General features: G+C 35.1%; 3 protein-coding genes and 1 pseudogene across 4 annotated transcripts in view; all 4 read left to right on the forward strand.

The window, feature by feature from the left end:
- Window positions 1-42,064: 42,064 nt before the first annotated feature.
- On the forward strand, window positions 42,065-43,350 carry LOC111053144 (sarcoplasmic reticulum histidine-rich calcium-binding protein-like). The gene has a single exon (XM_022339991.2). It carries the CDS (start codon window positions 42,065-42,067, stop codon window positions 43,277-43,279), a length of 1,215 nt encoding a protein of 404 aa, XP_022195683.2. The 3' UTR covers window positions 43,280-43,350.
- A 12,652-nt stretch (window positions 43,351-56,002) lies between these two features.
- On the forward strand, window positions 56,003-57,076 carry LOC111053145 (histidine-rich glycoprotein-like). Its single transcript, XM_022339992.2, has one exon. The coding sequence runs from the start codon at window positions 56,003-56,005 to the stop codon at window positions 56,933-56,935; it is 933 nt and encodes a 310-aa protein (XP_022195684.2). The 3' UTR covers window positions 56,936-57,076.
- Window positions 57,077-67,856: 10,780 nt separating this feature from the next.
- LOC111053146 (histidine-rich glycoprotein-like) overlaps window positions 67,857-72,089 on the forward strand; it is a 60,999-nt gene continuing 56,766 nt past the window's right edge. Inside the window, exons 1-2 of one of the 2 annotated variants that reach the window (XM_039439281.1) lie at window positions 67,857-67,983; window positions 68,870-69,172. In XM_039439281.1, coding sequence (XP_039295215.1) covers window positions 68,935-69,172 — 238 coding nt within the window. In that variant the 5' untranslated portion in view covers window positions 67,857-67,983; window positions 68,870-68,934. Of the gene's footprint in view, window positions 67,984-68,502; window positions 69,173-72,089 lie in introns of those variants that run through there. The other variant, XM_039439282.1, reaches the window with a different exon arrangement.
- On the forward strand, window positions 69,310-69,424 carry LOC120353945 (annotated as a pseudogene).

Raw genomic sequence — 72,089 nt, forward strand, 5'->3', positions numbered from 1 at the left:
GAAGGAACTTTGACAATAATTAATAAATTATTCACTCACACTGATAAAAAACCGGATTCAAATTGAAAATCTGACCAAATTCACGAAAGTCCAAACGAATCTCTCAAAGAGAGAGATTTGAACAAAAATATTCAAACAGTATGAAGAAAATACATAGGCCCACACTCACACCAATAAAACAGCGAAATCAAACTCACAAGAATTTAGTAGAATTCAAAACCAGAGACAGATTGTGACACTAGAGGAAGATCAGCATTTTTCTGTAGAGGAATGCAAAGAATGGACGGAAATTACCAGAAAAGATTGCTATTACTAATGCGGGTGGTGTTAGTGGTAGTGAACCATATTGTTGATTATAGATTTTTTTTTTTTTTTTTTTGTTATTTCTATTAAAACTAGTCACTAGGACTAACCATTAATTTTGTTCTGTTATTTCTTATCCTAAATTAATTTTTATTGCTAAAGTCTTCCAGTGAAGCCTACAGTTCCAATCTATAATTTCACTACTTTAAATTATTTCACTACACTTTTATTCAATATACTTTAATCACTCCACTAGCACTACACCAACTCGAAGGGCTTTGTTCTCTTCAACCTCCTAGTGAGTTCAGTGTTGTCTAGTAGTTGGATGACTTCGGTGTTGTCGTGTTGATGAAGACGTGACTCATGATGGGCTGCCAATCGTCTTATCTCACAGGTCACATAGGGGATGTGCAGATCTCGGTGCAAATCGCTGTTCCTTATGTACCAGGGCGCATTCACCATGTTCCGCAGTACTTTGTTTTGGAATGTTTGAATCTGACTGATGTTAGATGTTCTAGAGCAGCCCCAAAGCTGAATTCCATACGTCCAGACAGGTTTTAGAATTTGTTTGTAAATCAATAACTTGTTGTCCAATGAGAGTTGTGATTGACGGCCCAACAGCCAATAGATTTTACTGTATTTGAGTCCTAGCTCGCTCCTTTTCATCTTGATATGCTCTTTCCATTTCAACTTGGCGTCAAGAGTCATTCCAAGGTATTTTGCTGTGTTGCTGTGTGGTACTACATTCCCATTCAGATTTATTCGAATCGGGTCATTGATAATTTTGTTTGTGAAGTTGATATGAATAGACTTCATCTCATTTAATCGAATTCTCCATTTTTTGGTCCAGTCACTGAATCTGTTGCTAGCATTCTGTAGTTTTGTGGCTGCTTCTTGTACTGTTTCCCCTTCTGCCAGTATTGCAGTATCATCAGCAAAAGTAGCTATTGTCACTGCATCCAATTCAGGAAGATCGCTTGTGTACAGCACATAAAGAACTGGTCCAAGAACACTACCCTGTGGAACTCCAGCCCTTATTTCCTTCAATTCGGAGACGTCGTCACCTTGTTTTACTCTGAATAATCTGTTGTTGATGTATGATTTTAAAAGTTTTACAAGTTGAGTGGGGAGAATTTTATGAAGTTTAATGATCAGTCCTTCATGCCACACTTTGTCAAATGCCTGTGCCACATCAAGGAAGATTGCTGAACATATCGATTTTTTCTCTAATGACTTCTCTATTACATTGGTGATTCTATGTACTTGGTCCAGGGTTGAGTGCTTCTGCCTGAAACCAAATTGATAGGCTGGTATCAGATTCCTGCTACTTATGATGGGAGTCAATCTCTTCATTAGCAATTTCTCAAAAAGCTTTGAAATTACAGGTAGAAGAGATATTGGGCGGTATGATTTTGCTTCTTGAGGACATTTCCCAGGCTTTTGCAACATAATGACTTCTGCCACCTTCCAAATTGTAGGAAAATGCTGTAATCGGAGTGATGCATTGAATAAGTATGTTAGCATGACAATACCTTTCCTTGGAAGTTTCTTCAAGATTTCACCTGTAATCAGATCAAACCCAGGTGCTTTTTTGGTATTCATATTATATTTTATTTCTTCTTGAACCTCATTTATAGAAACTGGATCAATCTCTGTATCTAAATCATCCATTATATCTTCTTCAGGATCAATTTCAGATTGAATGTTGTTTGGTTGGAAGATTTCTTCTAGATGATTAGCAAATAAATCTGCCTTTTCTCTGTTATTTCTTGCCCAAGTACCATCTGGTTTTCTAATTGGAGGGGATTGTAATATTGGCCGCTTAATCCTTTTTGTTGCTTTCCATAATGAATAATCTGTACTGGCATCAGCTGTCAAATTTTGAAGGTAGTTATTAATGGATTCCTCAGTTAGTTTCCTTATCTCTCTTCTCAATTGTTGTGTTCTGTTATTCAAGATATTTTTGTCAGCAGGATCACGAGTTTGTTGCCATCTTCTTCTTGCCCTTCGTTTTTCTAAAACAAGTTGTCGAATCTCCAGAGGGTAATTGCATCCTTTTGTTTTCCTGGTATATTGTCTGGTGTTTTTCCAGGCTGATTTCTGGATTTGCCACATGAAATTTTCTGCGGCTTCATCTAGCTGCTCAGTTGTTCTAAGTGGAATATTCAAGTTGATTTCATTCTCCAAATCCACTTTAAAAGCTTCCCAGTCTGTTGTTCTGTTGACTAACATTGGTCTGTCTTCTTTCTTTATTATTCGTTCACTAAGTGTGAGAATTACAGCTGAATGATCAGAATCCAGGTCAAAGCTCTCTTCAATGTCGATGAAATTACTGGATATTCTCTTTGTTATGAAGAAATCTAGAAGATCTGGAGTTTTATTCAAATCTGTTGGCCAATACGTAGGTGTCCCTGATGAATGGAATTCGCAGCCCAGCTCCTGGATAGCCTCTCTGAGTTCTTTTCCTTTGGTAGTCGTGAGTCTTGAACCCCAATCCTTATGCTTGGCATTAAAATCTCCACCCACTATGAATCTATCTCCAAGCTGATGAAGAATATTTGTATAATCATTTTTCTTTAAATTGTAACGTGGTGGAAAATATGCAGCTCCAACAAGTATTTTCTGGTTGATGGACTCTATTCCAACTACAGTTAGCTGTATTTCATTACTTTGAATACTGAAGTCTTCATAGTGTTTAATACTCTCCTTCACTATTACAGCACTTCCACCTCTTGCTTGATTTTGAGGATGAATAGTTTCGTAAACATTATATCCATTGATTTTGAAGTGAGTCTGCTCAGTTGAATGGGTTTCAGAGATGAGGCAAACATCTATATTTCGTGTCTTTAGAAATATTTCTATTTCTTGTTTTCTATTATTATTGATATTATTTATTCCATTGGCATTCCAGGTAGCAATCCTTATATCTTGTTGGCTCGCAATATTCATTTTCTAGTTTTCTTCTCAATACTCTTACTCTTCCCTTCCAAGCTGTCAAGTCGTCCAGAAAGAATATTTAAACTGTTCAAAATTTCCTGCAAAACCTTATTGACTTCAACTGGTTGTTGTTGTTGTTGTTGCTTTGGTTGGCTCTCCTGTTGTAGGCTTGGAGTGGGTTTCGTTACTTGGGAATAGGATATTTCTCCAGTGTACTTTTTTGAAGTGAAGTTTCTTTGTTTAGTTGTATGTGGTACTTCGCTACTTCTTTTAACTAGGTTTTCTTTTTCAGTTCTTCTTCTCTGAAGTTCTTTTGCGATGAGACAGCCTCTGTAGTTAGCTGGGTGAGCCTCAGCACAATTGAAACATTTGGCTGGGGTTTCTTTAGCCTTAGTACACGAAATAGTCCAGTGTTTTCCAGCACACTTCACACACACAGGTTCATGTTGACAGTATGTCTGTGTATGACCAAACCGCTGACAACGTTTACACTGTGGAATCATTTTATTACTTCTAATTGATTCAATTTTCACTTTCATGTAGCAAATATGTTTAATTTCAAATATTCTTTTTGTATCTTCTGTATTCTTGAATGTTAGCATGAACATTGGAAGTCTGATGATGTGTTCTTTTCCATCTTTCTTCACTTTTTTCATTTTGTTGACAGCACTGATTATTTGAAAGCCTCTGCTTAGAAGATCGTTCTTTATATCCTCTGGATCGCATGATGGATGAAGCTCTTTAGCCATGACACGAATTGGACGAGTTTGTTTATTTTCGTACGTGTGCCATTCATATTTAGCTTCATTCAACATCTTAGTTAAATCTCTGTATTCTTGTTCAGTTTCAACATTCAATTTTAGCTGGTTGTTGTTCATCATGTTGGCACTGAAATTGAGATTTTTCGATTTCAATGCCTCTTTAATTTTCGAATACTCTTGTATATTGCTTAATATGACTGGTGGTGGCTTGTTTCTCTTTTCTGTCGGTTTCATACTTGTAGAATCAGTTGCAGGCCTTATTTTTTCTGGTGAGTCACGGATTTTTCTCTTCTTTTGTTTAGGGAGAATCCATGCAGTCTCTGATGCTACCATTTTCTCTTCTTCCTCCCAATTCGGTGGTGAATAACTTTTATTGCTACTTCTAGAAGATGCTGGTTGCATTGTATGTGAAGCTGAAGATTGAAGATTCTGTGTGGTTGTAGATGCTGATGAAAATATCTCTTTCAGCTGATTAATCTCCAACCGTGCTCTCTCCAACTCCTTTTCCAGTTTATGCATTCTTTCTCTCTCTTCACTCTGTTGGAAAGTGACTTCTTTCCATGCATTGTACAAAAACTGCTCCGTTGCAGTTTTCAGTTGGTTCGTTTTTAGAAACGATTCTGGGGAAGTGTTGACGTTTCCAGTCATTGACGCTGGTTCAACGCTCCTAGCCGGTGTTAGTTGACTCATAGTTGCGTCGTCCTCTGTTTCCTCCTCCTCTTCGAACTCTGGCAGTAGGAAGGTTGGCAATCTTTTGGGAGTCGACATTCCTCACATTCTTTACATTGTAACGTGGTGGAAAATATGCAGCTCCAACAAGTATTTTCTGGTTGATGGACTCTATTCCAACTACAGTTAGCTGTATTTCATTACTTTGAATACTGAAGTCTTCATAGTGTTTAATACTCTCCTTCACTATTACAGCACTTCCACCTCTTGCTTGATTTTGAGGATGAATAGTTTCGTAAACATTATATCCATTGATTTTGAAGTGAGTCTGCTCAGTTGAATGGGTTTCAGAGATGAGGCAAACATCTATATTTCGTGTCTTTAGAAATATTTCTATTTCTTGTTTTCTATTATTATTGATATTATTTATTCCATTGGCATTCCAGGTAGCAATCCTTATATCTTGTTGGCTCGCAATATTCATTTTCTAGTTTTCTTCTCGATACTCTTACTCTTCCCTTCCAAGCTGTCAAGTCGTCCAGAAAGAATATTTAAACTGTTCAAAATTTCCTGCAAAACCTTATTGACTTCAACTGGTTGTTGTTGTTGTTGTTGTTGCTTTGGTTGGCTCTCCTGTTGTAGGCTTGGAGTGGGTTTCGTTACTTGGGAATAGGATATTTCTCCAGTGTACTTTTTTGAAGTGAAGTTTCTTTGTTTAGTTGTATGTGGTACTTCGCTACTTCTTTTAACTAGGTTTTCTTTTTCAGTTCTTCTTCTCTGAAGTTCTTTTGCGATGAGACAGCCTCTGTAGTTAGCTGGGTGAGCCTCAGCACAATTGAAACATTTGGCTGGGGTTTCTTTAGCCTTAGTACACGAAATAGTCCAGTGTTTTCCAGCACACTTCACACACACAGGTTCATGTTGACAGTATGTCTGTGTATGACCAAACCGCTGACAACGTTTACACTGTGGAATCATTTTATTACTTCTAATTGATTCAATTTTCACTTTCATGTAGCAAATATGTTTAATTTCAAATATTCTTTTTGTATCTTCTGTATTCTTGAATGTTAGCATGAACATTGGAAGTCTGATGATGTGTTCTTTTCCATCTTTCTTCACTTTTTTCATTTTGTTGACAGCACTGATTATTTGAAAGCCTCTGCTTAGAAGATCGTTCTTTATATCCTCTGGATCGCATGATGGATGAAGCTCTTTAGCCATGACACGAATTGGACGAGTTTGTTTATTTTCGTACGTGTGCCATTCATATTTAGCTTCATTCAACATCTTAGTTAAATCTCTGTATTCTTGTTCAGTTTCAACATTCAATTTTAGCTGGTTGTTGTTCATCATGTTGGCACTGAAATTGAGATTTTTCGATTTCAATGCCTCTTTAATTTTCGAATACTCTTGTATATTGCTTAATATGACTGGTGGTGGCTTGTTTCTCTTTTCTGTCGGTTTCATACTTGTAGAATCAGTTGCAGGCCTTATTTTTTCTGGTGAGTCACGGATTTTTCTCTTCTTTTGTTTAGGGAGAATCCATGCAGTCTCTGATGCTACCATTTTCTCTTCTTCCTCCCAATTCGGTGGTGAATAACTTTTATTGCTACTTCTAGAAGATGCTGGTTGCATTGTATGTGAAGCTGAAGATTGAAGATTCTGTGTGGTTGTAGATGCTGATGAAAATATCTCTTTCAGCTGATTAATCTCCAACCGTGCTCTCTCCAACTCCTTTTCCAGTTTATGCATTCTTTCTCTCTCTTCACTCTGTTGGAAAGTGACTTCTTTCCATGCATTGTACAAAAACTGCTCCGTTGCAGTTTTCAGTTGGTTCGTTTTTAGAAACGATTCTGGGGAAGTGTTGACGTTTCCAGTCATTGACGCTGGTTCAACGCTCCTAGCCGGTGTTAGTTGACTCATAGTTGCGTCGTCCTCTGTTTCCTCCTATTTTTATATCTGATTATTTTTATATTTGGCTATTTTTATATCTGGCTATTTTTATAACTGGTTATTTATGTTTAACGGATCTCAAAAACGGCGCTAACGATTTCACGAAATTTGGAACATAGTAGGTTTATGATACGAAGATTCGATTGCTCTAGGTCTCATCCTTGGGAAAACTCACTGTACGACATTAAAAGGATAATTCATCCTTGGCTGAAACAGCTGTGGATAGTAAAAAAGTGAGTATGTGAAAAATCAAAATATCGCATCCCCGATATTCATAAGATGACGTATAGCCAGCTGTGAAATATAAACACGATCATTTTAGAGAATTGTGTTCTATTTATCAATGAATAAAAATAACGAGCAAAGCTCGGTGTCCCGATATTTTTTATTGAATTGTAACGAGTAGTAAGAAAGTGAGATCATGAAGGAGAAGCTCATATCTATCTATATTTTTCTCTATGGTGAACCGAATTCATTTTGGTGAAATTTTGCACTATCCTGTTCCAGGTTCTCTAAGAACTCCCGACTTTTATTTAATTATGTCCAAAATCACTAGGCAATTTATAATGAAATAAAATAAATTCATTTTTTATTTATTATTACTAGGCAATTTATAATGAAATAAATTCATTCATTTTTTAATTATTTTAATAGATGAGTAAATTTCTCATTATCCTGTTACAGGTTCTCTAAGAACTCCCGACTTTTATTTAATCATGTCCAAAATCACTAGGCAATTTATAATGAAATAAAATGAATTCATTTTTCATTAATCATTACTAGGCAATTTATAATGAAATAAATGTATCTATTTATTTTATTCAATAAATAAATTTTTCATTTACCTGTTCCAGGTTCTCTAAGAACTCCCAACTTTCATTTAATTATGTTCAAAATCTTTAGCCAATTTCAAAACACACATTACCAACAGCCATTGAAAAACTACCTCAATTTAACGGGATTCAAACAGCAATTACACAACCACTTCCAACTAGTTAACAAGTGAACTGTAACGTTTAGTGGAGAGTAACAACAACTAACTCTCGTCAACGTTTATTTTATTTTAATTGGCGAGCGAATTTTCTAGAATGTTCGCAGCTCGACAATCGGGTTCGATTTTAAAGTTCACTGATCGACTGGAAGAATTCGTAATCGTTTTAATGCTCCATCAAATTCCTCACTCAGACTCAGGCACACTAATGCAATCAGTTTCACAGACAGACAACAATGGATTTGATACATTCATGCTTTCACCGTTGAGCGTCGTGTCGTGTTGGTTGGTGGGTGGAGATTGCTGCAATATGAGGAGTTAAGAGAGCAGAAATTTAGTTCAGTTGAAGCAGTCAAACATTGATTGTAATTAGCGAGTTGATCAAACCGATTGAATAAATATTAAATAATTAATTGAATACAAAGAATTACCTGCACCTTTATAATCAATTTATTCAATTATTAAGAATAATACAACTTTTAGAAAAGTAGCACAGGCTCAAGCCCAAAAAGCTTCCAATTCTATCTATAGTTTGTGTAGAATAAGTTGAGACTTGGTCCTCCATACCAAGAAATTACAGAGTTGCCAAATCGTGTAAAATTGCAACTTTCTCAAATTTACAATTCAACGTCAGAATTGGATGTAGAATATCATCCCCGATATCCTAGTAGTGCTAGAAAAGTTTCAAGGGTTGAAGGATCAAAAGAAAATTTAAATTTTATGATAAAATTGGAAACATCGAAAAATTTGTTTTTCTTTTCAATTTACTTCTCTCAGAATCATGGGGCGTCGTAATGCGTAATAATTTTATATCAGATTAACAGGGAGAATGTCTCCTTTCTATTGGTGTCTGGATGGTTTTTATCCGACCCATACATAGTTCTTTTCTAATAAATGTTTATGTTTGTCAATGACGAGCAGAAAACATGAAATTTCCGATATGCTAGAAGCTTTTTAGTTTCAAAAGATAAGTAGGTGGTGGAAGCGAGAAAGTTTCTCAGAAATAATTGAAATTATTTTTTCAATTGTCAAACGTACTCGGAACAACGTATTTTGGCCTCTCAGGAGTTTCAAAGTCAAGGATAGCGGCTGAATGGTGTGCCACCATAGGCTATCAATAGCTGGGATCAACAAATAACAAAATACAGAACGATTGAAAAATTCAGCAACTGCAACCCACATGATTATAAAATAGTGGAAATAACAACCTCGCCTCGTATAATCCAAGCAGTGTTTCATTACAGCCTTTCTAGAGGCAATCAGCTGCTTACGTTTGAAATAATTCAGTCAAATATCTCGTAAATTTCCAGCTTTTAGCATACAATTTGGTACACAATAAATACCATGCAACCGCTCTCCGAGCTTCAAAATACCTTGGAGACCAAAATACGATCTTCCGACTACTTTCGACAATTGAAAAAATAATTTCAATTATTTCTGAGAAACTTTCTCGCTTTCACCACCCACTTATCTTTTGAAACAAAAAAGTTTCCAGCATGTCGACAACTTCATGTTTTCTGCTTGAAATGTCTCGACATTGACTAACATAATCATTAATTACAAAATAACTATGGGTCGGACAAAATTTTACCAGACAACAATAGAAAGGAAACAAACATTCTCCCCGTTAATTTGATATAAAATTATTATGCATTACGACGCCCCATGATTCTGAGAGAAGTGATATTCAAAAGAGAAACAAATTTTCGCGATGTTTCCAATTTCATCATAAAAGTTAAATTTCCTTTTGATCCTTCAACCCTTGAAACTTTCCTAGCACTACTAGGATATCGGGGATGATATTCTACATCCAATTCTGACGTTGAATTGTAAATTTGAAAAAGTTGCAATTTTACACGATTTGGCAACACTGTAATTTCTTGGTATGGAGGGCCAAGTCTCAACTTATTTTACACAAACTATAATTTCTATTATCTTATTCCATACACGACGACACGACTAGTGTCTGATTGTTTTGCATAATAATTCCGAATAGTATTTGAACTTTCAAAATACTTGAACGGAATGAATGGATGCTTTTTGTTCCAAGTGTAATGATACAGTACACGTTTCACAAATTAACAAAAGTGAATGAGTGAACGATATTTTGGATAATGGAATTTCTGTTACGAATTTATAAGAGAAGGGCAACAACCCCCAATTTTCTAATTGTACCATTGATAGAAGGGGTTTAAAAAAAATTAAAGAGGAATCAAGTGCTTTTTCGGAAAATGGTATTCTTTATCACTGAAAGTAGCCCTTGTTATTCATATTAATTCAATTCTTCACCATATGAGCAAACTGCTTTGCTCAATAAACATGATAGACCTGCTATACATGTTTAACATTATATGCTATGTTTACAGGTATTTTTCATCCTCTACCAAAAATTGTAGAGAATTTTGTTTTATCTATCCATTCAAGTCTGACTAGTTTGAAAGAGTTGACTACGAACAAAAATTGTAATGCATTCTTACTACTTTTCCAGTTCAACCAAATTATTGGGTTTACTGCCAATTATTGATAAACTTTACACTGTTATTCTCAATCTAGTAATCAAGAGCAAGTCTCTTTTCATCCTTCAGATTTCATCATCCTCAACCTTCTTCATCCTCCAAATTTTTTTATTCTCAACTTCCTTTCTACTTTCAACTCCTCTCCATCACCTAACTCTTTCCGGATATTCAATTTGTTACCATAGAGATTCTACAATAATATTAAGAGGTGACATGATGATTTCCATTCATTCCAACTCTTTGTAATTTTCAACATCTTCTTCTCCTCTCTATTGACTCCTGAATTCTCTCCCTTCGTCGAATTCATACTTGTAACATTATTCTCACACAGAAAACAATGTCAGTGCAACAATAATTATTTTGACATTGTAACAATGTTAAGAGCGAAGCAAAACGTACTAATTGTCGGTTTTTCTGGAAGCCGATTGTGAAAACTATTATTGTATTTGCATATTGTGCAATGGAATTACTTTGGATTGGAGCAATTAGGACAAGGCGCTCTGCATCTTGCAACAGGAGTAACTATTCAAGTGTAATAATTATTGCAAGAAAGTCAGACAAGCAAAACTGCACTGACAGAAAAACGCCAATGAGCTGTATGCAAGTCTATCTGGAAATTAAAGTAATGTTTAGAATCTGGAGTCTGGAAAGACTGTACAGAATAGACTACCGTATACAGACTTTGTAGATTATTATTATTATCATCATCATCATCATCATCATCATCATCATCATCATCATCATCATCATCTTACAAGGATTAGGCTCTATTGGCCTGTACCGGCATCTATTTCTTCCTTGGTCTTCCTATGCCTCTGTTTCCTTGGGGTTTGTACTCCCATGGGGACCGCGTCAAACTGGGCTGGTGACAAAGTGGGCTGACGACAAACTGGGCTGGTTTTCCAGCCCAGTTTGTCGTTGCATACACCGCTAATAATGGGAGCCTATTGGATGGCATTCTGAATAAATGAGTAGACCAATTTTCCCGATATTTCTTTAGAATATCCAATAGCGGTTCTAACTTTGTAGATTATACTTCATGCAAATCTTCTTCAGACTTGGAGGAATTTGCGGCGCAGAGAAATGGAGGGAGATCAGCCAATTGCAGTGATGGATTGAGTCATAGGTGGAAGCGCAGTTGTCAATTTGTCGAATACAGTCAATCGAGTCTGTGATTGCAGAGAGGAAACTTCCTAAGTTTAACATGAGCGCTTAAATACTCACTGGAAATTAGAGAACGATAGCCGACAAAAAACGGCAACATTGCAGCCGTTATATCCCTACCTCTGTATGTCTTCTCTGCTGTGCATGTCCATCCCAAGTCGGAAGTTAATTTGAACAAAGTATAACTCTTGTAAACTCTACCAATGAAACCGTTCATAAGAGTAGTCATGGTAGATTACTAGTTACTTTCCTTGCCCTATTACCATAGGTAAGGAAAGTATTGCTTTCCGAAAAAAATTAAGGTACCCCAATTTCTAAATTTCTATACGTTTCAAGGTCCCCTGAAACGTGGTGAAAAGTGGTTTTTGGGTATTGGTCTGTATGTGGGTGTATGTGTGTGTATGAGTGTATGTGCGTCTGTGTACACGATATCTCATCTCCCAATCAACGGAATGACTTGAAATTTGGAACTCAAGGTCCTTCCCCTATAAGGATCCGACACGAACAATTTCGAACAAATCCAATTCAAGATTGCGGCTAAAATGGCGAAAATGTTGTCAAAAACAGGGGGTTTCGCGATTTTCTCGAAAACCGCTCCAACGATTTTGATCAAATTCATACCCAAAATAGTCATTGATAAGCTATATCAACTGCCACAAGTCCCATATCTGTGAAAATTTCAGGAGCTGCGCCCCATCAATGCAAAGTGTGATTTTAGATTCCCAATTATCAGGCTTCAGATACAATTTAAACAAAAACTTTTAAATGAAAAAGATTGAGCATAAAAATCTCTACAATTAATGTTCGGTGACATTTTCAACTAAAATTGGAAATAAGCTCGACCAATGAAAACGTTCATAAGAGTAGAGTAATGTTAGATTACTAGTTTTTAGTAGAGTAGAGTAAGATAGTACTCTACCACTTCCCTTCTCCCACCACCGCTTTTAATTTTCACTCTACTCTATCACTACTATGCCAATGAAAACTGTCTCAAGCTAGTAGAGTAGAGTAGTTTTTAAGGTCAGTTCTGTTCACTAGAACACACTTTACCTACTATTCTCAATTGTAGTGAAAACAGTAACTTGACGGAGTAAGTAGAGTGGAGTTAGCTCGGTAGAGTTACTATGAGTAAGCCGGTATCGACCACTAACTCTACTAGTGAAAACAAGGCTTTATTCTCCTTTCCGTCTTGCTTACTCTACTCACCTCACTGGTTGTTTCTGTATTGGTTTCAGCCTGTATTGTCCCACTCCTGAAGGGGGAACAATAAGAGAAAATAAGAAAATGAGAGGGAAATAAAGAGTAAGTAAGTTGAGAGAAGTAAAAGGAATGGGAGAGAAACTGTGCGAATGCTAGAAATAACTCATGATATGACGTAGAAAAATATGAGAAGATGAATGAAACAGAGGAGTTTTGGTATTATTGTTGTTGAAATAAATAGAAGGATGCTGACAAGAGAGAGAGGAGAGAGCGTGGATAGAAGAGAAACAATGAATTAAAATGAAAATCTGAGAACCCTTTTAAATTATTTTGCAAATTATTATTTTTTTATTTATATTAAGAGTAGCCCTAAAGAAAAAAGACAAGATGAACAATTCAAAAACATAACAGAGGAGGATGAAATATGGGAGGAAAATGAATGAAAGAATGAGGAGGATTTATGCAAAATGTATACGAGTATAATACACAAGATACAAAAGGAAATTGAAAGTGAATTTTTATTGACCGGAAATGAATTAAAAAATTGATACGGGAGGAGTTTGAATGGAGTAATAAAGGTAGTGGATTAGTACAGGGTGAGAGGGAGAAATTTGAGAATACAAATAAGAGTAGAAGAAAGAAAGTAGAAGGGAGGAGACAAGAAATAAGCTCATGAAATGAAGTAGACGTGACTTTGTCTAGACTCTAGAGTCTAGAACAAAGCAGTTCTAGTTTTTCTAGTGAAACGGTCCATTGCTCGCATCCGCTAGTAGCTATTTGATTGCAAATCTTTTCAATTCTGTCCGAGAATTCAATTCTAGCTCCAGTTTTATTGGTTAATGCTAACTGAAACATTAACTGGTGAATTTTAAGAGGCAATAATTGAAACTCACTGGAAAACAGTTCCATCCTCATGACTTCTAACCATGTACTTCATGGAGTTCTCGATTGGAATAGAATTAGATCTGAGTGCTGGAATTACAATTAATGAGGCTGAGTCTTTCTCTCAATAAATTAAAAGATAAACTCTTCTCCCACACAACCGAAATGGAAAAACATAATTCTCAAGATTGTTAACTTTGAGTAACTGATAGCACGGCTGTACAAACTGTGACGTAGCATGTTTGGGTGGTTAATTTAAAATGCTTTGAGACTCCATGTGAAACAGGTCTACATTATAGTGGAGAGATTTACTTTAGAATTGATACCACACGTCAACTCACTGTGGGAAAATTCACGTTTTGGAGGGAAATAATTGTAGTATGAAGTCAGTAGTGATTTAGTCAAAATTGAAAGTACATGGGTATCCTATACTATTAAACGAGCAATCTCTGTTTATATGTTTAGATGTTTATATATCTGTATTTGCCGGATCTCGAAAACGGCTCTCACGAAATTTGGAACAAAGTAGGTTTATGATATGAAAATTCGATTACACTAGGTCTCAACCCTGGGATAACTCGCTGAAGGACATTAAAAAGATAAATACGTCCTTGGAAAAACAGATGGAAATTTTGTCGTCTGTCGATACCGTAATGGAAGTGAGTGAGCGAGTGCATGTGTGGGTTATTCCTCAGCTGATCTCACGAGAAGAAAGAAAAACTCATTTATGTCTATTTCTCTTTTTTTAGAAAACATGTTTACTTCAGAAAGTCCAAAATAGTAACTAGATGCTGTAGTGTAGAATAGTACATTGTATATAATATTATTATTAACAAATATTGTGGCAAACATAGTATATCATTATTAAACGAATTCATAGTATATCATCTATTTGTAATAATTGATGATGTGTTTGTTTTTTGAAGTGTGAATAAGATGTTATTTTGATGAGTGATAGTAGCTTAACTTAGATTTTGACTGTAGTATAAATTTGAAAACGGACAGTTATAGGCATAAGCCTGTTGTGCCTCCTCATATAACTGTAAAAATAATTGAACGACTGAGAATATGAATAAATAAATATAAACTATAAATTCAATCTTTCTTTACAAATTTTCTATGCTTTTACACTCCAGAGCAAAGCTCGGTCCTCCGATATCTACTGTAAAGTAAGCATGTGTCGAATGAAACATGCAGGCGAGCGAAGCGAGCCTTTTGGCTCCATTTGCGATTGATTCAGCCACTTGTACAAGGGGCGAAGCATTACTAAATGGCTCAATTGATAAGGCGAGTGGAGCTGTACTACCGGCTAGTATTATAATAAATTATTTTATTTATTTAGTAATGCATGATAGTTAATAGCATGATAAGTTTGAATCTCAGAACACAGTCATTAAATGATGAGTTTGATAGTGTGATGCAACACGTTGCTTTGGAGAAGATACAAAAGAGCACAATTTTTTAGCAGGAAATTCCTAGAGTTTTATTAACTACTGTAGTTTGTTTTTGAGAGTTTGATCCATAGCTACTGGCATTTATTACAAATGAATTGTGGGAAACTCAATAAATCATTGCTATTAGGGATGTTAAAACATAGTTCAAATTCAAATTCAAATGATCTTTATTCACAAAAAAAGTAATACAGCAGCAGAAACATTATATAAACAGTGAATATCCCCCACAAAGACAACAAGTCTGGGTGTGGGGAAATTGTCTAGAAATTATTTGGTCCAATTAAATTTGAAATCAGAATGTTCCATTATCCTGATTTTCTAGTTGATTCAAAAACTATGTTGACTTATGGCTTTCTACTTTTCTTATTCCACTAGCTTTTCTTTCTCTTGCAGGTTTTTTCTCTTTCTGATCGCATGCTCTTTGAGAGTTTGCCTAGAGGCAGGCTCGAATAATATTAATTTTCTATATGCTATGGTATATTCAGTATTCATCCACATTAATGGAAAGTCAATAAATATTTCCAGTTCAAATTAATAGAAACAATATAAAACATGTAGCACCCTTTTTATCTTAAACTTTAAGTGCTTTTATTTCTGGTTCAGTATTCAAATCAACAGATGTATCGAATACAAGTTGGTTAGTAGCTCCATTGAATAATCCGTAATTTATTTTCGCCCCACTTGGATGAAGTTTTTGCAATAAGAAACTATCATTTTATTGGATGAATGAAATACGAATGAGATATTATAAACTATTCAAATTCAATTTTCAGAGTATAATAGAATCTAACCTCAAACCTCCTAGTACTGCGTTTATCACGGAACATGGTGGATAAACGGAATCATTTTATGCTTCTAGAATTCAATAAAGTATTCTGCAATAATATACTATCATTTTATTTGAATGAATAGAATACAGATAAGATATATATTATAAACTATAAAATAATTCAATTTTCAGAGTAGGATAGAACTTCTAACCTAAACTTCCGTTGACATTCAGATTGGCCAAATTTCAAGTGTGCTACAACAGCTGATCAAAAACTTTTCATTATTTGTGTTTATCATTCAATAATTAAAACATTTATAATAATATCATCCATCTTATTGTCATTTGGAAGAATAAAAAGTATGAACTCAACCTCTTACATAATTGAACATAATCTTTTAGGTTATTTAGACAAATCAGAATAAAAAATAAAAATACTTGGACAATTTCTTGATATTCAGATTAGGTACCTCAGATTTGCTAGAGCTATAACCTTCCACTTTTGCTTTCGGGAGTGCTTATAATAGACAATTATTCTCATAATATATATTGTTTATTTTTCTGTGTGGCGAAAAATAACGTTCTCACCATGGGCAAAAATGTTTTTCCGGCTCTCAATCTTTTCTAGTCCTCGGCCTGCGGCCTCGGACTTGAAAACCGATTTCGAGCCAGAAAAGTCTCATTTTCGGCCCTAGCTGCGAAATATACCATATCAATAGTAAGGGCTATGAGCCTGTTTTTCCATTCCCAATAATTTATTATTATGTGATTGTATTATTTTTGGGTGAATGAATATCACTCTCTTCCAACAGTTAATGACATTTCTAGAGTCAAGAGCAGATCCAATCCAAGCGTTACCATGAGAAGTCGAGACCAGTCTAATCTGGCTTTACATGGGAAAGGAAAAGGCACACAGAAGTCCAGTAGTATGCGGACATAGACGTTCAGAAAAAATATGGAAAATAGAAGCATGTTATAATAAGGAAAACCGTCTGATTTGATTTTCCACTTCATTTGTTGCCCGGCGCTGAAGAAACCAGGTAGAAGAAGGAGTGGAAGAAACGAAGTGGAACAAGGAGAACGAAGGATAGAGTGAGAGAGGAGAAATATGACAGACTGATAAGGAAAGAGACTGCAACACGACTGGGAATCGAAATGTTAGAGTAGGAGTGTTCAATATAAGTAGGAGCTGATGCAAAAAGCTGTCCATTGTTTAATGATCAAGCTAGTTGAACAGAATGTTGTTAGCAAGTAGTGTTTGTGCAGTGTGAACGCGACAGACGACGAAGAAGAAGACAAAAGCAACGAAGATAGTGGATAGAGAACTGATAATTGAGGACTAAAGCATAGGTGTGATAGTTGGAAAACGCTCTAAAGTGTTGGACATTTGATAAACATACCTTACAACTGGATCTTCAAAGAACTTGTGATTTGTGTAAGTTGGAAAATTATCATTTACTGAACCTAAAAGTATATCGAACTTTTCACATATATCTATACAGACTCTATCAAAAAAAAACAGATAGAACGTTTGACATATTATATCTACTGAATTAATCAGCCAAATCTGTTCCACGATATTCTACATTGAATTAACAACTTCATACATCAAGTCCTGATCCTTCAATTCAAACAAGTATCACAGTTATACTTCCTGGATAGTTAGCAGTGTGTATGGAAACTGACCAGTTTCTAATTAATTGAGTCATCAAGAAGAGACATTCAGTGTATTCTTAATAGGCTAATTTACTTGTGAAATTTCAACTTGATCAACCAGATACAGTACTGATCTTCTCCACCTGTTATATCTTTTGAAGGACTTACAATAGAGGATATCCTCAAAGTTTGAGACTCACAATTTTTAACACTGGAGGTAAACATTGAGAAACACAACCGTTTTTGAAGTGTGGAAGAAGAGTATACACAATAATTGACTTTCATCACCTTAAAGAAGTTACAGATTAAATTGTATTTGACCAGACCTCTTGAGAAATAAACAGGAAATTCTAGTTGACAGAGTATCATTATTCTCGAAAAGTTCCAAAATTGTGCTCGAAAGAACATCATCTTTGCATCATCTTGCAGTGGGTATCTAGAGACTATATCTGTGGGGAGATCTCTGTTATTCTTCAGATAAAATTTCTGCAGAAATCTTTGCCCTCCTGCAAGAATTTCTGACAAAACCCTCCACAAACCATGAGGAAATTAGGACAACTTGCATTTCTCCTAGTGAATGTGATCGATGCGGTGGTGCAGGGAGTGGAAGCAATAGAAGATACTCAAGTTGTGGGATCATCACTACATCAGGTGATGGTCAAAGCACCTGCAGATCTGCTGGCAGCTGGGGATCACTCATCGGGACATCGGCAAAGGCAGCAGAAGAAAAAGGGCAGGAAGGATGGTGATAAAGGGTATGTGAGATCTCAATCAAGTAAAGGTGGACAAGGGTATTCCAGTTTTGATAGTTTCCATAAGAAGGATGGAGATAAAGATGGGTATGAGAAACACTCGACATTTGGTGGTAAGGATTCCGGTGGAGATGGTGGGGAATATGCCTATAGTTCTTCCTATGATACAAGAGACAAAGATGGAAGTGCGAGTAAGCCTAAATACACTACCTACCACTACGAGAAGAAATCCGGAACCCCCAGGAAACAATACAACGACGAAGGGGATGAAATGGAGGATGACACCGGAGAGACCCGTCTGCTCCCAGATTTCTCAGCGATCCCCGAGGATGTCGAAGTGACAGGACCGATATCGGGACCCAAGTTCCAGTAGGAGTGTTCAATATAAGTAGGAGCTGATGCAAAAAGCTGTCCATTGTTTAATGATCAAGCTAGTTGAACAGAATGTTGTTAGCAAGTGGTGTTTGTGCAGTGTGAACGCGACAGACGACGAAGAAGAAGACAAAAGCAACGAAGATAGTGGATAGAGAACTGATAATTGAGGACTAAAGCATAGGTGTGATAGTTGGAAAACGCTCTAAAGTGTTGGACATTTGATAAATATACCTTACAACTAGATCTTCAAAGAACTTGTGATTTGTGTAAGTTGGAAAATTATCAATTACTGAACCTAAAAGTATATCGAACTTTTCACATATATCTCTATAGACTCTATCAAAAAACAGATAAAACGTTTGACATATTATATCTACTGAATTAATCAGCCAAATCTGTTCCACGATATTCTACATTGAATCAACAACCTCAAACATCAAGTCCTGTACCTCCAATTCGAGCAAGTATCACAGTTATTTTTCTTGGATAGTCAGCAGTGTGTATGGAAACTGATTAGTTTCTAATTAATTGAATCATCAACTAGACACATTCAGTGTATAAACATTCTTCAATAGGCTAATTCGCTTGGGAAAGTTCAACTTGATCAACCAGATATAGTACAGATCTTCTCTACCTGTTATATCTTTCGAAGGACTTACAATAAAGGATATTCAAAAAGTTTGAGACTAACAATTTTCAACACTGGAGGTAATCATTGAGAAACACAACCGTTTTTGAAGTGTGGAAGACGAGTATACACAATAATTGACTTTCATCACCTTTAAGAAGTTACAGATTAAATTGTATTTGACCAGAAATCATCTCTTGAGAAATAAACAAGAAATTCTAGTTGACAGAGTATCATTATTCTCGAAAAGTTCCAAAATTGTGCTCGAAAGAACATCATCTTTGCATCATCTTGCAGTGGGTATCTAGAGACTATATCTGTGGGGAGATCTCTGTTATTCTTCAGATAAAATTTCTGCAGAAATCTTTGCCCTCCTGTAAGAATTTCTAACAAAACCCTCCACAAACCATGAGGAAATTAGGACAACTTGCATTTCTCCTAGTGAATGTGATCGATGCGGTGGTGCAGGGAGTGGAAGCAATAGAAGATACCCAAGTTGTGGGATCATCACTACATCAGGTGATGGTCAAAGCACCTGCAGATCTGCTGGCAGCTGGGGACCACTCATCGGGACATCGACAAAGGCAGCAGAAGAAAAAGGGCAGGAAGGATGGTGATAAAGGGTATGTGAGATCTCAATCAAGTAAAGGTGGACAAGGGTATTCCAGTTTTGATAGTTTCCATAAGAAGGATGGTGATAAAGATGGGTATGAGAAACACTCGACATTTGGTGGTAAGGATTCCGGTGGGGATGGTGGGGAATATGCCTATAGTTCCTCCTATGATACTAGAGACAAAGATGGCAGTGCGAGCAAACCCAAGTACACCACCTACCATTATGAGAAGAAATCCGGAACCCCCAGGAAACAATACAACGACGAAGGGGATGAAATGGAGGATGACACCGGAGAGACCCGTCTGCTCCCAGATTTCTCAGCGATCCCCGAGGATGTCGAGGTGACAGGACCGATATCGGGACCCAAGTTCCAGTCGCTGGGAGACCGGAGTCGTTCTTCGTCCGATAGCAACAGAAAACAGCGGAAACCCAGGAAAGTGGTCCATGAGGGCACGAAGAAAGGAGCCCGAAGTAAGGACCCTCAGACTGCGGCCACGGAGGGGGATTATTACTACGATGGTGAGGGTGAGGAGGGAGACGAGAGTGAAGGGGATGAAGAGGGGGATTACTACGATGATTACTACTAGAAAGTCCACTTGAATCGGAAGAATTTCTTTTTCAAGAAAGAACTGAATTAGTGTAACGGTGAGATACGTTCGATTATCTGCCACTTAGTGACGAGTGATTTAATTTTTAAAACCAGCACTGAATAATTTATTAATAGTTGAGGAATGTTACATTGTTGAAATATAAAGTTGAAGAAAAATGTGACGTTATTTCCTTTTCACAAATTCAGAACAAGGTTGATTCAGAAGAATCTTTGATTCACTGCTTAGTTTTATAGCTATTGAGTGAGATTAAGGCCTGCCGCAAAGTAGACCCACGCTAATCCACGAAAAGCAACCCACGCCGTGGGATGTTTTGTAAACCATTGCTAGGCTTCTCTAAACATCTGTGAAATACATGCAATGAATTGCAATCACTTGTCAGCTGATTGATTATGAATAATATTCTATAGCAATGGTTTAGAAAACATCTCACGGCGTGGGTTGCTTTTCGTGGATTAACGTGGGTCTACTTTGCGGTTTCTCAGCTCGGGATTTAGGTAAGTTTTACACTTAAAACAGCTGGAGTCAGAAAATTGGCTTTCCAAAACGGGGCATAGTCGCAGCAAAATAAATCTCTATTTTCTCATTTCTATAATTGGAAACGTTTCTCCTTGACGAAATGGAATATTCCTAATTAATCCAAAATAGCTGAGACTTCACACTAGTTTCTCTTCATTCTATTTTGTGTTCGATTCTCTAGTTTTTCGAAATTTAATTCAAACATAGACTGCAACTACGCCCCGTTCTGGTAAGCCAATTTTTGAACTCCAGCTGTTTCAAGTCTAGAACTTGACTGAATCCCGAGCTCGGAAACCGGCCCTAAAAGTTGATTCACTGCTTTATGATTTCTTATCAGCTGTTAGTAGTGAGATTCACTTTATGATGTCGATGAAAATGATAGGAAGGCATGAGCCCGGTTGCACAAAAGTCTGTTGAATTTTAATCACTATCTAATTCATGAGAGTCAATCAGCGAAGGCTATTTTGGAAAGAAGGCTTCTGTGATTGTTTCTCGTGGAATTAATCACGGTTACAATTCAAGAGGCTCTTGTGCCACCAAAGCATAGTTTTTATTTCCACTGCCCTCTATTTCGGACGGCTGTATTTTCTAATAACATATTTTACTAGGGGTACTTGATTTGTTAGTTGAACTATGTATTTGCTACTATTTCTTAGTTAGTATGGAATAATTTTGAATCTAGATTACTGTTTTTCAATTCATCATGGTGAATATGATCTGATATTAATTGGTAATCCTAGTTGATAATGATCAATTATTTTACATCAAATAATATTGAGATACAACCAATGTTAAACAGATGCTGACTCTATAACCTGAATCACACTATAGATTACTTAATTATTGAGAGAAACGTCATGCTCTGAATGATTATACAGTAGTTTGATTACGCCTCTACAGCTAATTTCATGCCTTCATCACTACTTCACTTTCTTCTCTAGAAACGTTTGATCAGCCTTCTAAATCCGCTATAGAATCACTATTCTTATGCAATAATCAAATGAAGAAAAAGAATGCAGAGTAAGTGGAAGAATATTTTTATTGATTTGTTGTGATTGGGAGCTCCAATTGTGATATCCAAGCTCCAGTTGTTGACTTTCATCTTCAACTGCTTTGTCTCAAGAGTGAAAGACATATTTTTTGAATCTAGATTCTCATACAGTTCAATCGGAAGCACTCTTCAAGCTGTATATAGGCTACTCCTCATATAGGCTCTATTCATATAGGCTACTGTAAATCAATGACACCAACTAATAGTTCAAATATCTTTCACTCTTATTTAACTTTAGATTACTGAAGTGCTGAAAAACATGAGAAAGGTCGAAGTGGACTTCCAAAATATCCTAGTAATCTTGAGATTGGAATGCACATTTCACTGGAGTTCAAAACATTCGTAGTACTTAAAAATAGTACTTATTAGTAGCAGTTAACTTCAATACATCGATAGGCTGAGAAAGATTTCCAATAAATAAAATAGTACTCTTCAATGTCACTTGTCTCCGCTTCATTTTTGTATAATTATCATTAATAGAGTGGATAGTGTCAACAAATACTATATAAGAATAATTCCTGTTTGAAATTGGTAGTATGTCTGTCTGCTGCAATATTCCCTTGTTTGATCTTAATCTCATGAAAAAACGTGGAAATACGATTTGATCATGGAATGGGAGCGTTCATACTCCAGGAAACGTGAAACAATTCAAGTAAGACATCACAGTATATCCAAAGAAAAAAGTAAAGTAAAATATTCGTATGGCTTTTGTTGGTGGGGAGTCCCTTGCGGAAAGGTCCCACCGCCTGAATATATAATTTAAGCTGTCAATTGGCCTTACAACTGTCATACTTCAGCCGGGACCGACAGTTTAACGTGCCCATCTGATAACACTGGTATATCCAAAGAATTCGTGGTATTCAGTATTGAATCAGACTTTAGACAGTTATTTCATTAAGGAAACGGTTTTCAATGACTGGACGTAAGTAGTCATGAACAAGAACATGAAAGTACAGGATTTTTTGATATTTAATGTCTCATATCTAGCCTATACTTTTGAAAATATTTCCTAATATATCTACGATGTGATTCCACAACGTAGATAGAATATCTCTATATATTATTATGAAGAGAAAAACAATTACATACTAGTCAGGTATAAGAAAATTCAAAACTATTCCAAAAATCAATCCCAATCATCATGTTTCCAAGCAAATTTTGAGTAGTATTACAAATCTGCTACGAGTTTTAATGGATATCTCACATTTAAAAACGACTTGTCAAGTATGGCAACGTTTTGAATAGATTGAATAATGTGTACTAATTTGAGTGAACATTGTTCTAGACTTGAATAATGTAGACTTGAACATTGTTCCAGACTGTAACAGAGTTGTTACAGTAATTATTGAGAGTTTTCACCATCCTTCTAACTATTTTACAAATTAGTAGGCTACTAGAGATGGAGAGTACTCCGAATGTCATGGGAATCACCCTTCTCACTCACCAAAAAATGAGTACAAATTTCAAATGTGATTCGTTCTGGAGAATTCATATTGGCATTGAGAGATCATTGCACTTCAAATTCGAAGGTCACTAGGAAATTGTCCTTGATTTTTATCTCTTTTCATGAGAAAAGAATAGCAAGAGAGTAAGTGAAAAAAAACACACTGACGATATAATTCTCAAGCAGATCCAGGCCCCCAACCTCATAAATTAGAATACTTTTGAAAACTAAGATTGAAAACAATCACTGTCATCATGATATTGAGTCAATCCAAAAGTTATTAGCACCAAAACAATGATTCGGTTTCATATACATCGTTTAATAAGTTTCACAAAGGAGGTCGTTTTAGACGTCTAACTTCATGTTAATGAGATAGGAGATAAGTATGAGAAGAAACTGTTTGCTTTCCATTGAACATAATTATAATATTCTGATTGGGTTTAACCAAACCAAAATTCAATGTCAGAGCATTAAGGCCCATATGCACCATCAACTTTCAACGCTAGGTTTACTAGAAGATATGGACGCATTTATTATAATGTATCTGAGTTTAAAAGAACATCTAATCAATCATCATTGCAATGAAAAGGATCGTAATATGGGTCTCAATTCTTCTATTCATAAATATCCATATTCTATCCATATGCACAATCTCGTTTCAAACAGAGGTAAACAGCTGATGGTTCATACCTGGAATGAAATACCTACATAATAATAAAATGTGACCTTGATGGATTAATACTCTCAAATTCGAATGATACCTTCATGTAACAGTAAGATTAGCGTTAATCTATTTTGCATAGATTTAATTCTTAGTTCATTTAACCTTGATGAACAAAGAAAGTTCAACTCAAGATAAATATATCTCACAGGATTTGGAGTACGCTGTACTAATATGTGAATACAAAGTACTAAGGGCCGGTTTCCGAGCTCGGGATTTAGCTAAGTCCTAGACTTTAAACAGCTGGAGTCAGGAAATTGGCTTTCCGAAACGGGGCGTAGTCGCAGCTTTTATATTCATAGTTTTATTTTCTCATTTCTATAATTGGAAACGTTTTTCCTTGACGAAATTAGGCATTCCTAAATAATTCAAAATAGCTGAAACTTTACACTATCTTCTCTTTATTTTATTTTGTGTTCAATTTTCTAGTTTTTCGAAATCTTATTCAAACGTGACTATGACAATGACTGCGACTACGCCCCGTTTTGGAAAGCCAGTTTTCTGACTCCAGCTGTTTAAAGTCTAGGACTTGGCTAAATCCCGAGCCCTAAGTGATCATCATCTACTACCCGATTAATATAGCTGGAGGTTATTCCTGAAGTAGAAGAATTGAAAGGGAAATGAGTGGTAGATTGATAGCTATGAATGGAATATACCAGTGAAGGTGGGGCAAGATGGACTCCTTAAGTTCAAACTATCACTGCAGCAGGCACATGTAACGTCGTGGGGTGAGACTGGTGACGATAGAAGTGATGAAAACTAATCTCATTGTGAGACTAATGTCACATACTGTGTTCTGATGAACATCAAGTTTTGTCATCATACATTCTCTAGATGTTGGACTAATGTGGTAGCGACATAGAGCTATTTTTGGAGGGATTTTGGTTTGACTCATCATCACAGGGTCTGGTTGCTTAAACAAATTGGGAAGTGGATGAAAAGTTTTGGAGCAATAGGATAGTATTACTTTCTTCGGTTGAGCATCATAAAAATGTGGGAACACCTTGGAATATTGCTGCAATGAGAACTTATGTCATGAGGAGTCAAACGCTAAAATCAAACACCCCATAAAAAATCTTTGGCATCAACAGTATTACTCTTACTTTTAGAAAGTTTCTATAACCATAATATGATGCCAAAGATTTTTTTATGGGGTTTGAATTATTATGGTTATAATAATGATTATGGTTATAGTAACTTTTCTAAAAGTAAGAGCAATACTGTTGATGCCAAAGATTTTTTATGGGGTTTGAATTATTGAATTATTCAATACCTCGACTCTTATCAGACTAAAATCTGGTGAAACTCAAATCTTTATAATGATTTTCTCCACCTGACGCCACTCATCCCACTCCGCTATTTCATATGTGCGCTTTCCAGTGATTGTTAGAAAATATTGACTTTATTCCGCTCTACCTGGTATTATAAACAATGACCACTCTTCATTTTATTATTGGTTCTACAAATAATTTTTGAAGTTTCAAAACTTTCTTTGGTGCTTTCCTTCACTTTGCAGCTGGAGATCAGAGTTACCTGTTGGACTTATTTAATACTGTCCAGCAGTTAGTTCCAAACTTTGCCACCAGGTAGTGCAGCCAACTTTTGCCAAGCTCAGTTCTATCGCAGAAGAGGAAAATCATAGTTATTACGTCTGTAGTTGTACAGTGATTACAGAAAATATAAATCACTATAGAGGTGAATATGCTATTACTAGTGAGCTCCTCAGTTTGGAGAACTCGCTCAAAATGCCGCTGATATCCTGTTATATTGAAATGATCGGTTGGAATCGTTTCACGATATTCCATATGACTTCCATTTGATCTTTCTCTTTTTTGATTACTGATATAGCACACATGATACATAATTTATTTCAAGAACAGGGAAGACAACCGGCATTACGCCCAAATCAGTCTTCACTATAGTTTACAATCATATCAACTATTCTACTAAACAATATATCAAGTAAACAATATCCTATACTATTAAACGAGCAACTTCTGTTTATATCTTTAGATGTTTAGATGTTTCGAAGTTTAGATGTTTAGATGTTTATAAGTGTGTATTTCACCGGATCTCGAAAACGGCTCCAACGTTTCTCACGAAATTCAGAACATAGTAGTAGTATGATATAAAGATTCGATTGCACTGGTCTCATCCCTGGGAAAACTCGCTGAAGGACATAAAAAGGATAATTATTATCCATCCTTGGAAAAACATCTGATAATAATTATTTCGTCGTCTGTTGGTGATGGAAGTGAGTGAGCGAGTTCATGTGTGTGGGACTGTGTCAAAATTATGACTCAGTTGTTGAACTTTTGTAATCATTCAATCAGGTACCTAGTGCCGGTTGCAAAAAATCCGGGTTATTTTTAATCCTGATTAATTCCAGCAGATCCATCTTTTTGAAATGGTCTTCTCTGATTTGGTTCACGTGGAGTTAATTAGGATTAAAATTTAACCGGCTTTTGTGCAACTGGGCCTTTGTGAGGGAAATTTTTGCTTTCCTCTGGGAATTAATCTCTATTTACTGTTATTGGATGGAACATTTCTTTATGAATGTTAATATAATTTCTTCATTCGTAATAAATTGTTTATGCTTGTGTACTCCAGAGCGAAGCTTAGTCCCCGATATTAACTATTCAGTGGTTACTGAAAAACAATATAACAGTACTAGGGATGTAGTGATCTAATTTAGTGAGCACATACCTACCCTTTCTCACCACTTGGAAGATGAAGGCTTTAGTGAATCTTATTTTCTAACGACCTCGATCTGTATAATATATGATTCAAAGAATATGCGCTGAAAATTTGAAGTTGAGGATCCCCATAAATATCAGTATCAGTGAACATGTACAATAGAAATATTACACTCATGTGTTTCAATGGGATAATCTCACTCAGCCGGGTCGATTTAGTAGACCTATGAATAGTCCCATTGGAACTCTTAGGAATAATATTTCAACATCGCAAAACATGTTCACTGATATTTGCGAATCCACCTTAACACACCACACGTGAATACTGAATTTTGTTTTCCAATATTCCTGTCACAGGGAGGCACATGATTGATTAAAATCTATTGCCAGTGTTGAATGACATGGAGGAAACGCTATCACTTCCCCATGATAATGATCACACATTTTGGAACTCAAAATTCAATTTGTTCGAGAGTTTAGGGAGGGTTAATGGAGAAAACATTTTTGCCAAATGTTCTAGGAGAGAATAATTATCGCACATGTGAAATGATATTTGTTTTGTACAATATAGAGAATGATCCTGTTTTCAGGGGTTTGTGGTGTCTCCCTCTCACTCCATCTTCAAATCTCGTTAGCGGTGAAGGGAAATTAGGAAAAGCTGGAATGGAGTTAAATGGCGGCCCTATCAAGTATGCTTGACAATGTTTCGTCTCCTCGCGCTCCGCCAAAAGTTATTAAAACGATCAAACAAAATTATTCGATTTACACGCCGCGAGTTGGCTACCCATATTCAGCAGAAGCCTGAACGGAAACCAACTGATGAGCGGAAATTAGGAAACGCCAGAGTAACTAGTGTTCTCGCCCACCCCTTCACACCCTGGAAACCCCCCAAACAAAATCATTTTCCCCTCAAATTCCCCCGAAAACAAAATATCATCATCTTCAGGGTGTATCATTGAAGAGGGAAAAATATAGAGTGAGAGGGTGATTTGAAGAGTGAAGAGGTCTGAGAGAGATAGATTGAGATGTGGTTTCAAAATTTGCTGGTCCCGCAAAACAATCGGATTCTGTATTGATGTTTGCGGTGTGAGGATTTGAGGGTTTGTTACACTATTTCTGTGATTTCATTACTGTTCACAGTCGACAAATTATATTTCTGTTGTGAATTCTAGTCCTGCTAGCTTTGCAATTTCGGAGTAAATGCGGGATACTGTTGTCCTAGAATAACCTCTTTGTTGCTGTAGTATACTGTTTATTTCAATCGAATCATGTTGTATTCGTAATTATATTATATAATTACAAATTATATTTTTGTTGAGAGTTTTGATATTACAGTACTAGCTACGAAGTTTTCAAAGTTGGTGTGCGAAAGAAGCTCTGATGTGTTGTTCTGGTATCTGTAATCTTTAGAAGATTTTATCTGTTATCTTCAATAATCTGTACTTAATTTTAATCTGTTATCTTTTATTTTGATTTTTTAGCTTGAAATGGAAGATAACAGATTAAAATTAAGTACTGTTATCTTTAAAAGATAAAAGAGTTTTTACATAATAGTAGGTTTGTAAGGTTCTTACTTACATTGAATGTATAGAAGATATGAGGGAATAAAATATTCATGTTGTAATAATGAGATGAAAATCCACGTATTTCTGCTACCAACAGCCCTAAAGACTTCAACACAACCCCAAAATTGTTGAAAAAATTGACAACTGAAGGAATAGCTGGGAATAAATTTCATTGATCGTATTTTAACAATCATTATTAATATGCTACCAACAGCCCTAAACACTTCAACACAACCCCAAAATTGCTGCAAAAATTGACAACTGAAGGAATAGCTTGTGATAAATTTCATTGATCGTATTTTAACAATCATTATTTGCAATAAAATATTCATTTACAATTTCAACTATTCATGCACCTTGAAAATACAATAGTATAATATATCAGAAGCGAGTGAGTTTGGAAGCCTAGTGTTCTAAAGAATTCCAACTTCAATCTGATATCTTATAATAAAATTATATTAAATTTTTTATCAACTTGTTTAACCTTATCAAGCCTACCGGCTTGGAAAATCTGATATAATTCTCCAGAAACGCAGAGATGAAATGGTTGAAAGAAACTCTCAATGCCTCCCAAAACTTGTGAATTGTTTTACTCGTACATGAAGTAAATTATCTTTTTTCTTTAGTGCTACTTTTGAATATAAATAAATATAGGCTATATATCTGAGTACCTTTTTTAAATTATTCTCTCACGACATGTTCATTTTCAACTTCAAAATGGCATTAGTAACCGAAACATGTCGTCACGAAATAATTTTAAAAGGGTACTCAGATTTATATTTTTATTTATATTGAAAAAAAAAATCAATAACAATGTTATTTCATTCTTATTATTGAATAGCCTACATGAGATTGATGTAGGAGTGACAGTCCAAAAGCAAGGATATGTTTGATGGTTTGATAGGTCGCCATTTTACCTTCACAGCTGACAACCAATAGGAAGCAAGCAGCTCTCACGTCATTGTCCAATGAGACTGCTCGTTAACTTTTCGGAATGGCTTACATTAGCTTAGCCACTCCTATTCTCTGCTATCTTGAGCTAGTTCTGAATTTCTCCGCTAGAATTCTATACTGACTGATGCAGCATTATTGAATTGACTATTTTTCCAAGTAATTTCACGAAATAGATCTTATACTACCCAATAGTACTTGGAGCGGTGGATGGGTCTTCTTATTCTTCCTTCATTCAAGGTTTAGACTCTTGCCTTTTCTGACTCACAACAGTATAGTTTCATATCTATTACAGTACGGTAGTCTAAAATTGAAATCGATAAATAAGTTATTCATATCTTATATTTATGATATATCCTATCGGAACCAGTAGAGGGAGCATGTCAACAGAATGCCAACAGGAAGGAATCCCTTGCGGTGGAAGGGTTCATGACATTATTATTTTTCCCAAACAGATTAGACAAATGAGAAAAATGGGAAGAGGGAAGAATTCAGTGAAATCTATTCTCTGACAAATTTTAGACATGGTGTAGTATCAATACTTTTGGAATATTGAACACATCGTGATATTTTTTTTGTGTAGTTGAGAAGTTGATATTGTGGTAATTATTCATATTAAATGGAAAAGACTGAGAAATTGTCAAAAACCACTGATTTATTGATAATTAGAAAGACCGGTTTCGATTATTACACCATTGTCAATCTCTGATAAACTCTATATGTTTATCAGAAATTGACAATGGTGTAATAACCAAAACCGGTCTTTCTAATTATCAATAAATCAGTGGTTTTTGACAATTTCTCAGTCTTTTTCATTTAATACCGTGATATGACAATATTGTCAATTGATAAAAATATTGCAGTTTAAAATCTAAACAAGCCTGTATTATTATTAGCATATGGCTTTGAATGGTGGGGAGACCCAAGGGTAGGTAGTTCCACCTCGCCGTATATAGTCCAAAGTTCCCTAATGGGAGACCGGACACTAAGGTTTCAAGCCTGTGACATGAGCAAGGTAGCAAGATAATCAACTGAAAAACATTGAGGTGTTTGGTTCAATAAATAGTTGGCAAGATAATAATTATTGTTGTGGGTGGAGGACTCACCTCAAGGCACTAAATGACTGATGAGAACTAAGAGCACTATAGATTCAGTAGCCCGGAAAGGTTACCACATGGTATCACTCTACTCTATCAGTTGGTTTACTTTATTAGTTATTATTATGGTGTTTGATTTTATTGTTGATAATTGATTCACTGATGTAAAGTTCCTCTGCAGCTTCCTCTCATGATCAATGAGGAAAAGGCCAATATCTGAATAAATTGATCGTAAGATGATGATAAAAAATGATAAATTAAATATCATCATCTTCATTTCAAGGATTAGGTTTTTCAAACTAATTTTTTAAACATAGTGAGTTTGTGTTTTTTCTGGCTTTTGATTTTGTAAAATTACTTTAAATTTTCCAATTAATGGTGATTTAAGTCTGAAAATTTTGTTTTTTATTCTGTTTTCAAACCGTCAAAATTAAAAAATCTTAGTTTTCCTTGTTTTTGAGTGAAAATGGACTAAATTTTAGTAACGTGAAATCATAACCCCATTTTGAATTTTTTAAATTTTATCTAAATGGGAGAGAAATAGTACAAGGAGTATCCTTAGTTTTTCTCTCCCGATCAGTGCTTCTTTGTGAAAAATATAAATGAATAAAAAATTAAACTGTTCCGGTATCCATCTCTTCCTAGGCCTTCCCACATATGAACTGTATTTTTCATAATTTGAATAACTGATGATAATTGAAGGTAATCAAATATAGACAATATATAAAAAGATAACAGATAGGAAAACCAATTGATGAAAGAGGTAAAAGAATTCTGGCTTGTGCATGAATAAAAAACGTATTGACTCCCATGGCTGGGTCTGGCTCGCTTATTGATATTACATTAATGATATTTGTGGTAATATTGATTATATCATAATAATGATATTAGGTTGCTTCTAGAGTTACTCAATAGTTTTCCAATTTCATCTTTACACTACTTGGCATAATGGCCGAAAAAACATGTAGTTTCTACAAAAATGTAGGTGAAAGAGTGAAAGCTTATTGATAAATAACTATTACATTAATTTTACAAGTCCCTAGAAGAAGGGAAGAAGGTGATCATTTGAAGAATTTGTTCAATGAGTGGGCTTGTGCTTGGGTAATGGAGAAGATGAGATATGGATCATCCAGTAGTCTAACTTCATGAGGGATGGGAAAATTTCATTGACATTTTAAAAAGCGCTATCAAAGATTCACAAGAAAATCTTCTTTTAGAAAATAACTTGACACAGAAATATAGGTCGCCATGGATAAATAGTTATCTGATCAAGCAAATAAACTTAAGAAATGAGTTATACAAGAATGTTATCAAACAACCTAATAATGACGACTTAAAACAAATATACAATACATTCAAAAATAACTTACGTAATGAACTGAGAGAAAGAAAACAATATTATTATTCAAAACTGTTTAGAGAAAGCCAGGGAAACATTAGAAAGACGTGGAAAACAATTGACGCGTTAATAGGATTGAAAAAAAATAAAGAACCACTAAAACTGATTGTTGATGAGCAGGGAAATAGCATACATGATAGTAATAAAATTTCTAATTCGTTTAATTCTTATTTTCTAAATGTTGTGAATAAAATGAATGATGAATTAGAACAAACCACATTGCAAACTAGGGAAGAGTCTGCTAGAATATCAAAAATAAGGTTTCCATACAATTCTCCAACAAATTCAATTTTTCTCCACCCTACAAATCCGGAGGAAGTAGCAAGTACAATAAGAAAATTGAAAAATAAATCTTCGCCAGGTGTAGATGGGATAAGCACAAGCATGATTAAAAAAACTTACATGAATTATTTGAACAAATTAACCGATCTAATTAACCTAAGTATTGCCAAAGGAAAATTCCCAAGCATGTTCAAACACAGCGTAGTTATACCTATTCCTAAAAAGCCAAATTGTAAAAACATAGATCAGTTCCGCCCAATTTCACTTTTACCGGTTTTTTCCAAGATTTTAGAAAAAATATTCAAGATTAGACTTGAAAACTTTTATAAAAATAATAACTTTTTTAGTGATAACCAATATGGTTTCCGTGAAGGAAGAAGTACAGAAGCGGCAATTAAAAATCTCATTTCAAAAATAAATGACAGTTTTAGTGTTAATAATAAGTGTGCAGCTCTGTTTCTTGATATATCTAAAGCATATGATGCAATTGATAAAAACATGCTTCTAAAAAAACTTGATTTATCAGGAGTAAGAGGAATTGCCAATGATTGGTTAAGATGCTACCTATCTAATAGGAGTCAAAGGGTCAGAATTAACGATACGTTGAGTGAACCGGGGACATTACCATAGGTATTCCTCAAGGATCAGTGTTATCAAGTACTTTATTCCTGGTCTTTATTAACGATTTGACGGATGGTGACTTACAGGGAAAGATTACATCTTTTGCAGACGATACAGTTATATTTTATTCGGCCAAAACAAATCAAGAACTTAAAAATAAATTAGAAATGGATCTTAAGCACCTTAGGTGGTGGTTTTGCGAAAATAAATTAACTATCAACACAGACAAATCTAATATAATACAATTTAATCTTCAAAACACGGATCAGGAGTTAACTAGTATTTACTTCCATAAATTAGATTGTGCGCAACAGGTGAATAATTTATTGTGTAACTGTGAAACTATAAAACAAGCACGTACAGTTAAATATCTGGGCCTCATATTGGATAGTAGGCTCACTTGGTCAGATCATGTACAGAAGATAAAAAATGAGTTATTTGTATACATAAGGAAGTTCTATTACCTCAGACAGTTATGTCCAAAAGAAGTATTGTTACAATTATACCATGCAATTATTGGTTCTAGAATAAATTATGGAATAATATGCTATGGGAGTGCATACAATGTTCATATTAAACCTGTGATTACTGGTCAGAAACATATATTAAAAATAATTTGTAATAAACCTAAACAATATAGTTCAATGATGCTCTTCAGAGAACTGTCAATATTATCAGTGAGACATTCTTTTCTATTCAAAGCATTGCTGGATTTAGCTGAAAATAATTTCGATATTCAACAGATGAGAGAAAGAATAAACCTCAGGAATTCACAGGACATTAACCTCCCAAAACCAAGATTAGAACATTCCAGACGACACTTCAAATACATAGCTATAAAAATATTCAATTCACTTCCAGTAACAACAAGGAAAATAACGTCACGTCAGTTATTTAGAAAAGAAATCAAGAAATTCATTTTACAACTAGACAACCCGAATGATTTTTTTACTAAATTAATATAGGTCTAAATTTAGTATAATTTACACATTACACGACATGAACACTGCAACAATCAAAGATCATTGAACTCACAAATCCCGTCCGGTATGCGTAAACAGTAAGACAGTATCAAATTTCAATCACTGTATCTTTCTTCAAAACGCATTCATTTATGGTATAATTACATCAGCACTTTGAAAAAAAAACGAAACGTTAACTATGAATAAAATTGAACTAAATATGAAAAAAAACAGCAACCACTCCGTACATAGTTTTAAGTTTTGTGTAAGTGTGTGTGTGTGTGTGTGTGTGTGTGTGTGTGTGTGTGTGTGTGTGTGTGTGTGTGTGTGTGTGTGTGTGTGTGTGTGTGTGTTGTGTGTGTGTGTGTGTGGTGTGTGTGTGTGTGTTGTGTGTGTGTGTGTGTTTGTGCGCATGTGTGAATGTGTGTGCGTATGAATGTGTGCGCATATGTGAATGTGTGTGCGTATGAATGTGTGCAAGAATGATTATAAATATTGACATATTGATTTATTTCAATATAATACCATATTCAATTATTATGTTCTTCATGATATAATATTTAAATTTGTATATAAATATTTTATTATATATATTCAAGTGTCCCCACAAACAAAAACACAATACATGTTATAGCAGCAATAAAACTCAAAATATACACAGAATTATAACATGACTGGCTTCAAAATTCATCATTTTTGGCTTCAAAATTCATAAAATAACTCAATTAATACAATGTGCAGTGATAATTGAGTGTAATATTTAACTATAATTTGGTGTTTTAATTCTTCTAAATTTAAAATTTGCATCTCATATTTATTTTTGGACAAAAGTTGAGCTTGAACTTACAGAAGAACATAACCTATTTTCTTGGACATGTAATCAAAATTGGGAATGGAATAGTTTTGGCCAGCCTGTTGTTCCTTCCCAATCATATTTATATGATTTGTTATTGTATCCACGTATAAATAAATAAATAATAAATAATGACTATGAGCCTAGTAGCCTATGTTGATATTATAATGTATATAAATAAAATTTCTAAAAATACATGACCATGATTAACAAAACTGTGACTGTTGAATAAATAAACATTGAAACTATTATTGCTGTTAACACAAATAAATGTTGAATAGGAGGAAGGTCCCCGCTTGGGCTGTGCCTGTGCGCGGGGACCGAGTTGCATTGGATTTTGATCAAAGACTGATATAAAGTATCTCTGAAGCTTTCTCTCATGATCAATGAGAAATATGCAATTATCTGAATTTATTGATAATAAAACGATGATAAATACTAAATATCATCATCTTCACTTCAAGGATTAGGTTGTTCCAAACTATTCCGGTACCCATCCTCGGCCTTCCTATACTGTATTTTTCATAATTTGAATAACTGATGATAATTGAAGGTAATCAAATATAGATAATATATAAAAAGATAGCAGATAGGAAAACCAATTGATGGAAGAGGTAGAAGAATTCTGGTTTGTCCTTGAATAAGAAACGTATTGACTCTCATGGCTGGGTCTAGCTGGTGATATTACACTAATGATATTTGTGATAATATTGATTATATAATAATAATGATAAGGTTGCTGCTCAGGTGACTCAATAGTTTTCTAATTTCATCTTTACACTACTTGGCATAATGGCCGAGAAAACATATAGTCTCTACGAAAATGTAAGTGAAAGAGTAACTTACAAGTTGATTAATAAAGAACTATAATAAATTTACAAGTCCCTAGAAAAAGGGAAGGAGGTAAACATTTGAAGAACGTGTTCAATGAGTGAGCTTGTGCTTCGGTGATGGAGAAGATGAGATATGGATCATCCAACAGTCCCACTTCAAAAGAACAAGATAGTATCGAGGTTGAGTGGTAGAGAGGTCTTAAGTCCTAACTCCGCCTAATAAAGGATTTTTTCATTTTCATAGATTCATCATTACTAGGCCACCTTGAGGAAATTGAGAATTTCATCCTACAATCATAATCGGCTTAATATATTTCATCCCGTCCCGGCAAGATATTTTTCTTGGGCAACTCCTATGTTTCGGATGGACAAGCTGCTTGTTGGTCCCGGCTGCCTAAAAACTGTCGTTGGGTCGAGTTATAGGCCCTGAGATTGATCAGGTGCGACCTGAAAACACTGACACCAGACCTGAATCATAGAGAAAAAATAGCATAAGAAGATATCCTTTGGTTCAGGTCGTTCATGTTCCAAATTTCAAGCCGATTCTTTGTTAACTAAAGTCGATTACTGTCATTCATCCCATCATCTACCTAGGCTTAAAATACTTCTAGAAAGTCGCCTTTGTAAGAATAATGAATAATAAATAAAATATTATTATTGTTTTGTAGGGATGAGAGTGTAAGAATAGCACACTATGAGAGATTACCAGCGTCACATAGCTTCACCAGAAACAACTAATAAGACTATCGGCTTGAGTTAACAGTGAAATCAGCAACATAAACGCCCTATACCATGGGATATCTTCTTTTGTTATTTTTCTTCATGCCTGAACCAGCCACGGCACTCGGTATTATCATTATTCGTTCATATTTTAGATGAAATGATGGATGACAGAGGCATGCATAACTAAACATCGTCATCTAATTGCAAGTTCCTTCCCAGCTAGCGAAAAATCAATCATCCTATCACTATAATAATATCCTCTACAATTTCTTTAATTGATCAACAAACGCTCCGATGTGGATATACGGTTCCGTACGTTTCTTTCCCCAAAGAAAGAATAAGAATTTAATCAATTAATGTAACAGCGACTGGAGACAGCTATTTCCGGTTTTTCTGACAACTCGCACCTCCCACCACATTTTACGCAAATCGGCAGCAATAATTACGTAATAATGTGATAGTTCATTGGATAAGGCTTCGGAATGGAGTGAGAAAGAAAAGCAGGTTTCCGGTTTTCCTTTCGAGCTCATCGTTCGATGATGGAGGAGGGTGACGAGAAGGGGAAGGAGGAGGAGAAGGGTAGGAGGAGGACGAGGAGAAGGAGAATGACAAATCGATTGGAAAGGAAGAGATGATCGCCAGAAAAAATAGGATGATTCGAAATTGGTCAACTGAAAGTAGAGAATTAGTTGAAAGTTGATAGGCAGAAACAAGAAAACATAATATGAAGATCATTTAACAAGTTCGAATAGTTAAGAATACAGGTGAAGATAAATTTGATGTAGAAGATAGAGAGAGATAAAGAGAAAAAGTAGAGAGACAGCAGAAGAAGATTTTTCATTTCATTGATTAAAACAAAACAAAATTTCAAGATCAGAGAGAAAGGATGAGAGAGTTCTTCGATAAGAGTTCGTTATCCATGTTTTTTACATGTATCATATACTGGCTTACACACTAATTTTCACATTGGATGACAGTATTGCTAATTATTCAACGATTTTTACAAAGTATGGATAACTAATTAATAGTGAGAATAAAGATTGAATGCAATTTTATTTACGCACATAAATGGACGGTTTTTCAACAAATGGTCGGTTCTCTGAAAAGGATATAAAATAATATCCTTCCCTCATTTCATTCTTACTCACTCTCTCACTCTCTCACTCTCTCTCTCTCTTCCTCTAAGAGAGGAAAATAAATGGAGATAGAAAGGGAGAAAGCGTTACTGAATAAGGGAGAAGCATAGATTAATTGATTGATTAGCTGCATCTATTGAAAAACCTGGGAGGCGATGTTAGGGCGCAGCCGGCCCTCTCTTACACTTAACCCTCGTTACACTCAAAACTTAACCATAGAGGAAGGGAGAGGAAGACAACCAAAAAAGACGGAAAGAGAAGGATTTGCAAAATACAGGAGAAGAAAACGAACTTGATGGATAGAAATAGACGAGTTAAGACTGAACCACACGAAAACCATTAGTGGTTTGGTTCAATAAATAGTTGGCAAGATAATAATTATTGTTGCCTGAATTATCAATCAAGTGGGTGGAGGACTCACCTCAAGGCACTAAATGACTGATGAGAACTAAGAGCACTATAGATTCAGTAGCCCAGAAAGGTTGCCACATGGTATCACTCTACTCTATCAGTTGATCTACTTTATTAGTTATTATTATGTGTTCAATTTTCTTGTTGATTATTGATTGAAATCAAATCAAATCAAACTGTTTATTCCTCAAAAACAAAAACACAATACATGTTATAGCAGCAATAAAACTCAAAATATACACAGATTTATAACATGACTATGAGCCTAGTAGCCTATGTTGATATTATAATGTATATAAAATTAAATTTCTAAAAATACATGACCATGATTAACAAAACTGTGACTGTTGAGTTAATAAACATTGATAACTATTATTGCTGTTAACACAAATAAATGAAGGTCCCCGCATGGGCTGTGCCTGTGCGCGGGGACCGATTTGCATTGGATTTTGATCAAAGACTGATATAAAGTATCTCTGAAGCTTCCTCTCATGATCAATGAGAAATATGCAATTATCTGAATTAATTGATAATAAAACGATGATAAATACTAAATATCATCATCTTCACTTCAAGGATTAGGTTGTTCCAAACTATTCCGGTACCCATCCTCGGCCTTCCTATACTGTATTTTCCATAATTTAAATAACTGATGATGATTGAAGGTAATCAAATATAGATAATATATAAAAAGATAACAGATAGGAAAACCAATTGATGGAAGAGGTAGAAGAATTCTGGTTTGTCCTTGAATAAGAAACGTATTGACTCTCATGGCTGGGTCTAGCTGGTGATATTACATTAATGATATTTGTGGTAATATTGATTATATTATAATAATGATATAAGGTTGCTTCTAAAGTTACTCAATAGTTTTCCAATTTCATCTTTACACTACTTGGAATAATGGCCGAGAAAACATGTAGTCTCTACGAAAATGTAAGTGAAAGAGTAACTTACAAGTTTATTGATAAAGAACTATTATATTAAGTTTACAAGTCCCTAGAAGAATGTAAGGAGGTGAACATTTGAAGAATGTGTTCAATGAGTGTGCTTGTGCTTCGGTGATGGAGAAGATGAGATATGGATCATCCAACAGTCCCACTTCAAAAGAACAAGATAGTATCGAGGTTGAGTGGTAGAGAGGTCTCAAGTCCTAACTCCGCCCAATAAAGGATTTTTTCATTTTCATAGATTCGTCATTACTAGCGCTAAGGCCACCTTGAGAAAATTGAGAATTTCATCCTACAATCATAATCGGCTTAATATATTTCATCCCGGGCCGGCAAGATATTTTTCTTGGGCAACTCCTATGATTCGGATGGACAAGTTGCTTGTTGGTCCCGGCTGCCTAAAAACTGTCGTTGGATCAAGTTAGAGGCCCTGAGATTGATCAGGTGCGACCTGAAAACACTGACACTAGACCTGAATCATGAAGAGAAGATAGCCTATAAGATAAGAAGATAAGAAGATATCCTATGGTATAGGCATAGCCACCTCTAATACAAGGCCCCGGCCTACGATATTGCAACATCGCAGTGTAGGCCTAGAATCTAATACATGATTGGTGAAAAAGATCATGAAAAATCTGGTGTGGAGCACTCACACAACTTTCCTTGCCGTTATGAAAATTGATCACCTGACGCTAGTGTTCCCGCGCATCTCAACTCTACTATTGAAAAATTTGAGCCAGCTGGTGACAGGGCAATAACGCTGGAGACACACAAAGTCTGCTATCTCTTCATAGTGAAACATTTGATAGAATCAACAGTTGCCAACAGTTTGCAATAATTGTATAATCACATTTTCTGGAATTTCGAGCTTATTTTTAATTTTAGGTGAAAATGTTACAAAACATTAATTGTAGAGATTTTCATGCTCAATATTTTCCACTCGAAATTTTTTGTTCAAATTGTATCTGAAGCCTGATAATTGAGAATCTTAAATCAAACTTTGCATAGATGGGGCGGAGCTCCTGAAATTTTTTCAGATATAGGACTTGTGGCAGTTGATAGAGCTTATCGATGACTATTCTAGGTATAGCTTTAATCAAAATCGTTGGAGCCGTTTTCAAGAAAATCGCGAAAAACCCTGTTTTTGACAACATTTTCGCCATTTTAGTCGCCATATTGAATGGCATTTGATCGAAATTGTTCGTGTCGGATCCTTATAGTGTAAGGACCTTAAGTTCCAAATTTCAAGTCATTCCGTTAATTGGGAGATGAGATATCGTGTACACAGACGCACATACACTCATACACACACACACACATACAGACCAATACCCAAAACAACTTTTTTGGACTCAGGGGACCTTGAAACGTATAGAAATTTAGAAATTGGGGTACCTTAATTTTTTCGGAAAGCAATACTTTCCTTACCTATGGTAATAGGGCAAGGAAAGTATAAATAGATGAGAAAGATTTGAAAAAATACCAGCTGATCTTTTTCACCAATTATGTATTAGATTCTAGGCCTACACTGCGACGTTGCAATATCGTTGGCCGGGGCCTTGTATCAGAGGTGGCTTTGGTATAGGTCGATCATGTTCCAAATTTCAAGCCGATTTCTTGTTAACTCAAGTAGACGATTACTGTTGTCTACTGTCTATCATTACTGTTTTGTAGAGGTGAGAGTGTGAGAATAGCAAAATATGACAGATTACCAGCGGCACATAGCTTCACCAGGAACAACTACTAAGACTATTGGTTTGAAATTAGCAACATGAACGCCCTATACCATGAAATACTCTCTTGTATTATTTTTCTCCATGCCTGAACCAGCCAAGGCACTCTGTATTATCATAATTCATTTGAATTTTGGATGAAATGATGGATGACAGAGGCATGCATAACTAAACATCGTCATCTAATTGCAAGTTCCTTCCCAGCTAGCGAAAAATCAATCATCCTCTCACTATAATATCCTCTACAATTTCATTAATTGATCAACAAACGCTCCGATGTGGATACACGGTTTCGTACCTTTCTTTCCCCGAAGAAAGAATGAGAATTCAATCAATTAACGATTATCGTAACAACGACTGGAGACAGCTATTTCCGGTTTTTCTGACAACTCGCACTCCCCACCCCATTTCACGCAAATCAGCTGCAATAATTACGTAATAATGTGATAGTTCATTGGATAAGGCTTCGGAATGGAGTGAGAAAGAAAAGCTGGTTTCCGGTTTTCCTTTCGAGCTCATCGTTCGATGATGGAGGAGTGTGAAGGAGAAGGGGAAGGACGAGGAGAAGGAGAATGACAAATCGATTGGAAAGGAAGAGATGATCGCCAGAAAAAATAGGATGATTCGAAATTGGTCAACTGGAAGTAGAAAATTAGTTGAAAGTTGATAGGCAGAAACAAGAGAACATAATATGAAGATCATTTAACAAGTTCGAATAGTTAAGAATACAGGTTAAGATAAATTTGATGTAGAAGATAGAGAGAGATAAAGAGAAAAAGTAGAGAAACAGCAGAAGAAGATTTTTCATTTCATTGATTAAAACAAAACAAAATTTCAAGATCAGAGAGAAAGGATGAGAGAGTTCTTCGATAAGAGTTCGTTATCCATGTTTTTTACATGTATCATACTGGCTTACACACTAATTCACATTGGATGACAGTATTGCTAATTATTCAACGATTTTTACAAAGTATGGATAACTAATTAATAGTGAGAATAAAGATTGAATGCAATTTTATTTACGCACATAAATAGACGGTTTTTCAACAAATGGTCGGTTCTCTGAAAAGGATATAAAATAATATCCTTCCCTCATTTCATTCTTACTCACTCTCTCTCACTCTCTCTCTCTCTCTCTCTCTCTCTCTTCCTCTAAGAGAGGAAAATAAATGGAGATAGAAAGGGAGAAAGCGTTACTGAATAAGGGAGAAGCATAGATTAATTGATTGATTAGCTGCATCTATTGAAAAACCTGGGAGGCGATGTTAGGGCGCAGCCGGCCCTCTCTTACACTTAACCCTCGTTACACTCAAAACTTAACCATAGAGGAAGGGAGAGGAAGACAACCAAAAAAGACGGAAAGAGAAGGATTTGCAAAATACAGGAGAAGAAAACGAACTTGATGGATAGAAATAGACGAGTTAAGACTGAACCACACGAAAACGAGAAAAATAACACCGATAAACAAGGAGTGGAAGGGAAACTCAGAGAGTAAATTATTATGCTGAAATAAGTAAAGGAAGAGAGATTCTAACAGAGTTAATGAAAAGAGGAGAGAAAGGAAAACGAGTTGTAGCCCAAGAAGGAAGGTGAAAATTAGTCGAGCAATTAAAAACGTTACAAGAGACGCGTCTGAGCACTGATGAAGCGTGGATGAGGGTCTGTGGTTAAGGGGGGATGGTGCCGTTAGCGGGGGATAGAAGGGGGACCCCGTGATCCGGTTGACGTTAGCCTGGCTTCTGGTGTGAAAGCGTGACACGTCTGACTGTCTTCTGACGCTTGGCTGCATCTCCACACCGGCATCAGTGTTTTTTACGTCTGTTTATATAAAAACTACTCTACTACCGGCTTATTGGTTCAGTTCTCGATGTTAGGCTATGGCAAGCGGAGTAGCAGTGTTCAGGTGGGCGCTTATCGCCTTTTTGTGTGCGCCAAAATGTTCAGCAACAGGTGAAACAGTAGTTGATCTATCGAATGCTTTTGACAGTGTGAACTCAACATCAAATCACAACAAAACCGGTTCGGATCTATCTTCACGTGTGCGGAGGTATGCTACAGAAGCGCTAGATCTCATAGGTAACGAGGAGGTCGACAACCAGTACGAGCCTGAAGAGATTGAGGATGCGGCAGACAGGCGTAACCCAAGGTTTCGTGTTGCGCACCTGATCAAAAAACGTTCAACATCAAAAAACGAGGAATCAGATGACACCCTGATCAAAAATCGTCCAACTCTATCACGACTACCACGAGAAGCTGAAGAATTGGATGATCCCCTCATCAAAAATCGTTCTACTCTATCACGACTACCACGAGAAGCTGAGGAATTGGATGATCTCCTCATCAAAAATCGTTCACGAAGACCTCGGGAAGCTGAGGAATCAGATGATCTCCTAACTGAGGATACGGAACCTGGAGCATCTGAGGTACACGCTGATCAAACCCCGGCAGCCTCCCACAAACATCACAGCCACCATTTCAAGAAAGGAGGAGGACACAAACATAAATCAGAGCATCATTCCAAACATGGTAAGAAGGGTGATAAGGGTTACAAAACTCACCATCATTTCGATAAAGGTGACAAAGGTAAACATCACAAGGACAAACACAGTGGTTTCTATAGTGATCATGGTGGTCATAAGAAGAAACACCATGATGAAGCTGAGAAGTATGGACATCATCATAAGGGAGAAAAAGGGCACAAGGAAGCGAAGTATGGTGAGAAAGGTGGTCACAAAAAGGGACACAAAACTAAAGGATATCACAACAAATTCCACAAGGATGAATATCACAAGGAACACAAGTTCTACGACGACTTCCATAAGGGAGGACACCACAGCAAACACGGGGCGTTCCACGGACACCACGGGAAGAAATCCGGACACCACAAGAAGGGCGGTCACCACAAGTCTGGATACCACGACGACCACCACGGAAAGAAGGGACACCACCATAAGGGCCACTACGAGGATGAACATAAGGGACATAAGGGACACAAGGGACATGAGGAACATCACTCGCACAAGTCTGACTACGGCAAGAAGGGCGGACATAAGGGAGGCAAGAAGTACGGCTACAAGAAGGGTCACCATTGAGCTCCAAGGAATGTCTTGTTTCGTGTTGGGTAGTTCTGACAGGAGTGAAAGTGTTTGGGATGCAGATCTAATGAAAGCCAGATGGAGAGTTCCAGGGGACGGGGGACAGTGTTCATCCTGTTACAATGGTATGTTGACTGAAATAGTATTAAATTACTTGACTACTTCTTGAGTTTCTAAAAAAAGATTTCAATTCAAGAGAGAGTTACTAGAAATTTTCATTGATTTGAGTGATATACTCATATTTTATTATGGTTTTATACTGACTATCGTTCTGTACTGTTACAATAATTATTCTTGCTACAATAGTATGTTGACTGAAAAAGTATTAAAATACTTGACTAATAATCTTTTCCCCAGTTGTTGAATTGAGATTTGGATTGAATTGAATACATTATTTATGAATGCGGTTTGAAACTGACAATGTCTGTTCTGTTCCAAAAACAAGTGGAATCACGTCCTCGTAGTATTATAGTTGAGCAGAGTTTTAAAGATTAGTTAATTGAATTAGAAGAGTTGTATTTCAATTTTGGAAATTATATCAATAATAGAAGTGGAAAATTCTATAAGTGACTGATCTTAATCAATGAAACTATAAATCTTTTCTATTGTAAGAGTTGAGTTATTTCTCTAGAATGATCCACTGTAATAACAGATACATGGATTTTGAAGTTTACTCGTAAATTTGAAATCTAATTATTTTCGAATGACTTTTTTATCTGTTGACGTGGTGAGGTTTGGACAGTAATGTCCACTCGACCACTTAACCACGTTGAGAAATTGTTGAAAAATTGATTACAAACGACTTAATGTAATATAAACGAGCTATTCACATTCTCAATTTCCATATACCTGGATTGAAATCAATAAGTAAATGTTGGCGTGGTAAAATGTTTAAGTTCTGAAAATGACTACGATGTTCCAAGGATTTCATCATAAATAGAATTTTTGAGTAGGATGAATTTGTTATTCGTACCTTTAAACTATGAGTGATAAGAGTCCTTATTTGCAAAATAAATAGTATGTATTCTTGCTAATAGCCTAGTGATGGAAGGTTAGTTTAACTTTGTTATATGCTATCACTATAATTATTGTCTTGAATGAAGAAAAGTGTGAAACTAATAAGAAATTTTTATACTATTGTGATAACTAGTCATAGAAATTTGTATTGGAAGAATCTTAGTTTCAACGCAAACAAAAATCTATACAGTACATGATTGTAAAAAACATTCAATGATTTAGTTCATAATTATGATCTTTATGAAATTACAAGGAATCTTGATGATTTTTAAATCGCATGTATTTGACTGTTTTTCTATGTAGAACTTCCTTGTCTTGCAAAACTAGTATTACTGTTCTTGTCATGAATTAATAGAAATGAGTGAGTTATATTAACATGTTTTAGTTACCACTATATTTATTTGAAACATTTTCATATTGAGTTATTGAAAAATATGTATGACCATTGTTACTTTTTTAATTTGTACCAATTTCTATGAGATCATTTTTTTGATTGAATAAAATTTGGAAAATTATTTGTTGTTGGCTCTGATGATTCAATTTTTTAAGAGTATGTCTCATCATGTGTGAACTAATCACTTATTCCTTATCCTATTATCATTTCCCAATTCCTTTATCGATATCAGAAATGTATAAGCCATGTAAAAATTAACTTTTTCTAAAAAGAATTTATGCATCATATAAGTTAATAAAATTTTGAAATCATAATTCGATGATAATGATGCTCAGTTCTAGGTCACAGGTGAGTATAATAACATTGATAAGAAGCAAACGTTTATCACAATCGTTTATAACAGAATTGATGAAATCAATCAACTGAATTCTATTATTATCTTGGACATCATGGAATTTGATGGACGTTTCATTCATGAATATTTCCACACGGTAAGTGGTATGATTCTTTAAAGTGAATTCTTTTTCAGATCTTAATATTGTTCAAGTCGCCTTAATTATTAGTAATCCAGTATATTGTTTGAACTTGGGAAATGATTCTTATTGACTGGATTAGCAGGTGATGTTTGGAGTTGAACCTTTATGCTCAGAATATTTGAAAGGAGAATGATGAGAGATTAATTTCTTCCAAGTCCTGTATTTGATGAAATTATAAACAAATTACGGAATGGTTAACGACCTCTACGTGATACTAGTTCATGTATGAATATGTGTATAATAGGTGAGAAATAATCAGGTTATATTAAAATAAAAAAAATGTTATGCACATTCTCGATCTATTCCAGGATTGTGAATGAATTTTGGCTGCATGGTTGCATAGAGAGAAGATAGCATAGGATATCTGTGCTGAGCATTATGCTATATTTTCTCCATGATGGAAGGTAGTCATTCAAATCAGAATCTTCCAATAATTGACTATTTGCATAGGAGTTTATTTGTTATTTGAGTAAGAGGAAAATGAAATAACAAGTAATCATTAAAGAGAAAGTTTATGAACAGTTAAATATTCAGTAAGTCTCTTGAAATGTCATATCCCAGGTTACTTGAACATATCCTATACTATTCGTAAAATGCACTTCAATACTGATAGCATCTTCAGAAATGGAATTACAATAATACTTGATTTAAATGTTACTGTACTCAATTCGACAGTGAAAAGTACAACTTCGAAAGTGCAGATTCTAACTGAATTAGAAAAGCTGAATATTGAAGAGTAGCACTTTTATATTGCATCGTTTAGGATGAAAAATATCATAACTTCAATTTTATTTTAGATCTCTGAATATTACATGGAGGTGGAGAGCTCTGAAATTTCAATAACTCATCATCATTGGTGCAATAATGTGATTCCAAACTCAAGATTGTCTTGAAAAGTCCACACTTATTATTTACTACACTATAATAATACCATATACCAAACTTTATTTAATGTATAGAATCTTGTTGGTTCTGTCACATTCATGAGAGAAAAATGATAGATTAATTGACTGGGAGTTTAAAGAAAGTGACTTCCAGGTGAAATTCATGTAGTGATAATATTCTACTTCCAACTCAGTCAAAAAAAACTCACCCACTTCCCAATTTAAGAATTAAATGTTCTTTAATTTCAACATAAATTCACATTTGATCATAAATTGATCAAATTAATAAAAACTTGTAGTACCCTTTCATTAAAACATTTTAAACATGTTAATGTTTTAAAGTTTAAAAAAATTTTTTAATGAATGGGTAGCCTACTACGAGTTTTTATATTGTTTTTATCAATTTGAATAAAGTAGCCCATATAAGTGAAGTGTTTTTATGAATTGATGGAATTACTCATCAACCATTCAAGCGGATTAAATCATCTCATGCGCCTCTCTAAAGCATTCATGCTTCTCAATTGGCATTTCAGCGTCTATTAGCATGAGTTGCCAATATTGTTACTCCTTGTCAATAAGTTTCGAACGAGTAGAATTTGTTATTGAATGGAAACAACTCAATACTGTCAAAACCACTAATTTATTAGAAGAATTCAGTATACTAGTTTCTGTTATCACACTGTTATCAATCTCTAGTAAACTGGAAGCTCAAACATTGAGCAACAGTATAGCCCTACACACTCTTATATACCTATACAAGAGTATAGCCCTATATACTCTTCTATTGGTCATTAGCTGTTAACCAATAGAGTTTGAGCTGTACTGTCATAGGCCGGGGCTTGGAACGCCTAAGTATTCCAAATATAATATAGTCATGGTTTAAGCATTCTCCAGTTCAATTTTTTGAATTTCAGCTTACCAGAGATTGAAAGTGGATTCACAACCAAAACAAGTATTATAAATTGTTTTAATAAATTAGTAGCTTTGACAATATATAGTCGTTTCCATTCAATATCTATCATCTATCACAACAGCACAGAAAGTTCGTAATAATTTCTGAATCCTATGTGTCCAATTTCCGTTGATCAATGAACACCATTGATTGAAACAAATCCATTAGAAAATTTAGAAAGTACCAGCTTCCTCTAATTTTTGGGCAATGACTAATTTTATGTACTCACACAATTGCAACATCATTTTTCGCCCTAAAACTTAAATGTTATCATGCTTCACTTAACAATTCATTCCCATCAATGAATGGAATAATCTTCACTTAACAATTCATTCCCATCAATGAATGGAATAATCTTCATTGGAAAATGTTATTCATTACAATGTATGAAGAACTAGACTTTTCCTACTTCTTATTGATTTTAAATTCAAATGATTAATATTTCCATGAAATATCGAATCAAATAGGATAGTCAGAATGCAGTCTATTTATTTATTTATTTATTCATATATTTATTTATTTATTATTTATTATTATTTATTATTTATTTATTTTTTATTTATTTATTATTTATTTATTTATTTATTCATTATTTATTTTTTATTTATTTATTATTTATTTATTTATTATTTATTTATTTATTTATTTTTTATTTATTTATTTATTCATACAATTACAAATCATAATGAATATGATCTGGATAGAACAACAGGCATAGCTCAAAACTATTCTGTTCCCAAATTTTGATAAATTATAAAATGTCCGAAAAAATAGGTTATGTTCTTACTGAGGAAAGTTAAAGTTCAATTTCTGTCCAAAAATATATATGAGCTAGAAATTTTGAATCTACAATGTTTAAAATACCAAATTATAGTCATATATTGCACTTAATATCACCGCACTTTGAATAAATAAAGTTATTTCAGAACATTTTGAAGCCAAAAATATACACACAACTTTCCACTAGGCACAAACGCTGAATTATTATTCTAGACAGTCTACAATGCTAGAAAGGTGTTATTATATTTTCTACGTGATTCAATAAATGAATAATAATTTTATATGAGTTCAAATACTGGAAAAAACCAAAAACTTATAAAATACTTTATTCCTTCAAAATCCAGATTCTGGAACATTCTGAATAGGTAACTACATGTCAAAAGGATGAGTGATCGATCGTTTCAGATATATGTCATGAAACTAAGAACTCAATCGGTATATTTATTTATATTTGAAATGAGTGATCGTTTCACAAATGTCGTGAAACAAAGAAATCACTCACAGTATATTTGTTTCAATTCAATTTATTCACAACACACAAATTGATAATACAATGAGGAAAACAAAATGAAATATTCACAATAATAGTGATGTTACAGTAGATATAACACAATTAAAAACAAGACAAATTGCTAAAATAATGTAATGTGTGCTGTGAAAAAAGAGGGAAAAATACCTTGCCAACTATGTTTTTTCATGTTATAAGCAGGTGAGGTGGAACAGAAATGAAAAAGGTGTCATGGAAGAAGGTAGAAGGTAGAAGATTGAAGTGGAAGAATGTATTATTTATTTATTCATAGATGATAGGTACAATCCATATATCTATTAATTTGTGAATCACTCATAGTGAATGAATTTATAATTTGTGCACTGAAAAGTCAAGCTTAATGATTTACACATCATCTCTCTCAAACTCTATTCCGCCAATTCGTGGAATCCCCGTAGCCAGTGGGTACTTTAACGGCGATTAAATTAATTGGAATTTCGAAGCTCACGTACCGAATTTGCATGCAACAGTATATAATGCAATCAGGCTCAAATGGCCGCGAATCGGTAGCATTTATGGTGCAGATTTGTATGACAGAGCCACTGGCTGCAATCCCTTCTATATGAGAGGTCCACGTTATAATGGCAGTATTTGGTAAACATTGGCGTTGCTATCCTTGTCTATCATTCGACAAAGCAGATAGCGCTATCGCCTTCTGGCTCCACAAGGTTGCCAGATCGGGTTTTAACAATGTAGAAATATATTTAATCAACAGATTATTGACCGAGCGAAGTGAGGTCTAAGATTCAAGTCGACGATTTGGCATTTCTATTAATGTTTAAATGTTTATATGTTTTTATGTTGCGCATTTACGGCGAAACGCGATAATAGATTTTCACTTTGAACAATTAATTACGACATAGCAGTCAGGTATTTATAAATAAAAGCTATTAGCTTCTACTTACATTAGTGTAGCGCTTTCGGACACTAGTTCCTTCATCAACACTGGCTGTCACTTCCGTTGTTGAATACATGTGGTTATTAAGCAGCGTGGGTTGTGGGAGTCTCTTTTAGTGTGTTTGTATATTTCAAATTGTTCCAAGGTGTTTAGTTCAGGTCCTTTTTTTTCTGATTGGAGGTCTGGTGGATAAGGGTGTCTGATGTAGTTGGTTTTCTGTATATATTGAAACTGTGCTGATTGTTCATATTTTTTGTGATTGTTAGATCTAGGAAGTTGAGTTTCTTTTCTGTTTCATACTCTGCTGTGAACTGGATGTTGTTGTCTATTTTGTTCATGTGAGTACGAAAAAGTTCACATTGTCTTTTGTTTCCTCTGTATAATAGAATTATGTCATCAACGTATCTGTGCCAGTATATGATGCTTTTTGAATGTGTGTTATTTTTGATGATCTTTGTCTCTTCAAGGTCTTGGAGGTATATCTCAGCAATATGCTAGAAATTGGGGAGCCCATTGGTAGTCCTTCTGATTGGTGGTAGTATTGTTGGTTGAATGTGAAATAATTTTGTTTAGTTATTATGTGTAAACTTTCTATTATTTCATTGATCATTTCTGGTGTTGTTTGTTTTTGTTGTAATTTCTTCTTAATTATGTCTATGGTTTTTTGTACTGGGATGTTTGTGTACAGGTTTACAATGTCAAAGGAACAGAGTGTAGAGTTATAAGGTATATCTAAGTCCTTTATTTTTTCAATGAGGTCTGTGCTGTTCTTCAGATGTGTTGGGCTGTCAATGCTAATATGCTGTCTTAGTAGTTTGTCTGTGTGCTTTGCTAGTTTGTAGGCTGGTGCATTTCTGTAGTTGACTATCGGTCTGATTGGGATGTTGGGTTTGTGAATAGATTTTCATGAAATTTGACAGGTATGTTCCTTTTTAAATTGCGCGTCGACGTATATACAAGGTTTTTGGAAATTTAGCATTTCAAGGATAATATAAAAGGAAAAAGGAGCCTCCTTCATACGCCAATATTACCGCAAAAATCAGACTATAGAATTATTCATCATAAATCAGCTATCTAGTGGACTTTAATACTACCCGTTCAAAAACATCGAACATCTTGAAAATTGTATCTTTCCATCAACGTTGTAGACAGTTGCAGCCAGACCTGACAACAGCGCTCACACTCACATTCCGGGACGACACGTCACGGTACGATAGGACAGAAAGCTCTATATTTATTTAGGATTTTTTCTAGACATTTTAAATTGATAAACTATTTATACTATTGATTTTTAACTATTGAGAAAACATAACAACAGGTCAATGTAAGTTACTGAGCGCGAGGTCTACTGTTCACAGAACTACTAGTAAGTAGTGTGGTTCGTTTTGGTTCTAAAACTGAACTGTTTATTTCTGTAAAATCAACAAATTTCAATGATAGGGATAGTGAAGCTGATGTAACAGCTGGGTTTACTGACTGCCCCCCCCCCCCCAGTCATCACTATCCCTGCAACAAACATAAAAACAAAATATAACACATCAGATAGACCGATATCAGCTATCCTCTAAAGAAGGCAGTGTGATGACAGATAATCGGCAATACATTTTCTTGATGAATGAAACACAATTTAACATTTCAAACAAGAATGAACAGTTAATCTAAATTTATCAGAATAAATTTAGGAGAGGAATAGCACAAGGTTACATTATTTTTCTTTCCCTATCATATTTTTTATGATGTACTTATTGTATAATTCAATAATCAATAAAGAGTGATCTACAACCAGTTAATATAACATCAGATAGACCGGTATCACCTCTTCTCTATAAAAGGCAATGGCATGACAGAGAATCGGAAACACTGTTCTCCTATCTTTCTCCACTGCCATTATAACGTGGACCTCACTATATGTCCCTGTACGTAACCATGCGATTTTGGCTTTAAAAGCGCCAATATATCTGATTTCCGACGTTCAAAATCGGTCTAATTGTATTCGATTAGTGACTTCCAATGAATTAAACATGAGAGTCATGAATCATACAAATTAATGATGAATGATGTTCATGCTGATAAGATGATGATCATGATGATGCTGATGGACATGAGAAAGAGTGATAGAAGGAGGAGAAGAACCAGAGAGGCGAGAAGGTTGAGAGAGGGAGGAAGAATAAAAAAAAGAGTATGATGATGATAATGATGATGTTGTTGATGATAATTATAATGTTGTTGATGATGATGATTATGATAATGATGATGTTGTTGATGATTATGATGATGATAATGATAATGTTGTTGATGATGATGATGATGATGATGATGATGTTGATGATGCTGATTGACTTGAGAAAGTAAAAGAAGGAGGAGAAGAACGAGTGAGGAGAGGAAGGTGATATGATGGGAAAAATATAAAAACAGTATGAAGATGATGATGATGATGATGTCGATAATGAATGATGTCCATCCTGCTCATATCATCGGCTGCAAAAGCGAATGTCAGGTTTTAATTCACGTGATTGGCGCACATACAAATTACAAATTACTCTACTATTTAATTGAGCGTCAACTGTATCCTCTATCGTTGTAATTGGTGTACGAATACATTTGATGCAGACGATATTTTTTTAATTGATTCCCTGTTTCTACTGACTCATTATTTCTCACATTCTCTCTCTGTCATACCTCTTATTATACCTCTGTAATAGAGAGTTGAGTGTAGGAGAGGGCCGACTACGCCCTAACTTCGCTCTCTAGGAAAAATAAAGGCAATCGTTTCATTATATTCCATTCTTATTCATTGAATTCCACTTCCCTATTGTAGATTGAGAATATTGTAATGATTATCTCATATTCCACCATACCTATATCGGATTATTTCCCAGACAGATTCCCTCTTTCTATAATCTCTATAAATGTGAAGTATATTCTCTCTGTTCTTCCCATTCTTCTCTTCTCTGTTATTCCTGTATTCCCAGTTTTTCATCATTTGTTGACTTTTCCAGATTCTCTCATGAATTTTGAAATAAGTTGAGGAGACTTGAGATATTGTCAAGAAATTCACTTGATTTTAATCAAAATTATTATTATTTTCACAGGAGCATGCTTTCGTGTGTGCTCACACACCATGATGATGTGTGAATTTTTGGACAATATTTTGACAATGGAGTGGATTTTTATCAATATCTCAAATCTCTTCAATAATGGACGATTCCACAACATCAATATTCACTCTACAAACTTGATCTTTGTAATTAAAGTACGAGATAGATTTCCCAATGAGTTAATTTCCCCTATCCTTCCCAGCATCTACGTACAAACCATCAGCTTTCGATATTACCCTCGAAAAGGTACATGATCTAAAGCTGATGGTTTCTTGATCCATTCCGAGCTGCGATGTATTAACACACTTTTTGACTGCATGTCGTGTTGAAATACATAGAAAAAAGTGTGTCAGTACATGATTTCTTCTCCTAGTACATGTAATACTTATAATAATAGGATTATTTTCCTATTTCCTATTTCCTTAGGGAATAGGGAATCCACGAATGACGCATCATCACAATATCTGAACTACTAAACTGATTAACTTGAAATTTCGCATAATATAGATTCTTAATTCAACGAGGATGGTTATAGGCCTATTTTAAATTCTTCAAACTGGTATTTCAGGAGGGACAGTATCGAGGATAGTATAGCCTAGTGGTCGCCAAACAGTCGATCGCGAGCTACCGGTAGCTCGTGGGGTGGTTTTTGGTAGCTTACAGAAATGCTTGGGTTGTCAACCATGCATTGAGAAACATGGCTACAAAATTTTGCATTTCTGACAGATATAACTGATAAGTTGAATGATTTAAATTTTCAGTTTCAAGGAAAGATGAGGACATCGGTGGAATGATTTGAACTGTAAAATCGTTTTCCAAGGAGCTTGAGATGTGGTAAAAGAATGTCGTCTAGTTTGAATATAAACACTTTTCCAGTCTGAAGAAAATCAATGACGAGAGAAATCCTTCACAGCACCTCAGCATAACCAAGAATACGTTACAATTCAGACTTGAGACAACAGTTTAATCAACGATTTCAAGATTTTAAAAGCATATCGAATATGGTACAATTCGTCAACTCTCCTTTTGTAGAGATCGATGCAGAAGATTTTGCAGTTTGTGTTGTAAAATATTTTGGTGGAGACCAGGCTTCAGTTGAAATGGAATTTGTGGATTTTTAAAATGATCTTGTCTCTCAGATCACTTTCTACAACTTTCTCTACTCTAATATTCCTTGGTAGCTCACTAGAAGATTTATAAATGCCATTCTAGCTCACATGCTCATAAGTTTGGCGACCACTGGTTTAGCCTATAGTCTATACACTATTCTTGAGATAGTATTCACCATCAATTATCATTATTGTTAGGAAGATTCGATTATCATTGTGCTGTTAGGAATGCTTATCTCCAACAGATAATAAGAAATGATAAACACTGTGTAATTTTCTTCCAGTGTAGTGATCAATAATATTGAGAGATTTAATGTGAATAGGCCTACTCGGAAGTTATGATATAAATTTCAATAGTAATTTATCCAGAAGTATTATCATGAATGATAAATTCATTAATTGAGTGACTGTTATAGATTTTTTGATTCTAGACTCTTATATTATCTATTTGACTCAAAATTTGCTCGTTTATCTGAGTATCGAGGAGCGTAAATTGTATTTTGAAAAGTGAAAGTGACATAACCAACATTTTGATTTCGATAGTATAGTATAAATTGGAAATGGGACAGTTTTGGGCATGAGCCTGTTGTGCCTTTCCTCATGTTAAGTATTTGTACACAATGTGATAAATAAATTTGTAACAAGTAGTATCCAAAAATAAATCCAAAAATCTTCTTCAAAAAATTCTTCCAAAAATCAATTTGTCCCAAATGGATTATATTTGCTCAATTCACGCATAAGATAATTTATAACTGGATTCAGTTTCATTCATCCAAATAAAATTGTATCCAATCAACTCCTTATGATATACTTCTGCAGATAAACCTACAGATAACGATAAACCAACTACTGCATTGAAACAGGTCACTTACAAGGGCAACAAACTAGTAGATTTGATGGTAACTAAACGCCTCTAAACAATAAATTGGATTTATTCCATTGTTATCGAATCCACGATTGATTGAATACGGGAGGAGTAATTGATCATTGAAAGATAGTCACACGCATTCTGGGTAACAAGCTTGATAAATAAATTGATTATACCAGTTATTCTCTAAACAAAAAATACACGGATTTTCACTGTCACCAGAGCCACGACTGATTAGGTACATTGATCGGAATCCCTGAAGATACACACGAATTTTAGGTAAAGGCCAATAGGCGTTAAAAGCCTGATGAATTGATAATAACTTGTCTCCTCTCCTCAAAGGATAACGTGTATTCAGTTGACAACTTCACGCTGGATGAAGAAACACAATTGAAATCGGATTGCACAATACACAACTGCTGTTAAAATGCTAACAACCCGTGGATGCATTGACGGTTGTTTGGCTGCAGGCATTCGTGAATGAAATCGGGTCATTTACAAAGTCATTCACTCGTTTAAATGCACTCGTTTAGGCGGGCTTTTTTGCATCCTGGGCACGGGGCCTGCTCATATTGACACTAGTAGTTTTCTACAATGGATGAGAGAGATGGATGAATGGGAGAGAGTGGGTGAGTGACAGAGAAGGGATGAGGGAACGATCAGGTACTGAGAGACAGAGAAGAGTTGAGAAGAGGGAATGATCAGAAGAGTGAAAGAGGAGGAGAGGAGGAGATAGTGTGAGAGACAGAGATGAAAAGAGGGAGGGACCGTTCAGATGCTGAGAGAGAGTAAGAGGAGAAGGGGGCATGATAGTGTGAGAGAAAGAGATGAAAAGAGGGGAAGATAGTGTGAGAGAAAGAGATAAAAAGATAATGGTGAACGATCAGATGCTGAAAAAGTGTGAGAGGAGAAGAGGAAAGGATAGAGTGAAAGACTGAGAAAGAAGAGAGGAGAGAATGATTAGGTCCTGAGAAAGATAAAGAGAGAGTGACATTGAGAAGGGGGGAAGATAGTGTGAGAGAAAGAGATGAAGAGAGAATGATGATCGATCAGATGCTGAGAAAGTGTAAGAGAAGAGCGAAGAGAGACTGAGTGACTGAGAAAAGAAGAGAGGAGGAAATGATCAGGTCCTGGAAGAGAGAAAGAAAGTGAGAAGAAGAGGGGAAGCTAGTGTGAGAGAAAGAAATGAAAAGAGAACGGTGAACGATCAGATGCTGAGAGAGTGCGAGAATAGGAAAGGAAAGGATAGAGTGACAGACTGAGAAAAGAAGAGATGAGAAAATGATTGGATCCTGAGATAGATTGAGAGGGGAAGAGCGTATAAGAGACAGTGGGTGTGAGTGAGAGGAGAAGTGGGAAAGAGCGTGTGATAAACAGAGAGAACGATCACCTGCTTATCAGTTGTTCTCGTGAGCGGTGTTCCAGAGAGTAGCTTCATGCCACCTTCACAGACGACAGCGAATTCTATTGAAAATGGAATATCTGGAGCAGACACAAATGGTTGTTGACAGTAATTAAGGCTGGAAAACAATACCAGCCCATGAAAGGGTACACAGTGGAACACCTAGTGGGGGAATAGCTTTTAAATACTTTTCTCACTTCGACAATCCATCAAATTTGTAGATGTCTTCGATGAGATGTGGCTTAGTGCTGTAGGTAAATCACTTCTAGTTTATCACGTTTTAGTATGTACGGTTTCGGGTGAGAAAAATGTTACAAACAACAATAACAACAACGTTATCAGTAGTGTATGGAATGATACAGTATCTCCAGTGGAGTTGTTAGGGTTAGGTTCTGGAGACTATGGACTTCCTAGAGTGAATAGTGATGGAAATTCTACAAACTCCGGGTCAAAGTTTGATCAGGCGTCTGCTCCAGGTCTGGTAGCATCGGGCTCTGATGTTGTCCCATTGTTGGCACATGTCGAGGATCTAGTCCCAGCAGCTTCCAAGCATTGGAGCAAGGGTGGAGGGGAGGAGCATCACTCCGATCACCATTCCAAGCATGGACACAAGAAGAAGAAGGGATACCATGGGGAACATCACCATCATAAGGGTAAAAAAGGGCACCATGATAAAGGAGGTCATAAAAAGCATCATAGTGAACATGGGGGTCACAAGAAAAAGTACCACCACAAGGATGGATACCACAAGGAGGCACACAAGGGGGAGAAGGGTCACAAGGGACACAAGTACCACGACAAACACAAGTACAAGAAGGGACACCACACAAAGGGCAAACACGAGGTGCACAAGTTGGACGAATACAAGAAACACAAGAAATTCTTCGACGAACACCACGATGCCGGACACCACAAGAAGGGCGGCGGATACCATAAGAAGCACGGACACAAGAAGGGTGGACACTACAAGAAGGGTCACAAGCATTCCGGTTACCATCACGACCATAAGGGCAAGAAGGGCAAGCACCATAAGGGCAGTCACCATAAGCACCATAAGGGCCATAAGAAGGCAGGAGGTCACGACGAGAAGTGGAAGCATCATTCTGATTATGGAAAGAAGGGAGGTCATGAGGAACACAAGAAGTGGGGATTCAAGAAGAAGGACTGATGAGGTTTGTCTGCAAGTTCCAGGTTTTGCTGAGACCTTCAATAGTGTTGGTTTGGTCATCAATTTGAAGACACCTGAGGTATGTACACAGTTCTAAGATAATGAAATGTGCATCAGGATGAGATCGGAGTTCATCCAACATTTTTCCGATAAGCTCCTCTAATTTTTTGTAATGATTTGTTACAAGTTGAGAAATTTCAATTGTTGAGCTCTTGTAATTTGTTCTGCTGATTTCAAGTTTGTTAATTTTGTTTTTGATTATAAGAAACAATTTTTTCTCTAGTTTCTGTTATCAGAAATATGACTGTGAGCTAGGTTTTTCTAGGGGAATTAAAACTTTTCACTAGCCAGTTCGGCAGTTGTGATTTGAAAGCAACAATTCTCTGACTGGGGAGTTATAATATTGTTACCATGCTTTTGTCTAGGGATAATATCTCATTATTACTTTTATAAGAATCATTGATAATGTTACTAACTTGTTACTGAAACGTTTGTAATTTTGTTTAATGAGTTCTTTTTTCATTTTGTAGTTATATGATAATTGTTTTCTGATGAACCAATATTATCATCTATCTAGAGAATTTAATTTCTTCTCGAAATAAACAAAGACTGAAAGGGTTATAAAAAGGGAAAATCTCCAGTATTGATGGATACTGAAACATCTTTTATGGATACTGTCGACTTGACACAGGTTTTGAAATAGCATTATGAGATAATATGAATTGAATATTCAATGAATCAATCTTGTTCTGAACAACATTTTTTTCAAAAAAAGTGTGATACTCTAATTCTATGATACGTTCCTTGAAGATTGTTGAATTTTAGTAATCAATCTCTCCTCAACTATGAATATAATCAACTCTAACTTTTTGTCTTCTAGTCCTAGTTTTAGAAATAATTTATTCTCCAGTCTTATTAGAAATAAACAGTTTATTTAGTCACTGTTAGTAGTTTTATTAATTAATAGAATTGTGAACATTGGAAATTGGGTAGTAGGCCTATAGAAATAAAACTTGTGTGCAATAATTAATAGAGTGATGATAGTAAGAATTGGAATTAATCACTCACAAGGGAATATTAGTAGACAGAAAAATCGAAGGTTCATTTTATCCAATTGAATAGAATGTTCAGCACATTCTATATTTAATTCTTCAGCATATTAATATGAGGCTCTTGGAGTGGAAACTTACTTTGATACGTCTTCATATTATGATGGCTACTCACTATAATAACTGATGTATTCATAAGTTAATCTGATCTTCGACTGCTAATTCAATCCTGAGATGAAATATGTTGAAATCTACCTTACAAGATTTCAAATTATGCGATATCTAGAGTAGGTATTCCCTGTGGGATATAATTTATCCATGCATTATTGAAGAATGTTGTAATTGGAATATTCTATAATATATTATATTCTATTTATTTATTATTGTTCAAATCATCGTGACATCACTGGAATACTTGCATGTCTTCTTCCTTTCGATGAATAACATTCATCTCATTCTATTTTGAATACCATGAAATCATGGATAATATATATTAATCTATGTTGTCGATTGTTATCTCTGTTATCAATTATTGTTATTGGCGAAATGTAAATTAAAACGAATAGAATAATTAAGTTATATTGTTTCATTTCAACCCATTCCAATAATTTGACCACATCTTGCTTTAGATTGATGGACTTTGTAGATTCAATGATAATTCTCATTGGTTTAAATTTGATGACAATTTGAAGAAACGAACACATTTTCTATATAAATAAAACAACTATATTTTCTATATGATTCTCATAGAAAGAGATTCACCTAAAGATTTGATCACTCCGTTCTATTCTAAACTTTTTCCTGAATATCTTCAAGATTCTTCAAATTTCACTCTAAAACCTCTTCAAGAAAAGAAATATTCTATCAAACTTGAAAATATTTCCAACATAAGTCCCAAACTCGAACACTCAATTTCAGAAGAAATTCTAGTCGGATCTCCAAGAATATCTTAGCGGAAAAGTGAAAGCTTCAAAACCTTATTATCATGCCATTCCTCTCGACTTCTTTCAACTGTGTTTTTAAAAGGCTGAATACCGACTCTTTATAATCGTATTCTACATCGAGACCTTTCATACTTTGACAAATTTGTCAGATGTAGGAAATTTTGCATGAATCGAAATATAAAATATGAATAAAGATAAAGTGACTGTTGAGAAGGAAATAAGACGGAAATGTAGATGAAATTCCAGGAATGTTTCAATCAAATGACTAGAGAGCTTATACTGAGGATAATATTGTTACTATTGAAATTTTCTTCGAATATATCCACGTGGACATTCCTTGGGAACGTTCTTTTGCTGAATGTTTATCGTGATTCTGGACTCAACATTCATGCATCATGACATCTATTGCATCATGTCTATGCAAAAAATCTACTCACATTATAACGAGCTAGATATTTCTATTTATATGAGAAAGCTTTCAACTGGAATGATTAAATTCATTATCAGTTTAATGGAAATAAATACACAATAAAAAACACAGTTCTATTTATTTTGCCAATTCACATGGAAACACGGTTTTCTTTTTGTCAAATCTACATAGATGAGGATGTGACGGAAACAGATCTGTGTTTTACTCAATGATGTGGCAATAACACAATAACAATTGCCATTCAACAAATTTTATTAGTAAATACATAATAAATATAATTTGAATATTAAACTTCACTAGATAGGAACTGAATTGTACAGAATAGATACCCAAAACAAGAATGATAAATCAATGTTGGATGATTTTTAAAGTATTCTGCATGCAATTTGAGATCTTAAATAGTGGAAGTTAACATGATTGAAGAAAAACTTATTGACAATATTTATAGTTTTCTAAGAAACTCTGACTTAGAACCTGACTTCATTACAGTTATGTTTCTGCTTCTAAATTGTATTATTATATCATGATAGAAGAAAGATAATATAGTTGCAGAAGCCAGGAAGTATAGTATAGTAGAGTTCAGTTGATGTATGGGTGAAAGATTTACAGTCTTTCTACATTTTTACATATACTTACTAGATCTGTAATTTTACACGGAAACAGCCTACAAGAATATTACAGCCTTTCCACATTTTACCATATACTTACTCAACATTAGATCTGTAATTTCACTTAGAAAGAGCCTTTCAAGAATTACAGCCTTTCTACATTTTACTTGGACACACAGCTACGACCAATCACGTGAGAGTATAGGTCTACTCCAGGTGCCTAGTACAAGTCCACGCCCACAATGCGCTCTCATTGGCTGAGCTCTATTTTGTTCAACAGACCAATAGGAAGCTACAAGTTCACGACCACAACACGGTTCCTTCGACTAGAAGCTACATTAATTATATGACGTCTCCATTTCCTTTCACTCACGAATTGAAATCTAGTAATCTATATAATTATGTTGAAATGAATAAAAGGAATAATAATTTCATTCATTGAATCAAGTCTTTCATTGAATATTATAGTACCTTCCATTTATCTCAATGGATAGAATAAATAAACTCCATATATAATGGATAAAATATGTACTAAAGTGAAGGAAATAACTGGCTTATACACGTACGGGATAGGAAAATAATATTTGACGCATCATCACGTCTGGACTACTAGACAGATTAACTTAAAATTTTGCATATAGTTTCTTAATTATTTATCCAGGATGGTTATTGACCTATTTTGAATTCTTCAAGATTTCATTAAGACAGTTTTCAGTTTGTCAAGTTTTAAAATAGACTGCTATCTTGAATAAATAGGATATATTAATTCATTGGAATTTGTGTTCTTCCAATATTATTATAAGAAAGATGTCACAAGTATTACACTACAATACACAATAATTGTTCAAAAGTTTCCACAGAAATGCCGATTTTCCTAGCAGTTACATATCAATTATTGCGGATGAATTGCAAAATAATTGTTACGTTACTGTACGTTTTAGTGGGACACAGACAGCTGTTATACGCCTCAATAGCAATTATCACGTTCTGTTGTGGTCTGGCAAGACTAGAAGGAAAGAAATAGACAAAGACAGAACGAAAAAAGAGAGAAATGAAGAGGAAAACAAGGAGAAATATTCCATGCTGGAAAATATTGGCTAGGTCACGGGGCGTGCAGTCAACTGAGGCTGAAGAAAGTGAAAAGAGAAGGAGAAGAGAGATACGAAAAGAAATGATAAAGAAGAGATAAAGAACAAGAGAATTGATCAACAGGATAAAGGACTGGGTGATGGAAAAGGGGGAAAGATGTTTATGATGAGGAATGACAAAAAAAGAAACGCTAGAATAGAGAAAAAATACTGAGGCACCTATTCTGATACTGATTGCCAAATTGGAATGCATTTAATTAAAATATTGGAGGAAAATCTTATTGTTTGTAGAAATAATCATATTGTGAAAAAATATTCATACAAATAAATATTATGAACAAGTATCATGAAAATGGAATTATTTATTCATTAATCTTGTCTCATCACTGAAGAGATAGAAGAGATGGTATCTGAAGTCACAATTTATTCAATATCTCTCGTTCAAATACTAATCGTTTTGCTCAATGATTATCATTGACCACCAAATTTCAATTGATAATGCAATATAAATTCTTCAAAAACAAATTCTAATGATGATCTAGAATATATCAATTTTAATTTAGTGGGATTAGGGAAAAATTGCCTGAGCGATTGTCAACTCTTGTTGAAACCAGAGAGCATGGAATGTAGTTATACTTCCTGGTTGGAACAGAATAGAAATAGACGTGATCCATCATCAAAGATTGATAATAATTATTTTGTCTGTTCTGAAGTAATTTTATTTGTTTCATTTATTTCGTTTGCTTTCTTTCTTGTATACAGAATTTTTTGTTCATGAACAGAATAAAAAGTAGACGTGATCCATCATCAAAGATTGATTATAATTATTTTGATAATTATTTTGTCTGTCCTGAACAGAAACTAGGAGGAGTTTTATTTGTTTCATTCATTTCGTTTGTTTTATTTCTGGTATACAGATTTTTTTTGTTCATGAACAGAATAAAAAGTAGGCTTGATCCATAATCAAAGATTGATAATTATTTTGCAAAACTGTTCAAGATCGAGTATAAAATAGACACGAAAAAAGTATGAAGAAGTATTTCAATAGGGTTATTTAAATGTTCAATCATAGAAATAGCTAGTACCCTCGTAATATTCTTGAATCGTAATAAAGAAAATCGTTGGTAGTGACTCTCAAATTCAGTAATAATGAAGAACGATTTCAAAATGGAAGCTGAAACTTCAAACAAGTCATTTATTACAAAAAAACTAATACTCTCAAAGAAATTAGAAAGTCATGAAGTAGGTTCTGCTCCTGTTTACTCTTTTCTATAAATGGATGAATATTGATAGAATAAGTTCTCTACCAATTATTGCAATGTTTGCTTTTGAATGTCAGCCCTTTTTTCCGAGCACTAACTCCGTGGAAAACTGGAAACAAAGTGGTGGAAAACTCATGAAAATTCACACTCAACATTCACTTTGACGATTTCCCGCAATTTTTCCGGGTCAGTGAGAAAGAGCAGCTTTAAATTTCAAGCGAAATAACAAACGAAACGTGAACTCTTAACAGCAAAATCGGAGAAGCGTTTAACACCAAAAATATTCCGCATTCTTTGTAGAAGGAAATTGAATTTCTTCTTCGTTTTCCATCACCATTTCCCCTTTGATGTATGCAGAAACTCTCCGACTGTTTTGGATCGAAATTTTCATATAATTTTCTCAACATCTTCACGAGACTAACCCACATATCACCACTTCAAAAGTATTTCATAGCCAATGATTTCCAAGTGGGAAATACGAGCTTATAATATCATCATTTAGATCAAATTTAACAGCTCGACGATTCAAAGCCAACGATGGTTGGTATTTTTATCATCAAAGAGGAATGTTTTGAAATGCGTTCGAAATGAATATGATGAGATGAGCTTGGTGGCTACTGGAACAATAACCAAATAAAACTAGGGGTTTCAGAAGACATTTTTATTGCTAGAGCACGCAACAATGAGGGGAATTCACCGATAATTTGCTTTTTCTAAGTTTTTTTATTTTCTTGACATGAATGAATATCTATTGAAGATAACCATCGAACTTCCCATGTAGATTAATAATTGCCTAATAATTAAAATAATAATTGAAATTAATAATTAAAAATCGAATTATTCAGACTCATATGGAAAAAGTACACAAGTAATACTCATGTATTGTTTGCTTCCTCTCATATTAGATAAAACTCGATTTTTGATTTCGAAGAAGTTCTTCATAAGCTTGTTTCATAAATTCTCATTTTATAAACAATCATTAATTTTATACTATATTATCATTCAGATTAATAAAGCCCAATAGTTTATCACCTGCATGAAATACTTATTGAACTAACGTGTAATGTTCGCATGTCCTTATGCATAAGAATATAACATGGAAATGTTAAAATATTCATCCCATAAAATACAATAAATGAAATAATCTGTGGGATAGGAGTGTTTTTCTAGTAGCCAAGACCACTTCTGCCTTTGTAGTCTACTATTTATTGATCATCTCATTCGAAAATTGACATAAGCAGCTACCGTTGGTGTTATTAAGAGTAATTACTTAACCTGATTAGAAATCAATTAATCTACAATACTCGATAGGTATTAGTCGTGAATAACACAATTTTTTTTGGAATTTTATCATGCTGAGAGTATGTTCTCTCAGGGAAGATCTACTTTAATTCATTCAAAGGTCTTCTGAGATCATGAAACACATCTGACCTTTTTGAGGCCCATCTCCCTCCCCATTTATTTGCTTTTTGACTCCCACTCCACGAATTTGAATGACGCAGTTTGCGTCTCAAACCCATCTGTGAGCATCTCTATCATGATTAATCAAATTCAATTAATTAATTTATTACACACAGGAAGACAAACCACGAAGTACAAACACACAGCTACAATTATAGAATGTGGGCTAATGCAATGCCTGTAAGTCCGTTTTTTTGTCTAGACACGCCACACTACTACAACAACTATCAAGTGTAGTGTTATGCTTGTCAAGTATCACCTTGTGATAATTGTCAGTATGATATAATTTCCTTGTATGTTTGGCTAGAGCCTCCAGACACTCTAGACTACCCCACTCTTTTTTCAAACGATAGGCAACTCTAAAACTAACAACCACAAATTACTAACTCAGGTGAATACCTCTACCATGTGTAGTGTAATGCTCGTCAAATGAATAGTGTATATATAAAAGCGAAATGGCACTCACTCACTGACTGACTGACTCACTCACTCACTCGCATAACTAAAAATCTACCGGACCAAAAACGTTCAAATTTGGTAGGTATGTTCAGTTGGCCCTTTAGAGGCGCACCAAGAAATCTTTTGGCAATATTTTAACTCTGAGGGTTGTTTTTAAGGGTTTAAAGTTCGTCTTTTAGCATCTATATTCTTCTTCACCCAATCTCTTAATTATAATTGAAATTTCCATATCATATGTTACTATAGAACTATAATCTAGATAGAGTACCAATTCGAAACAGTTGTTAACTGGCAACTAAATTAATAATTTTGTCAGGTTGGCATTAAGTTGAGTTGACTTTGTTAGGTTGGAACCAAGTTGAAGATTTAAATGCATTTATCGCGGAAAAATTGATTGGGCACTGCTACTTCAATCCTGGGAATATTATATTACTAGCCGTCAGGCTCGCTTCGCTCGCCATATCCGTTTAGCCAGACGTTTAGTCTGGACCCCCGACTGGATTGTCCTAACATGATAAAAATGCAGGCGAGCGAAGCGAGCCTGCTAATCTCATTCTTGGACGATCCAGTCGGGGGTCCAGGGGGCGGAGCCCCCTGGCTAGACGGATATGGCGAGCGAAGCGAGCCTGACGTCTAGTAGTGTATATGATATCGTTTCTTCGTCTGTTTGTCTAGACTGTAGACAACCCCACGCTTTTGCTACAGAAACTATAGGCTACCCTATAATTGATAGCCATAACTAACTCCAATTCCTCTGTAGTTCAATGTTTGTCAAGTATCTCCTTTTGAGTACTGTGAATCTATGCCTCATCAGGCTTAAATTCTTCTTATTCATTATACAATTTTCCCGTTTGTTGGAAATTTCAGTTGCACATGTATCTTCATCATGCATATCCAGTCGTTAGTCACAAGCCATGTATGATGAACGACATGTGTGCATATGATTAACATATTCATCATGCATGTTCATTTTGCATGTCTTGTCAGTAGTGGCCAGTCTCACCTTTTGAATATGATATCACTATTTCGTTTGTTTGTCTAGACTGGTCAACCCCACTCTTCTACTAAAAACAATAGGCTACTCCATAGCTAATAGCCACAACCCCCCACTTCCCGACAACCCATGCTTGACCAGGATACAATCAATCACGGCCACTTTTACAGTATTGTAGGCCTATTACTGTAACATCTTGGCCAATGGAGACTCGCGGTATTTCCTTTATGCAATTATTGCATTGCACTGCAAGCCACAACTGCATTATTAGCATGACCAGGCTAACCTGACCTGACTTTGGTCGTGAAACATACGGCAGCTCTATGAGAATGGAAAGGAAAAGAAAAGAAGGAATTGAGGAAGAGAGAGAGAGGGTGAGTTGCAGGAGAGCGCATACTGAGAATTGGAAGGAGAGGAGAAGAAGAAATAGAGAGGGAGAGTTACAGAACAGCATACTGATGATTGGAAGGAAAGAAGGAGAAGAAATGGAGAAAGGAAAAGAGGAAATAAAGCAGATGGCTGAGGATAGAAAAGAAAGGAGAAGGAGAAATGAAGGAAGAGAGGGGGGAAAAGCTACAGGAGCTCTCTGAGAATGGGAAGAAAAGGAGAAGAAGAAATGAGGAAAAAGAGGGAGAGAGAGAAGGATACAGAACAGCTTGCTAAGGATTGGAAGGAAAGCTGAAGAAAAATGAAGAAAGAAAGAGAGGAGAGGCTACAGAATAGCTTGTTAAGGGTTGGAGAAAAAAGAGGAAAAGAAATTGAGAAAGGAAGAGAGGTAAGGATACAGAACAGCTTGCTGAGAATTGGAAGTAGAGGAGGAGAAGAAATGGAGGAAGAAAGAGAGGAGAGGTTACAGCAGATTTCTGAGAATTGAAAGGAAAGAAGAGGAAGAAATGGAGAAAGGAAGAGAGAAAATGATACAATACATATTGCTGAGAATTAAAAGGAAAGGAGGAGAACAATAATGGAGAAAGAAAAAGAGGAAAGGTTGGAGAATAGCTCGCTGGGAATTGAAAAGAAAAGAGAAGATGAAATGGAGAAAGAAAGAGAGGAAATGATACAATACATATTGCTAAAGATTAAGAGAGATTACAGCAGCTTTCTGGGTATGAGAAGGAAAGAAGAAGAGTGATTTTTGATAAGGAAAGTGGAAAAACAAATAATGGAGAAAGAAGAAGAGGTCAGGTTACAGCAGGTTTCTGAGAATGAGAAGCAAAGGAGAAGGAGAAGATGGAAGTAGAGAAGGTGAAGAGAAACAGAGGTAGAGATAGAGGAAGAATGTGGAGAGAAATGAAGAAAAGTACGATTGGAAGGGAAATTGTGGAGAGGAATGAAGGAAAGGAGAAGAAAAAATGGAGGAAGAAGGAGAGGAGATATTATAGCAGCTTTCTGAAAATGAAAATAGAAGAAGGAGAGTAGATGTTGGTAAGGAAAGTAGAAAAACAAATAATGGAGAAAGAAAAAGAGAGAAGGTTACAGGAGGTTTCTGAGAACAGGAGGGAAAGGAGAAGAAGAAAATGAAGAAGAAAATGGGTGTAAGGAAAGGTGGTTAGAAAACAGAGGAAGGAATAGATGAAAAATGTGGAGAGAAATGAAGAGATTGGAAGGAAAGGGGAGGAAGAAATGGAGAAAGAAAGAGAGGATGAAGAACTGATCACTGAGAATTGAAAGGAAAGGAGAAGAAAAGAAGGAAGAAGAAGGGAAGAGGAAAATATAGCAGCTTTCTGAGAATGAAAAGGAGAGGAGGAGAATAAATGGTGGTTAGGAGAGTAGAAGAACAAATAATGGTGGAAAAAGAAGAGGAAACATTACAGCAGGTTTCTGAGAATCAGAAGGAAAGTAGAAGAAGAAAGTCAGGGTAAGGAATGGTAGATAAAAAAGAGAGGAAGAAATAGAGAAAAAAATGTGGAGAGAAATAAAGAGAAGAACGATTGGAAGGAAAAAATGCGGGGGAGAAATGGAGAAAAAGACGATTGGAAGGAAAGTAGAAGAAGAAATGGAGGAAGGAAGAGAGGATAAAGAACAGATCTCTGAGGATTGAAAGGAAAGGAGAAGAACAGATGGAAGAAGAAGGAGAGGAAACGTTACTGCAGCTTTCTGTGAATGAAAAGGGAAGAAGAAGAGTGAATGGTGGTAAGGAAAGTAGAGAAAGAAAATAATGGAGGAGGAAGAAGAAGAAGAGAAAAGGTTACAGCAGCTCTCAGAGAATGGAAAGGGAAGGAGAAGAATGAATGGTGGTGCAGAAAAGTAGAGAGAAAACAGAGGAAGAAAGAGAGAAAAGGTAGAGAGAAATAAAGATGAAAGAGAGGGAAGGTTACAGCAGCTTTCTGTGAATTAGAAGGGAAGGAGAACAAAAAATGGTGTTGAGGAAAGGTGGAGAGAAAAAGTAGAAATGAAGAAAGAAAATGTGGAGAGAAATGGAGAAAAGGAGGTAAATAACCACAAGAAATCTGTCAACTGTGAAGGTTATTAAACGGTCACGCGTTTCTAGGCGATACAAATTTTTCTGAGGACGCCCGATCAGACCGGGACTGGAAGGGGTGACATTGTCTGTTTCCCAACACTGTTAAAAAGCACCGGATGTCGATTATAACGGATAGTTTAACGTATGACTTGAGATCGGGTGTTAGTGTCCGGCAAAACAGCCTGACAGTGTGACTGAGGTTGTTTTAACGTGCGCATTACAAGTGTTATCATTATCATCTAGTAGCAGAGACTATCACAAACTTCAGGACTGTTTGTTTTAAGCTGCGGTTGTTGTTTTTACTATAATAGAGAGGACTGTACACGTGTATACAACTTATTAACACATCTTATTTTCTCTCAAAACTCCACACTGCTCGAGATTGTTATTCTACAACAAATCCTAACCTATCTTGAGACTTTTCAACCTAACCTAACATATTCTTAAACTCAATCTAAAATTGTTCTGTCACAAAACTCCACTCCCAAATCTCGATTGTTGGAGATTATTTTATCCTACGGCAAACCTAACCTAACTTAAGACTCTCCAACCTAACCTAACATATTCTTCAACTCAATCTAATATTTTTCTCTCACAAAACTCCACTCACAGTTCTTGATTGTAGGAGATTTTAATTCTACGACAAACTAGCCTAATCTGAGACTCTTTCAACCAAGCCTAACATTTTCTAAAACAATATACTTCTACTTTTCAACAGAACCTTATTATTCGACATCAAAACCTAACCTAAACTCTTCAACCTAACCTAACATATACTCCTACCCAATATTTTATTTCTCAAAGAGTTTACATCCACTTTCCAACACAATCTCACTTGCAGTGAATTCCAAACTTTTCCTAAAATTTGCCAGAAATTTTTACTTTCTAATCGACACTCACTAGCTCAACCTAACCTGTACATCGTTATTCATGAAATAACAAAATACAGTTACTGATAAAACCAATCTGATTATCCCCAATCTGTGAAGTTCTTGGCTGTTTCCTTCTAATCAGACTTGTACATCATTACCTGAGAGTGAATCACAGCAATAATAAGCTACACACAGTTTAAACATTGTTTTTTCAAATCAACTTTAGTGTTGTAACCAACCTGTCCTTGGTTATTCTACAGCAACAATAGCCTGAACAAGCTAGTTATCATTCTAATCTTGCAGGGTTCAAAGCTCAAACTGACTGAAACCTTCAAGAATTCCCAGATTCCGATCAGAACTGAGTCGCGATGATGCGGCAAACTATATCGAAGCTAGTTGGTCTAGCCCTGTTCATAGGAGTGTCAGAAGCGTCGGGACCCAAGGTGCAATCGGAGAAAATCTACCTACAGCGCATGCGCACATCGGATGGTGATTCGGACTCACAAGCTAGTGGCTACATCTTCAGGAGCGACGGTAATGGACCCGGAACCCTCATTAGGATTGGAAAGGAGGATGGACCTTATGGACAGTACTTGGTTGAAAAAGGTGGGTGATGTGTGTTCTACAAGATATATATTACTCCAATAATTCTGGATCTCATCACAAACTGTAGTTTATTGATTCATACAATAAGTACAACATCATCAAAATGACAGAAAGAGAAAAAATTAGGTTACCTTGTGCCATTCTGGTGCCACTTCAAAGTCGAATAAATCTTTCGCTTTTACTAAAGATTTCCGTGGAGTGGAACACATGAGGAATGTAAATTTAGATACGTTTTCACATAGTCCAGAATAGGTACGGTAAGTCTTGTAGTTGTTCACTTCTCAAAATTTTGAGTCCTCAATTATTTTCACAAAGTAGATTTCCAAATTTAGATTTTTCAAAACCAAACATAGAAAAAATATCTCACATTTAATGAAATAGGAAATATTCACATATTCTCAAATTAAAATTTCTTAATTGGTTCTTCAAAACAAAAAAATATACAAAAAACAAAACATCCAGCAAAAATATAAGAAACCAAAACACCTGCAAGGGAGATGATCCTGTGCGCAGTTGAGAGTTTATTTATTTATTTATCACATTGTTTACAAGTACTTGACATGAGGAAAGGCACAACAGGCTCATGCCCAAAACTGTCCCATTTCCAATTTATACTATACTGTCCAAATCAAAATGTTGGTTATGTCACTTTCACTTTTCAAAGTACAATTTACACTCTTCAATACTAAGATAAACGAGCAAATTTCAAATCAAATAGATACTATTAGAGTATAGAATTAAAAAATCTAGAACAGAAACTTCATAATTATTCAAAAAGTCTAAATTGTGAATGAAACTAGAAATTTTTAGCTAAATGAGTTGCTAATAAAATTCAAATAGGAGTCATTAAGAATTTACAAAAGATGGAATAAGAGATTATATGAAAAATAATAATAGAAGAAAATAATGAATAATTGGAATAAGGGTGAACGAAAAAGAGATGGCAAACATAATATTGAAACAAAGATAATTGAAACAAACTAAATTATGAAGTCTATTATTATTAGTTATCATGATAGGTATTGATATTAGTGAGAAATGATAATTAAAGATAGCTTTATTAGATGTTGGATGTTATCACGCATTCCTATTATCAATTCACTTGTAAAGAGAGGAAAATGTTGAATAGCAGTTTCAGCTATCATGAGTCAATTTATTCATGTATTCATTCATAAGTAGTCTACAAGGCAATACAGTTTATCGAAATTTACTGGGAGAGAACGTTCTCTTATATAATTTGTTGGTATGTGGAAAGAATTCATAGAACACTTCTCAGTGTTCTACCATGAAAAACACTGGAAATTCGATCATGCTATAGGTAAGAATGAAGTTGATGTTATATTTCAAACTGTGCGGTTTTGTGATTTGCAGGAGTAAGTTATGCAAAAAGTTGTGCATGGATGTAGAGCGGTGACTGTAGAGATGGTGATAAAGATGTGTGGTTTATCAGACTTACCTCGTATATTATACGCTTCACAGTACCAGCACTAACCTCTCGTTTATATTAATATATACTACTCTCACTGAATAAAAAGAATTATGAATGGCCTTATTTAATTATTTCTCATGAAAGGGTATTGTATATTAAAGTTTACAAAGCAAATCATTGTAGGTATTCTTACCCCCATGGCGAAGCGCCTTCTTGGGGAATATAATACTCTAACTATACAATATGAAATTCAAATGATTTAAAATAGAACAACATTTTTTTGAATGCACTACTTTCTCATTAATCTTTCATCGAAAGATTAATTCACATCCTTCAGTTCTCATGTTCAGTTCTGCATTGAAGTACATTAATCCAATAGTACATTTTTAATTTAATGAATGTTTCCTAAATTCATCAAGTGATGTGAGAAATCTCGTTTAATATAACGAGCTTTTAGAAACTCCACTCTATTTTAAATAAAAATAATCAATTCTTCTTCTCAACAGACATTGTTAACAAAAAAACATAACTGGTGTAGCAAGCACCATCGCATGCAGAATACAGTACAACATGATAGTCTAAATACCTTGCCCCTCAGAACTTCTCAGAGAATACTGTGTGTGGTCCTTCTTCATATCCTCATTCACAATAGAAGAACGAAAAATTTATCAATATCATGTCCATTACATCTTGTACTGAATGTCTATTGTACAATCCTCGAATATGACTGGAAATAGAGCTTGAAATGTTCAAATATTGATAGTTTTCACGATGAGAAATAAGTCGAGAAAATGTTCTCAAAGTCCGCAATTACTATTCACGTACAGTACTCATTTGGTTATCATCACCCTCTGCTTAGTCCTATTTCAAAAACCATCCTGCTCCAAAAAGGCTACAAAAATACCACTCCCATTTCAAGTACTCTTTTCTTTAATCTGAAAATTTTCGTTCTTCCACCATGAATCAGTGTAGCATTTTCAACTCATACAAATACTTTTTTCGAAAGTTCTTTTTTCAATCTGAAAATTTTCATCCTTCCACCATGAGTGATGTCGCATTTTCAAACTCGATTCAAGTTCACATTTGAATTTGTCACAAACGCTCAGCTGCGCACTTAGATTTGAGTGGTTTAACGCAGAATGGAGAAATGGGTCGCGCATATATTTCACCGAGATTTCAAGAAGTTTTTGAAGCAGCAGCGCTGAAGAATGTGCATATGTGACACGAATAAAATTGTCCCCATCACATGTCAAACGTTCTGCGAATATAAAAATCTACATTACCTCTTTTAAACATTCACACCCTCTGCATACATACACTCACACAGCTTCAAAATTCCTGTACAACTTATCTTACAGTATCTGAGCACATAAATTTCAAACTCCGTGTATTTTTCACGCTCGCCTTTTTGAGGAGGTTGAGTTCAGTTGGTTATAAACCACCACCACCTCCTCATCCTCCTCCTCCTCCATTCTCTCTTCTTCTAGC

Source organism: Nilaparvata lugens, chromosome 12 (assembly GCF_014356525.2).
Source record: "Nilaparvata lugens isolate BPH chromosome 12, ASM1435652v1, whole genome shotgun sequence".
NCBI lineage: Eukaryota > Metazoa > Arthropoda > Insecta > Hemiptera > Delphacidae > Nilaparvata > Nilaparvata lugens.

Excerpts from the sequence above, each read along its gene's own strand:
- LOC111053145 (XM_022339992.2), top strand. The coding sequence starts at position 56,003 with ATGTGGCTTAGTGCTGTAGGTAAATCACTTCTAGTTTATCACGTTTTA.
- LOC111053144 (XM_022339991.2), top strand. The coding sequence starts at position 42,065 with ATGGCAAGCGGAGTAGCAGTGTTCAGGTGGGCGCTTATCGCCTTTTTG.